The sequence below is a fragment of the Wolffia australiana genome, chromosome 17 (genome assembly GCF_029677425.1).
Source record: "Wolffia australiana isolate 7733 chromosome 17, ASM2967742v1".
Classification (NCBI taxonomy): Eukaryota; Viridiplantae; Streptophyta; class Magnoliopsida; order Alismatales; family Araceae; genus Wolffia; species Wolffia australiana.
In genome coordinates this window covers 4,092,740-4,164,828 of record NC_135851.1, presented here as the reverse complement: position 1 = coordinate 4,164,828, position 72,089 = coordinate 4,092,740, and the positions used below count along the sequence as shown (strand labels likewise).

General features: G+C 47.4%; 1 protein-coding gene and 1 non-coding gene across 2 annotated transcripts; both read right to left on the bottom strand.

The window, feature by feature from the left end:
• Nucleotides 1–19,132: 19,132 nt before the first annotated feature.
• Nucleotides 19,133–38,417, bottom strand: LOC144714665 (uncharacterized). Its single transcript, XM_078589445.1, has 4 exons — nucleotides 37,358–38,417; nucleotides 26,623–27,906; nucleotides 25,928–26,451; nucleotides 19,133–19,237 (listed from the first exon to the last, which is right to left on the bottom strand). Exons 1-4 carry the CDS (start codon nucleotides 38,415–38,417, stop codon nucleotides 19,133–19,135), a joined length of 2,973 nt encoding a protein of 990 aa, XP_078445571.1.
• On the bottom strand, nucleotides 30,029–30,134 carry LOC144714705 (small nucleolar RNA R71). Its single transcript, XR_013584442.1, has one exon. It is a non-coding gene; the product is annotated as a small nucleolar RNA R71 (small nucleolar RNA).
• Nucleotides 38,418–72,089: the final 33,672 nt, after the last annotated feature.

Sequence of the window (72,089 nt, the reverse complement as noted above, 5' to 3'; positions counted from 1 at the left end):
GAAGAATTGACTCTTCGCGTTCATTTATTAAAGACTACTTTTCATATATGTTTATATTTTCTGAAAGATACCTCCCACTTTTAGTTGGTTAGCTGACTACATCTAATGCACGAGGTAATGGACACACATAAATTTATGATGATTTATTGCACTATACGCACGCAGAACCGATTCATTGCGTGCATTTAATCCACACATGAATCGAGTGTGCATGCATTAAACAAGTAAGGTAAGCTTACCTCATATTGTATTTCTTTGATCTTTTTCAAGTGAAACGAAAACATGCGGGTGACGTGGCGCATTTGCCTCCATACAATTGCAGAATCATTCTCCAATGATTGCAACATTTGGAAGCGCAAACAAACATGGGCAGCACATGACTCACGGGTTGAGAAAACAAGGAAAAAGGCGTAGACATACCAGAAAATGCTATTTTTATCTATTTGGAGGAGAAATAAAATTAATCCAACGGCAAGGAATAATCCCGAGAAAAATAACTAAAGCTTGAGATCTAGCCGTCCGATTGAGTTGAAATTTTGAGGGTCTATTTGTCTTTATCCCCTCTATGATCCATATGGTTTCATTTTTAAATAGAGATCAGGAAGAAGGTGAAATTAACTATTTAAAACTCTCCCCAAGGATTTGGCCAAGAAGGACACATAAGTTGCTTTGGAAGTCGACAGATATTGGTTCACTGAAAATTGTAAGTTTCTAATTTGATTTTTGAACTTCTTCTTAAATGACTCTAAAACGCCAAGTAATGGGCAAAATTTACATGTCCTTGAATTTGTTCTAAAATACAATCAGGACTGCATTTTGATTTATTCAAGATCTGATTCTTTAATATTACTTATACATTGATTTGGAACATTTGTGAATTTTTAGTTTTCAGATTAGGGTTGAATTTCACCTTTTCCCAAAATTCTTCTACTTTCTCTCTCTAGGTTAGATCTCCTACTTACTCTTTGTAGATTTCAAAGTTGATTATTTTACAATTTAAATTTTCATAAGTTAAATTTTAAAATACCATATATACCTAAATCTAAAATTTCATAAAAATACAACCGTCCATGTTTAGGTCCAATTTGAAAACCCCATTTCGTGCTTATTAATTCCCAATTATAAACACATTGAAATGGACTCATAAAAATTATTTTGATTGGGAAAGTGGTAATCCGAATTGATTTGATATTATAATCATAATTATCCTAACCTTGTGTGGTGACAAATAATAATAAAAATCAGAAATAATTTTCTACATTTTGTTGATTAATTATAAACATAATTAAAGTCTATTCAATGAAAAATTATTTCATTCTTTAATTCATTAATTCAAATTGGATAGAAAGTATTGTTTAGTGCCTCCTTGTGGTTTTACCCCTTGCTTCCTCTATATCTGTGATTTAATGATAAAGGGTTATTATAAATAGGCGCTAAACAATAGGCGCTGTTTCAGGGAGGCACTGTAAGTTTTAAAAATATACATAAATAATATTTTTATCTAGTGTGCTAAACAGTTTTCGATACCTTCTCCAATTGAACGCAGTTTTGCATTGACTTTAGAGATTTTAAACGCATAGTGAAAATTGCAAATTTGTCATTTCTTTCTCTCTTATGTTGATTTCTCTTGTTTGTCTAACATAAATGCAAAACTGAATTGAACGAGTGGTAGGAGATCTTTAACTCACTACTTAGTGAAACATAAGACGATTTGTAGAAGAAGTCCTAGTATTGATGATATTTTTTAAAATTCCAAAGGAGAAAATCAACAAATTGTAGGGATGAACAAGGAATTAGAAGAATGAGATTAAGAGCGTGTTGTGATCCTGTAGAGAGTAAAACTTACTCTAAAGTTTCTGCTCGTCTACCTGAAATGTCAACTTTAGAATTCACCCAAATATGATCAATGAATTACCTACATTTCATGGACGATTCAATGTTGAACCTTATGAGGTTTCATAAGAGTGTAACCAGATATGTTCTGCTTATAGCTATCCAGGTGTCTCTCAAGAAATTCTCAGACTTGGGCTATTTTACTTTTCTTTGAAAGATAGGACCAAAGAGTGGTTGAAAGAGTAGGTCAAGAAAATCAATCATAGAGTGAGATGCAATCTAAATTGTCAAATAAATTCTATTCTTATGTAAAGACCACTTAAATTAAGAAGGCTATAAGAGATTTCTATCAAGGAACTGACACCCTCAGAGAAGCGTGGGAAAGATTCATGCCACCTACAAGGAAGTGTCCACATTATCGAATTCCATCTCATGAGTTAGTTCAAATTTTTTATGGGAGATCGAATGGTCCGGAACAGACACATAGTAGATATACCTAGTCGAGGTATGTTCCTTCAAACTCATTCAGATATACCCATGAAATTTATTGAAAAGTTAGTGGAAGACTGGACATCTCGACAAAGATTTTGTACACTAACCGAAATGCAGGTCCAAAGTGTGAAGGAATTATTGACGTCATAGCAGTTGAACTGTAGACCAGAACAGACAATTAGAAAGCGACATTAGTAATATTGGTAAAACAATGGAAGGTATGAATAATAATTTGACATCTTTTCGCAGGAATTTAGGGAAATCCAAATGCACATAGGGGCAACAAATCTTCTAACATCCCTTGTTTTTGTTCTAGTAAAGAAGATTCTAATGAATATTGTCCGATAGTCGAACAGGTTAATACATTTGAGAAACAAGATGCATGATACACTCAATGTAATTCAAGAACTAATTTTGCCAATCAGAATTAGTGCAAATGAACACACAACAACTTTGCATCAAAGTAATTTTCCCTGCAACAATAGCCACAGAATTTTCAAAACTACTCTAAACCATTTTATGCTCATCCTAAGTACAGTAATGAAAAAACTAACTCAGCTTTTATGGATTTTATCAGCGAAATGCAGGAAGAGAGAAAGTGCATGCATTAGGAAAGGAAGACATTGATGCAAACTTCAGAAGAGCACAAGAGATAAACTGCAATGCTCAAGCGAGGATAAGGCGACCAAGCATAGCAACGTGCCCTCTGAATGAAAGGTAAATTGAAAGACATCCTTCTAAGATAAAGCCTTCCAGGTCAACTCCCTACTCAACCTAATATTAATCCAAAGAATATCATGTTGTCTGTAGATAGGAATTTAGATTCATCATGTTTTTAATCTTCTCAAGGTACAAATGAATATTGCATTCATGAAGATAATGATGTTGCATCATTCACTAGTACCATGATTAATTTCTTGTATAATTAGGTAGGAGATATGAATAAAAAAAATGATGATGAGCAAGTGCATGCAATTTAAAAATATAGAAATGGAAAAGTTCTACTTGATTCTCATGAAAAAGGTGTAGAAATGCATGAAGTTAAAGAGAACGTAAATGGGGAGATTGGTAATGATCCAGAAAATGAGGGTTGCCAGATGAGGAAAGGCATCTAAAAATAGTAGACCCTAATCCAGTTGATTATAGACCACCCATTCCATTTCCCAATGGATTAAATTTGACAAAGCAAAAGCCAAAGTATCTTCATTTGCTTTATATATGTAAAAATACAACCATAACAACTCCCCTTATTAAGGCTACATAAAACATTCATTCATATGCAGAATATGTGAAATAACTGTGTAACCACTCTAGGAAACAAGAAAGAGTAGAACATTCAGAACATATCAGTTCAATTCTGTTGAATGATATTCATAGAAAAAGAAGAGATCCAAGGGCCCCGCTAATTAAATATGAAGCGCGGGGAAGTGCTTTTAGCAAATCACTTCTTGATTCAAGTGCTAGTGTTAACTTAATGCGTAAAACTTTATATGAAAAATTCTGATTCAGTAAGCTTTAAACCATTTTTCATGAATTACAATTAGGAGATGGATCAATTAGGCAACCTTATGAAAACTAGAAGATGCCATTGTCAGAGTATAAAACAGTAATTTTCCTATTGAATTCATAGTTGCAGATATGAAAATGACAATAAATCTTAGACATGCACCTAAAATTTTTGGTAGACAAATTCTAGCTACGGAAAAAGCCACAACAGATTGGATAAGGGTACAATGGAACTTCAAGTCAAAGACGAAGAGATTGAACTGTCCATCTCAACATTAATGAAAAAGACACTAATGAGTAGGTTTGTTCTCTAGGGTTGGTAGAAGATAACAATCTTGATTCTGATACGTGCTCTTATGATTTATTTTCATGTGAATCTAATGATTACAGGAATGAAACATTATCTATGCCAGCAAATATGCTTATTTAGCACCATGTAATTCTTTTCCTGTGATTATATCATCACTATTATCGTGTGAAAAAGAATCAGAGTTATTAGTTGTTTTATCTACTTACAAAACTGCTATAGGGTGGACAATAGATGATATTAAGGGAATTACTCCAAATATTTGTGAGTATAGAATTTTCTTAGAAGAAAAGTCTAAAGCAACAAGACAACCTCATCGGCGACTCAACCGATGCATGTTAGAGGTTGTTAACAAATAAATCATGGATAATGAACTGGCTAAAAGTCGATTTCATATATGCCATTTCAGATAGCCCATGGGTAAGTCCAATAAATGTAATACATACGAAAACAGGAATAACAGCAACGAAGGAGGAAAATTGAAATGAAGTTCAAACTAGAGTGGCTTCTAGTTGGAGAGTATGCATAGACTACATGAAGCTTAACTAGGTAACAAGAAAGGATCATTACCTATTACCATTCATTGATCAGATTCTTGAAAGACTTTCATGATGAAACTTTTATTGTTTTCTAGATGGATATTACGGGTATAACCAAATTGAAATGAAAAAAATTGATCAGGATAAAACAACGTTTACATGTCCAGCAGGTACATTTACACTTAAAAGGATGCCTTTGGGGTTATGCAATGCACTAGAAACTTTCCAAAGGTGTATGACTGGTATGTCTTCTGATTTAGTAGAAGATTGTCTATAGATTTATAGGGATGCTTTTTTCAGTCTTTGGTTCATCATTTGATAATTGATTATCTACTTTAACCAAGGTGTTTACAGATATGTGTAAAGAATAATATAATGTTAAGCTGGGAAAAGTCCCGCTTCATGGTGGAGGAGGGAATTTTCCTATGGCACCATATCAGCATGGATCGACTAAGGGTGGACAGGACCCTAATCAAGGTCATCAAGAACCTCTCCCTGCTCACAACGCTAAAACAGGTTTGGGGATTTCTAGGGCATTCTGGGTTATACAAAATATTTATTTAGGATTTTCCTAAAATCTAAAAACCTTTCACTAATTTACTGTCTAAAGATACATTGTTTCTTTTTAATGAAAATTCTAAAGAATCCTTTTTGCAGATGAAAGAGGATTTAATTCAAGCACCAATATTGCAAGCTCTGTACTGGAGTAAACCTTTTGAAATCATGTGTGATGCCTGTTACAGTGCACTGGGAGCTATTATAGGACAAAGACTTGACAATAAGCCATTTTCCATTTATTACACAAGAAAAATTTTAGGAGGAGCACAGGTAAACTATTCAACAGCCAAAAAATAATTGTTTGCTATTATTCTTTGCTTAGAAATTTTTCGTTCTTGTATTTTAGGTAGTAAATAACTGTTTTTTCAGACCATGCTTCTTTAAGTTTTAATTAAATAAAAAAGGAAATAATCATAGATTAATATGATGCATTCATATTAGAAATCCAAGGTAAAAGGCTTCCACGGTATGCTCGTATGATGAACCTGAACATTTTAAAACTAGGGGTTGACCACGTGTTTAGAAGATGTGTGCTTGGAGAAGAATAATGGAGTATATTAGATGCTTTCATTTAAAGTTTTAAATTGTGGAGTTTCATGGCCAAGCTTATTCTATGATGCTTTGTAGTTCTGGTCTAGTTGTTTAAAGTGTCAAGCTGTAGTAAATATAAAAAAGAAAGTTAGAATGCCACTATAGTCCATAATTGAAGTGGCAATCTTTGACCTATATGGGATTGAATTTATGGGAGGGACCATTCCCAAATTCAGATGGACTTGAGTAAATCTTAATGGGAGTAGATTATCTATATAGATGGGTTGAAAAAATCCCCACTAGGTCAAATGATCATAAAGTTGTTCTTAAATTCATTCAACAACACATATTTTGCAGGGTTGGTTGTCGTAGAGCAATTATTAGCGATGGGAAAAGTCATTTCAATAATTCCCAATTCAGGACCATGTTAAAGTAATATGGGGTTCAACATAGAATCACTTCCCCCATATCATCCAGAAGCCAGTGATCAAATTGAGAATTCAAATAGAAGGATTAAGAAAATTATTAATCGCCTTGATGGGAAGGTTTGGTCAAAAGCATTCTATGATGCTTTATGGGCCTGTAGAATTGCTTACAAAACACCTTTAGGATGTCTCCTTATAGGGTTGTTTTTGGTAAGGAATGTCCTCTTCCAGTGGAAATAGAATATAATGGTTATTGGGCTATTAAAAAACTCAATCTCTCTTAAGATGCAGCAGGAAAACAACGTTTATTTCAGATACACAAACTCTATGAGCTGAGAAATGAAGCTTACGAAAACTCAAGAATTTATAAAGCCATGATGAAGCAGAAAATAAACCACCACCTACAACAATAAAATTGAAAACCCGATTGCACCCATCAAATAGGAGTCACCACCTTCGGGATAAATTCTATGTTTTTTCTTTTTTGCATTTTTATTTCACAAATAATGGGAATTAACCTAATTCCCCAAATTTTCATATTGTCTGTCTTGTTTTCAGTTTTTAGTTTTTCCATGAATAAAGGAAGAAGAAAAACTAGCTTACTTCTTACATATGCTGATATGATGTTGGCTCAATATCAGTAAGCCATTCGAAAAATCAAGGATCCTGATGGCGCGTCACCACCGGACGTCATCGAGCCAGCAGCAGAGGAGCAGCAGGACTTCCCCGACCCAGCACCCGAGGAGCCGGCACTACCCAGCTCGCCACCGAGACGAGTCCAGCCACCACGACGAGCCGCCGCAGCACGGGATCCGCATTCCGTTACTCGCATGACGCGGACGCCGACCCCCGGAGCACACCGACACCTTCGGTTACCTTATTCTATAGCTTTTCGGTTTTATCGTGTTGTCGTGTAGCGGGGAAGGATCCATATGAGGAACTCTTTCCCCCCCCCTTTTTATGTTGGGCCTGACAAGCCCGTTTTCATTATTTCCTTTCCTTTCCTTGTTTTGTTTTGTTGTTTTTGGACTTAAGGAAGGGCCTATCTTCACCCATATATAAGGGGAAGAGGTGGGCGCTTCCCCTCACTTGACCTAAATTTTTGAAGAATGGTATTTTGAGAAGAAGGGTCAGGTCGTGGAGAAGAATAGAAGAAAGAAGAAGAAGAGGAGAAGGAAGAAGAAGAAGGGAGGAGGAGGAGAAAGGGGGAGGAAAGAGGAAGGGAAGCCGCCGCCAACGCCGTCGCAATGCGCCGCGCCGCCGCCGTCGCTGCCCGCGCCGCTGCGCGCCTGCGCCGCCGGCCGCGCGCCGCCAGCTGCCGCGCTGCTCACGCGCCGCCGCCGCGCGCTGCCGCGCGCGCCGCGCGCAAGGCGCTGCGCCGCTGCGCGCCGCCAGCGCTGCCGCGCGCCGCTGCCGCCAAGGCTGCCGCCGCGCTGCCGCCAAGGCCGCCGCGCGCCGCTGCGCCGCCGCCAAGACGCGCGCTGCCGCCGCTGCGCCAGCCGCGCGCTGCGCCGCCGCACCAACCGCGCCGCGCCGCACCAACCGCGCGCCGCCGCCAACCGCGCCCACCGCCGTCGACCACGCCTCCCTGCATCGCTCCGCGCTGACTGCGCACAACCGCTCCTCCGCACCAGTCAACCCCGGCGCACCCGACAACTCCTCCTCCGGAACCAGTTGGTGCGAAAATCCTGCCGCCAGCGCGACGAAGGTACCCTGCTTTCCCTAGCCTCTTACGTCATTTATTTCCGTCCAGTATTCTTTCGTATTGCCTCCACCGCGCTGGGTTAGATAGGTGAGTGGGACAGATTGAGAGAACGACAAACAAAGACGGCGCCTTACCTGTCCGTACGAGTCGACGCCCGACGCTGTGAGCATTCCAGTGGAGTTACCCCATTCGACGGCGCGCGCGCCGACCCACCTGACGACTTGGAGGGCTGGTCCGACCCAGCTTGGCGACCCGCCCCCGCCCGGTTGGCTCCCATAGCTTGTCGGCGCATTGCACGTACCGTTGTAGAACCATCGTCCTCGTTATCGTCATACATGTATTTCTGTTCTCCGCATATCCATCGGTTGACGTCGTGGACGTAACCCGATTAGTTAGCGATACGACACCGAGTTCCTTCCTTCGGTGACGGTCGGACGCCGTTGAGACGACGTCCGGCATCAAATTGGTATCAGAGCCCGGCTGTGGTCGCCCACAGCACGTCTCCGACTTCGCATCGCATCGCATCGCATCGCATCTAGTGCATCGCATCCATCGATTTTACGCGATCCGCACGGATGGCGCAACGCGGAGGTTCTACCTCCCCGCGACGAGTCGAACCGTCGCGAGACGAGAGAGGCAACGAGATTGCCCTCTCGGGACCTCAACCGGCCTCGCCGGCTGCGGAACCTACCTTACCCCGTATCGAGGACACGCCGCGCGCACCCGACGTCACGGGTGCCCCAGGCGCATTGGAATAACCGGCATCGCCCGGTGGTTCACGCCGATCCCAGCACTCCCCACGCGGCACACCGCGCGTCCTCAACGACTCCCGATCGAGTGACTACGAAGACCGGGATACCACGAGGCGACGACCACACGGAAAATCTCCCGTCGTCGAGTACTCCCCTAGAGCGACCCCTGCACGGGGTAGAGGACGAGGACGACGAAGCGCCACTCGCCAGTACCCGCCAAGAGAAGAACTTCCGGAAGACCAAGGAGCTCAACGTCGCGCATCGGCAGCTAGGACGGAGCGCTTGGAGCGGATGCTCGCCGACACCCGAGTGTCCGAGCACGGAGTTGAGGCGACCGTTGCACGAGGCCCTCGCCTCTTACGGGCTGGTAGACCCGAATACCGTGGTCACCCGACCCGACCTTGCTGATGATTACGAGGTCCCTGATCGCCTGCTTTACAGCGCATCGCCACCGCACGCCTAGCCAGGGAGCCCGTGACGCGACCCACAGGATGTCCGCGCTTGGGACATGCATCGCCGCGGATGACTACACCCGTGGCTACGACGGGGTCCCTTATGCTCGACCTGATCTCCTATACGTCAGTACGAGCGACCGAGCCGCGTGACTATCCGGCTCGTCGGTTCGACCCGTTCCTCCCGTGGTCCGCGGTTCGACGAGCCACCGCACGACGCGAGGATCACCCACGGCCGCCACCCCGCCATATTACGGGCTGACGGTGCATGCCCACCACCACATCACCCGGTGCCTTGGGACCGAGCACTGCGGGATGGTCGTCCCTACCACGGGGACGACCGCGGACACGACCCATTCCCGCCCCGTCGCCCCATGGACCCGCGACGAGGGGACTATCCTGTGCCCGAGCGGCACTATGATGACGACGAGCGTCGGGCGCGAGGAGCATCGTGCACGCATCCAGAGGAGCGCGGCGCCGACGCATTCGCTCACGAGGGCTCGAGGAAGCCCAAGGAGTTCATTGACTGGGAATCAAAAATGAACTCGTATTTCAGGTGGTACAGGATGGATGACGACCTTTGCGTCGAGTACGCGGAGACACGGCTTGACGGACAAGCCAAGATCTTCTGGGAGAATGAGCAATTCTCGACCGAACGACGAGGACAGCCCATCATGTCATGGGCCGAAATGGTGCGGAAGCTAAGGAACAAGTACGTTCCTCGTCAGTACCAGATGACACTCTTCCTCTCGTGGCTCGACCTTAAGCAAGGTCGACTCCCGGTGTCGGAGTATATCGAGGCTTTCGAGGAATGCCGGATGCGTTGCCGTTTCGTGGAGGACCCCGCCATCATCGCCTTCGCCACGGCCGCCCGCCTTTGCGCAGCAAGGTCCTTGACTGCCAACCGCAGAGGTCGACGAGGCATACCACCTAGTGGAACACATGGATCCGCCTGTCGAAGACACCCCGCGCCAACGCGCACACCACGCCGCGAGTTCCTACGGTTCGGCTTGCACCCGCTCCACCCTACCCGCGACCACTGGTCGCACCGTCACCGGGGCCAAGGAACGACCCCAACCACCTCGGTGGGGTCTACCCGCAAGCCCGGGCCTCGACCGGCGATGCCCCGGCCCGTAGCGCTGCACCAAGTCAAGCACACATCACGTGCTACAAATGCCAAGGACGAGGGCACCGGGCACACCAATGCCCATCTACACTTTTGATTGATGTCGAGGAAACCGAACAGGATTATTGCGATGGAGCCGACGTACCCCAGGAGGACCACTATCACGGGAACGAGGAATGCGCCCTCGAGTACGAGGAGCCCGATGGACAGATAGGATTCATCCAGATCATCGAGGCGCGAGGAGCCCCACCGTGACAGGCCGCGGCGTCCGTCCGCCGTTAGCCAACATCGCTGTCGACACACCCGCAGCAGTAGAGATAGGATATCACCGCGGTTGACAACTCCGATAGACTTCACGGCCGCTCAACAGCCGACACCGCTCGATGATGCGCCATCCGTACATCGATCTTCTACACGTACATCAAGATCAACGGCAAGGCGTGTAAGGTGATCGTGGATAGCGGTAGTTGCATCAACGCGATCTCAGATACTATGGTCAGCGGCTTAGGGTTGACTTTGTTAGAGCACCCCACGCCGTACGACGTTTCATGGATCGACGCTTCATCACTATCTGTGAAGCGTCAGTGCCGCGTCCCCCTGAAGGTGAACACATACGCCGAGGACGTACTCTGTGATGTACTACCCATGAAGGTGGGTAGCATCATCCTCGGTCGGCCATGGTTATATGATCACGACGTCACCTTAGCAGGGCGCGTGAACACCTGCTCCTTTATGCACCAGGGGCGACGAGTTACGTGGCACCCGTACACCACGAAGCCGGCCAGCAAGCCGGCCGCGACCCGACCAGTAGGGTTAGTGATAGTCCGAGGACCCTTATTCACTCGCGACCTTGGCCGCGAGGGTGACGATACACCTATGTGTCTGGCCGTCACCCTTGACGTCCCTGCTGACAGTGCAGTGACCCCTCGCACCCCAGAGGTTGAGGCTCTCCTATCGGAGTTCGGAGATGTCTTCCGGAAGAGCTACCAGCGAATTACCCCGATGAGGAACATACAGCATGCCATCGACTTGGTGCCCGCGTTGCTGAACCTACCGACACCGCATGGAGCCGCTGGCACGAGGAGTTGCTACGGCAAGTGAGGAGCTTTGGGGAAGGGCCTCATCCAGAGAGCATGAGCCCTCGCGCAGTACCCGCTCTCCTAGCGCGAAGAAGGATGGCACGTGGCGCATGTGTTGCGATAGCGTGCCATCAACAAGATAACGGTCAAGTACCGCTTTTCCCATTCCGCGTGTGCAGGATCTATTCGACATGATGGCGGGATCCACTATCTTCTCCAAGATAGACTTGAGGAGTGGGTACCATCAATGCGGATCTGTCCCGGCGACGACGGAAGACCGCCTTTAAGATAAAGGACGGTTTATATGAGTGGAGGGTTATGCCTTCGGCCTCTCCAACGTGCCCAGTACCTTCCAACGCCTCATGAACGCAGGTACTGCGCGCCTTCATAGGGAAGTTTGTGGTCGCTCACTGACGACATCCTCGCCTCACAGCAGATCCAGAGCGAGCATGCAGACCACCTTCGGCAGGTCTGCACCATTCTACGGCAGGAGCAGCTCTACGCCCACCCCAAGAAGTGTAGCTTCCTAGCGTCCGAGGTTGCCTTCTTAGGGTTCATCGTGTCCGCCCAGGGCGTAGCCGCCGACCCGGAGAAGGTCCGGGCCATCACGTCGTGGCGACCCGGCAAACATGCACGACGTTAGGAGTTTCATAGGACTGTTGACTTTCTATAGACGATTCATACGGAATTTCAGTTCCGTATTCATCACCGACTGCCTCAAGGAGGAGTCGTCACTGATACCGGCAGCAGAGAGAGCTTTCCAGCAGATACAGCTCATGATGACACAGGCGCCGGTACTACGGCTTCCCGACTTCGGGAAAGTGTTCGAGGTTACATGCGATGTCTCAGGTATCGGCATCGGAGGCGTCCTCAGCTAGGAGGGCCACCCCGTGGAGTTCTTCAGCGAAGCTGAATGATGCAAAGCCGATACTCCACGCACGACAAGGAGTTCTACGCGGTCATCCAAGCCTTACGGCATTGGAGACACTACCTCCTATCATCGGAGTTCGTGCTCTTCTCGGATCACGAGGCGCTCAAGTACCTGCACTCGCAGCAGAAACTGAGCGATCGCACGCCAGGTGGGTCGAGTACCTACAGGACTACACCTTCGTCATCAAGCACAAGAAGGGCAAGGACAACGTCGTAGCCGACGCCTCAGCCGGAGAACTCACGTGCTCAACGCGTCATGAAGGTGACAGTCTTGGGGTTCGAGACCATCCGAGATGGGTGCGATAACTGCCCTGATTTCGCCCCATCAACGCGAAGTCCGACGAGGACCATCCCAGGATTACAAGGACTATGTCCTTACTGACGGATACCTGTTCTTTAAGAACAGATTGTGCGTACCTCGCACATCACTACGTGACTTCCTCACTTGGGAATGTCACGCCGGAGGCCTTAGCGGTCATTTTGGCCGCGACAAGACGATCGCCGCCATGGAAGGCCAATTCTACTGGCCTTCCCTAAAGCGCGATGTTGGCAACATAGTTGCCCAGTGCCGTGTATGTGCCTTGGCCAAGCAGGTCAAGAAGAGCGCCGGACTTTATACCCCATTGCCGACGCCGAGGCGTCCCTGGGACGACGTGAGCATGGACTTCGTCTTGGGACTGCCCCGCACTGTGAGGCACTACGACTCCATCATGGTAGTCGTGGATAGGTTTTCGAAGATGGCCCACTTCGTGCCCTGCGCGAAGACGTCTGACGCCGTGAAGGTCGCCCAGATCTTCTTCCGAGAGATCGTGCGCCTCCATGGCCTGCCATCCTCGATCGTGTCCGATCGTGACGTGCGCTTCACGAGTTACTTCTGGAGGACCCTGTGGAGCCTCTTGGGCACGAAGCTCAAGTTCTCGACTGCCTACCATCCGCAGACCGACGGTCAGACGGAGGTGGTCAATCGTAGCTTGGGCAACCTACACGTTCCTCGTGGCGAACACCTCGCGTCTTGGGATCTTGTCATACCACGCGCTGAGTTCGCATACAACTCCTCGGTGAACAGAACCACCGGGTTGAGCCCCTTTGAGATCGCCTACGGCCAGGCACCCCGTCGACCCCTAGACCTAGCTCCCATAGATCCTCATGTTAGGGTTTCCGAGGACGCACTTGCATTTGCCCAGCATGTCTCTGCATTACATCATCGCATTCATGATAGGATCACGCAGCAAAATGCATTGTACAAGCAAGCCGCCGACTTGCATCGCCGACCCAGAGCATTTGACGTGGGAGACCTAGTGATGGTCAGACTCAGGCCGGAGAGATACTCTCCCGGGACGGCAACGAAGCTGCATGCTCGCAGCGCCGGCCCGTTCCGGATCCTCCGTAGAGTGGGCGACAACGCGTATGTCGTCGAAATTCCTCCTACGTGGGGAATAGGCTCTACATTCAATGTGGCGGACCTAGCTCAGTACCGGGCCCCTTCTTCCTCCCCACTCCCAGCCTCTCTAGACCCCTTCAGCGTGAGTGAGTTTGCCGACACCACTCCCCCAATTGTTTCACCCGATAGGCACGAGGCAATCGATTGTGTACTGCAGGAGGTAATTGACCATGCAGGTGGGGAAACATCGAGGAGATAAAGCTTGTCGGCGCATTGCACGTACCGTTGTAGAACCATCGTCCTCGTTATCGTCATACATGTATTTCTGTTCTCCGCATATCCATCGGTTGACGTCGTGGACGTAACCCGATTAGTTAGCGATACGACACCGAGTTCCTTCCTTCGGTGACGGTCGGACGCCGTTGAGACGACGTCCGGCATCAGATCCCCCCTAAGCAGGTTTGCAATCCACAACTTCTAAGTTATATTTATGTTCATTTATATGCATTAAAGACATTGCATATTTTAGTGGAGGGGAGAACATTTCATGTCCTTAACATTGCATAACTTCATTTAGATCACTATGTCATCACTCCCATTTATACATTAAAACCAACATTTACGAGAAATTCTTCATCCATTAATGAGAATCTTTATCTCTATCTCTATCTCTATCCCTATCATTGTCTTTATCGCTATCTCTATCTCTATCTCTATAGTTGTCTTTATCGCTATCTCTATCTCTATCTCTATCGTTGTCTTTATCGCTATCTCTATCTCTATCTCTATCTCTATCTCTATCACTATCTCTATCTCTATCTCTATCTCTATCCTCTATCTCCTCTCAATCTCTATCTCTATCTCTATCTCTTTCACTATCTCCATATCTACCTCCATCTCTTTGATTACATTGATCTGCATCTCTATTTTTCTCTCTATCTCTATCTGTATCTGTACATCTATCTCTATCTCTAACTCTATCTATATCTCTATCTGTATGTCTCTAACTATGTCTATATCTTTCCCTCACTTAACATCTCTCTCTATCTCTATCTCTATCGCCATCTTTATCTCTAATCTCTATCTCTATCGCTATCGCTATCTCTAACGCTAACTCTATCTCTATATGTATCTCTATCTCTATCTCTATCGCTATCTCTATCTCTATTTCTATCTCTGTCTCTATCTCTATATCTATCTCTATCTCTATCTCTATCTCTATCTCTATCTCTATCTCTATCTCTATCTCTATCTCTATCTCTATCTCTATCTCTATCTCGATCTCTATCTCTATCGCTATCTTTAGCTCTATTTCTATCTCTATCTCTCTCGCTATCTCTAACGGTAACTCTATCTCTATCTCTATCTCTATTTCCATCTCTATCTGTTGCTTTATCTTTATCTCGATCTCTATCTCTATCTCTATATCTATCTCTATCACTATTTCTATTTCTATCTATTTGTATCACTATCGTTATTTCGATGTCTATACTTATTTCTTTCTATCTCTATCTCTCTCTATCTCTATGTCTGGGTCTATGTCTATCTGTATCTCAATCACTATCTCTATCTCTATATCTATCTCCATCTCTATCTCTATCTCTATCTCTATCCCTGTCTCTATCCCTGTGTCTATCTCTATCTCTATATCTATATCTATCTCTATCTCTATTTCTATCTCTATCTCTATCTCTCTCTATCTCTATCTGTATCTGTATCTCTATCTGTATCTGTATCTGTATCTCTATCTCAATCTCTATCTCTATCTCTATCTCTATCTCTATCTCTATCTCTATCTCTATCTCTATCTCTATCTCTATCTCTATCTCTATCTCTCTCTCTATCTCTCTCTCTATCTCTATCTCTACCTCTATCTTTACCTCTATCTATATCTCTATCGCTATCTGTATCGCTATCTGTCTCTCGATCTCTATCTCTATCTCTTTCTCTATCTCTTTCTCTATCTCTATCTCTATCTGTATCTCTATCTCTATCTCTATCTCTATCTCTATCTCTATCTCCATCTCTATCTCTATCTCTATCTCTATCTCTATCTCTATCTCTATCTCTATCTCTATCTCTATCTCTATCTCTATCTCTATCTCAATCTCTATCTCTATCTCTATCTCTATCTCTATCTCTATCTCTATCTCTATAACTATCTCTATCTCTATCTCTATCTCTATCTCTATCTATATCTCTATCTCTATCTCTATCTCTATCTCTATCTCTATCTTTAACTCTATCTCTATCTCTATCTCTATCTCAATCTCTAGCTCTTTCTTTATTGTTAGCTCTATCTTTGTCTGTATTTCTATCTTTATCTCTATCTATATCTCTATCTCTATCGCTATCTCTATCTCTATCTCTAGCTCTATTTCGATCTCTATCTCTATCTCTATCTCTATCTCTATGTCTATCTCTATCTCTATCTCTATCTCTATCTCTATCTCTATCTCTATCTCTATCTCTATCTCTATCTCTATCTCTATCTCTATCTCTATCCCTATCTCTATCTCTATCCCTCTCTCTATCTCTATCTCTATCTCTATCTTTATCTCTATCTCTATCTCTATCTATATCTCTATCTCTATCTCTAGCTCTATCCCTATCTCTATCTCTCTCTATATATCATTCTTTATCTCTATCTCTATTTATATATAAATCCCTATCTCTACTTCTTCCTCCATCTCTATCTCTATCTCTATCTCTATTTCTATCTCTATCTCTATCTCTATCTCTATCTATATGTATATCTCTATCTCTATCTCTATCTATATTTCTATCTCAATATCTATCTCTATCTCTATCCCTATCTCTATCTCTATCTCTAACTCGATCTGCATCTGTATTTCTCTCTCTATCTCTATCTCTATCTCTATCTATATTTCTATCTCAATATTTATCTCTATCTCTATCCCTATCTCTATCTCTATCTCTAACTCGATCTGCATCTGTATTTCTCTCTCTATCTCTATCGGTATCTTTATATCTGTCACTATCTTCATCTCTATCTCTATCTTTATCGATATATCTACCTCTATCTCTATCTCTATCTCTATCTCTATCTCTATCTCTATCTCTATCTTTATCTCTATCTCTATCTCTATCTCTATCCCTATCTCTATCTCTATCCCTCTCTCTATCTCTATCTCTATCTCTATCTCTATCTCTATCTCTATCTCTATCTCTATCTCTATCTATATCTCTATCTCTATCTCTAGTTCTATCCCTATCTCTATCTCTCTCTATATATCATTCTTTATCTCTATCTCTATTTATATATAAATCCCTATCTCTATTTCTTCCTCCATCTCTATCTCTATCTCTATCTATATTTCTATCTCTATCTCTATCTCGATCTCTATCTATATGTCTATCTCTATCTCTATCTTTATCTATATTTCTATCTCAATATCTATCTCTATCTCTATCCCTGTCTCTATCTCTATCTCTAACTCGATCTGCATCTGTATTTCTCTCTCTATCTCTATCGGTATCTTTATATCTGTCACTATCTTCATCTCTATCTCTATCTTTATCCATATATCTACCTTTATCTTTATCTCCTTTTCTCTAGCTCCACCTCTTACCTATCTGAACCTTTATCTCTATATCCATCTCTATCTCTATCTTTATCTCTATCTCTATCTATATTTCCATCTCAATCTCTATCTCTATCTTTATCTCTAATCCCTATCTCTATCTTTATGTCTATCACTATCTCTATCTCTATCGCTATCTCTATCTCTATCTCTATGTCTACCTCCATCTCTATCTCCATCTCTATCTCTATCTCTATCTCTAACTCTATCTCTATCTCTATCTCGATCTCTATCTCTATCTCTATCTCTATCTCTATCTCTATCTCTATCTTTATCTCAATCTCTTTGTCTCTATCTCTATCTCTATCTCTATCGCTATCTCTATCTCCATACGTATCCCTATCTCTATCTCTATCGCTATCTCTATCTCTATCTCTATCATTATCTGTATCTCTTTCTCTCTCTCTCTCTCTCTATCTATATGTCTATAATTATATTTATATCTATCCATATCACTCTCTCTATATCTATCTCTATCTCTATCTCTATCTCTGTCTCTGTCTCTATCTCTATCCCTATCTCATGGCGCGACACCGTCTGACACTGCAGGGTCGTCACGCGAGGAGCCAGCACCATCATCGAGCCTGCGACTGACACGTGTCTAGCCGACACGACGAGCTGCAGCTTCGACGCACATCCCCGGGTTCAGATATTCAGCGTGAAGGCACGCCACCTTCGCAGCGTTTGGCTTACTCGTTTCTTACTTTCCCTTCATCGCTTTTTGTCGTTGTAGTGAGGGGAAGAACCCATATGAGGATATCTTCCCCTCCCATCTACCTTAGTGGTCCTTACAAGCCCTTTTATTTTCTTTCCTTTTCTTTTTCTTTCGTTTGTTGTTTAAGGGGACCCATTTCATCCTTCCTATATAAGGGAGGGTTGGGCGCCCCCCACCAAACTGACTCTTTGATTTTCATTGAAAGGTATAACGTATTCGGAATTCCAAGAGTCACGTTCGTGGAGGAGAGGAAGAAGAAGAAAGAAGGAGGAAGAAGAAGGAGAAGGAGGAGAAGGAAGAGGAAGAGGGAGAAGAAAGAGGAGGAAGAAGATCCGCCGCTGACCGTGCTCCGCTGCCCGCTCGTGCGCTGCCGCCATCCCACCCCATTGCCGTCTCGCGCGTCGCCGCCGATCTGCGCACCGCCGCCATCCCATGCCCCGCGCGGTCGCCTGCCCGCGCGACGCTGCCGCCCCGCGCACCTGCGCCCGTGCTCGTGTCGCTCGCGCACCGCCGTTGCCCTGCATATCTGCGCAGCTGCCATCCGCGCGCCTGTGCACTGGCCGTGTTCCCTTTGCACGCCTCCACTGCCGCGCCCAAACTGCCTCTACCACTCGCGCCCACGCGCCGACAGTGTTCCGCTTGCACATCTTCCGCGTGTTGCCGTTGTCCTACACGGCCGCGCGCTACGCGTGTAGTGCCCGCACACCGCTAGCGCGTTGCCCGCGCCTTGCGCCGCATCGCTCGCTCCTGAGCTGCCTCTAGCACCGTGCCTTCCCCGCGCCGCACCAACTCCGAGCTCAGCGCTGCAACCAGCCCCATGCCATGCCTATCAGTCACGCCCGTGTCACCCCACTGCACCCCGCGCCAGGTCCAAGCTCTATACCGTGCTCGCGCCTTGCACCGCACATTGCGCTGTCGCTACCTGTGCCTACGCCTCGCCCTAAACCTACCAGTTATCTTCGAAACTTGTGGATACGAAATATACGTCGCCAGCGCGACGAAGGTACCCCCTACCCTGCTACCCTTTTGTCTCTTACTTTCTTTAGTGCATCTTTTATTTGCCTCCTCCGCGCTCAGGTTAGATATAGGTGAGAGCGAGACAGGTTGAGAAAATGACGATAATTATCACAAGAGTCTTACCTGCCCGGTACGAGTCGGGTTCTCCCGACGCGTGTGAGCATATTAGCGGGGAATTCTTAATCGGCGACGTACTCGCCCTCGACCTTCTTGGGTGGGGTCTGCGAGGTCCGTTTGACATCACCAGAAGTGATCCTATCATTCTCTGGAACTGCAACACCGCACTTCAATGCACGCATCATCGTCATCACTTATACCTGTTCATCTGCATTGCTCGGACGACACTCATCGTCATCGTCCGATCGAGATCCTGATTTGATACCGAGCTGCTACCCTCGATGTCAACCTGACGACGTCTTGACAACCTCCGGCATCAAATTGGTATCAGAGCCGGGCTGTGGTCGCCCACAGCACGTCTCCGACTTCGCATCCGCATTTAGTTGCATCCGCATCGCATCGTCTTTTCGAAAATTCATATAGGAATCCCAAGAATGGACATAGAGACGCGACTCTCACGGATGCCACAACGCAGAGGTTCTACCTCCCCGCGATGAACCAAACCGTCGCACGACGAGAGAGGCAATGATACTGCCCTCTCGGGACCCCAACCGACGACCCCGGTAGCTGACGCCGTCCTACCGCATGTCGAGGCCACAAGGACCACACCCGACGGTACGGGTGCTCCCGGTACATCAGGCCCACCGGAACTTCCCAGTGCGTCCCGCGAGCCGTAATACTCTCCACGCGGCTCACCGCGATTCCTCGAGAGCACCATGCTAATATTCGCTTCAAGAGAGGCTGTCGGACGAGCAGGGAGCCTACTTCCGCGCCATGACTGCTAGGATGGAATGCATGGAGCGTATGTTCACCAACCAACGGATGTCCGAGCACAGAGCTGACGTGGGTCCGGCCGCCCAAGGGTGACCTCGCAACCCGTCATGGGTTGCTCGACAAGGACCCCAAGGGAGGCTCATCCACGACCTCGATGATGATTACGAGGGTTTTGACCGCCGTTCAGACGGAGTCCCTCCGCACAGACGCCTAATCAGAGAGCTAGCACGAGAGCCCCAGCATATCCGTGCTTGGAATATGCAGCACCCGCGGGACGACCCCGCCCGCGGGTATGACGTGGACCGGCCGGTCCGCCCGGACCCTTACGTCCGTCGATATGATCGCGACATGGACAACGACTATCCGGTCCGTCGATACGACCCCATCCAGCCCCGTGATCCTAGGATGGTTGACCCACCGAGGCGCTGTGACGACTATTTCCGGCCGCCCCCACAACGACACTATGGGGTTGACGATGTCCCCCTACACCCACATCACGCGATGCATATCGACCGCGCACCTTGTGATGGTCCTCCCCACCTTTGGGATGACCGCGTTTACGAACCGATCCCACCCCGTCGCCACATGGAGCTGCGACGTGGAGACTACCCCGTGCCCGAGTGGCACTTGGATGATGATGAACGTCGGCGTGAGGAGCACCGTGCATGCATCCAGAGTAGCGTGCGAGCCGACGTTGCCGTCTTTGAGGGCTCTCGGAAGCCCAAGAGTTCATCGACTAGGAGTTGAACATGAACTCGTATTTCCGGTGGTATCGCATGGATGACGACCTCTATGTCGAGTATGCGGAGATGAGACTTGGCGGACAGGTCAAGATCTTTTGGGAGAACGAGCGAGTTGCCGCCGAGCGACGAGGACGACCCATCAAGTACGTACCTCGGTAGTACCAGATGTCCCTCTTTCTCTCGTGGCTCGACCTCAAGCAGGGTCGACTCGCGGTGACAGAGTACATCAAAGCCATCAAGGAATGTCGGATGCGCTGCCACTTCGTGGAGGACCCACGGATCATCATTGGACTTTTCGCCCATGGCCTCAGACCTGCCTTGCGCAGTAAGGTCCTCGAGTGCCAACCGGCCGAAGTCGACGAGGCTTACCTGATGCGAAACGCTGTCGGCCGGGATCGAACGGCGCGCTTCAGGTCACAGGAAGTGATGATGCAGTGTATGAGGTGATATCCAAAATAATGCATGATGAACAAGTGATATAAGAGTTCAAGAGACAATGACGTAGATCGGGACGATCACCCGGGAAGATTGATCCAAGGACCAAACTCCCAATGACCCTCGGAATCTACTAGACGTCTAGACGAGAGGGGCGTCTGACGGCCCTGGTAAGTTTGGAATTTAAAAATTGAATGACAAACCGTTTACCTCAAGAAAAGTCCTGCTCTCGTCAACAGTGGCTATTCCTATTCCAATGTCACTTGAAGAATTGCGGCAGAGGACGCGATAGTGGACGACGGCACTGGAACAGGTAATAATACCGGTTAAGGATGGAGAGGAGACGAGCTGACCTGATAAGCACTTAGTCAATGGCGTCCCCAAATTGCGGCGTAGCGGAGGGCTCGGAGACGAGATATGGTCTGCCGGCGTCCGGTGCGAGCTTGGTGCACGTCGCAGCAGAAGGAGTCAAGGAGACGGTCCAAGGGCAGCCGAAGGCGACGGACCACCGGTGTCGGGGACACGGGAATTTGCAACCCCGAGAAGGACAGAGGGGCGCAGCGCTGTGGGACTGAGCATGGCGCGGTCGCGGGCCACGACGCGGGCGTGGTCCTGCGGCGCAGTCGCGGGCCTGCGGGACGGGACGCGCCGCGATGCAATCGCGAGGCTGCGGCGCAATCGTGTCCTCGCGGTGATGCCGCGGTGCCACGGCGTGGCGCGGCCTTGCAGGGGGAATGCGGGATCGCGGCGCAGCGTGGGTCGTTAGCGCGTCGCGGGCAGCGACTTGGGGGGGAATGCAACTGCGGGGGAAGGGGGGGGGGTGCGGCGCGTGGCGCGTTTGGCGTGGGTTTCGGGGGCTGGCAGAGACAAGGATGTTGGACGGGGTCGAAGGAAGGCTGGGCGATGAGGGTTCAAGGCAATGGTTGGGTGGAGGGGTGAAAGAAAGGCGAGCAAGAAGGTGAGGGTTCAAGAAAGAGGGGGCAACAGCGGCGAGAAGAAGGATGGGAGGGAAAACGATCAAGAAGATGCGGAAGGAGTGGAGTGGTGGGCGAGGGGCGATTATGACCAAGAAAGGAGTGATGGATATTCAAGAACGGTAGAGGATAGTGTATGGAGACCAAGAACAAAGACGATGGAGAGGAGGGTTCAAGAAACGATGAGAGAAGATCAAGAAAAGGGTCGTAGTTTAAGAAACAAAGGGGAAGATGGTGGGGAAACGATCAAGGACGAGGGGAGAAGACGATCGGGATGGTAGGATGAGGAGGGTGACGGTGTAGGTGGGAAATCAAGAACCTGGCGGAGGAGTTCTTGACGGAGTCGCGGGCGTTCCTCCTCGCTGGAGGCTGATGTCCCGATGCCGCACTGTGTCGTTGCTGTCGCGAACCTCGAGGATGCCCAAAGTGATCTCGATCGGAAAACTCTCCACTCTTGACTTGATGACTTCTTGAAAATCTTGAACGTGCCAGAGTGATCTCGATGGCACGGTTGAACACGTCCCGCCCGGAGTGATCTCGACGGACAAGACGTGGGCTCTACCCTCTCCGAAGTGATCTCGACGAAGAGACGGGGCTAGCCAAACCCCCTACTCTACAGCTACGATAAGGGGGAAGATCTCTGAAAATACTTTTCAATTTCAAAAACTTCCAAGTAGTCCCTTGGGCATGCCCTCCCCTTATATAGCGAGGAGGGGTGCCAAGGAGACGTGGGGAGAGGTTGAACCGTCATGAGACGTGGTTCGACCTCTCCTTACAAAATCAAAATACAATCTTTAAAATAAAAGAAAGACGAGGATGGGCCCTACGATACTGGCCCAATCCATAATTCGAAATGCAAAGAAAAAAATACACAAAGAAAAACAATATTTGTTCGAACCTACCCGGAGTACTTAAACCCCGGGCTGCGGACGTCGGCACGAGCTGTCCGACGTGGTTGCTGGCGAGTCGTTGTCGGTCGTCCGGCAGATGTCGTCATCGTCGTCAGGTCGTCGTCGGCAAGATGGTCCTCCATCATCCTCCCGGGGTGGGAGGGGCTCGACTCCGGCGAGCGAAGCTCCGCAAGGTCCCCTAGTGGCAGCAGCAAGTCCGGCCGAAGTCGTCGCAAATCCTCCTCGGAGATCCACGTGTCGTCGGAAGAAGGTCGCCCCTGCCAATGGACTAGAAAAGTGCGGCCAACTCGCTCCCCCTCAGCGTTAATTACCTCCTGCAGTACCGTTTCTATCGCGTCGTGCCGTACAAGGATCGGAAACGGGGAGGTGGGTGGTGAGCTCTCACTCTCTTTGCTACTAAGGCTCGACTGGCTGTGAGGCTCGATGATAGGTGGCGAGGGTTGGTAGCGGGATAAGTCACTGACGTTAAACGTCGAACTAATCCCCCAAGTTGGCGGGATGCTCACGACATAGGCGTTGTCGTTGATCCGTTGGGCTATCGGGAAAGGCCCGGCGCTACGAGCATGGAGCTTCGTAGCGACCCCAGGAGAGTATCTCTCGGGCCTCAATCTGACCAGGACTAGTTCTCCCTCGGAGAACGTCACAGACCTACGACTCTTATCTGCCTTAGCCTTATACTGCTCGTTCATAGATGATATGCGTGAATGAATGTCATGATGCATGTTCCTAATGTACTCGGCAAATTCTAATGCATTATCTGAAATTCTATGTTTGTCATGCAATGGTATGAGGTCAAGGGGCCTACGCGGTAGTTGACCATAGATGATCTCGAATGGCGCCTTGCCCGTAGTGCGGTTCACCGAGTAATTGTAAGCAAATTCTGCGCGAGGCAGAACCTGATCCCATGCAACAATATGGTTGCCGACAATGGATCTCAATAAGTTACCGAGGCTGTGGTTCACAACCTCGGTCTGACCATCCGTCTGAGGATGATAAGCTGATGAAAATTTCAGTCGTGTTCCCATGAGGACCCACAATGTCTTCCAAAAGTAACTAGTGAATTTAACGTCTCGGTCAGAGACGATAGTCTTAGGTACGCCATGTAGCTTGACGACGTGGTCGAAGAAGAGTCGGGCGATCCTCGATGCATCGAAGGTTTTCGAGCACGGAATGAAATGGGCCATCTTTGAAAAACGATCGACCACGACCATGATGGAGTCGTGACGCCGGATTGTCTTAGGTAACCCTAAGACGAAATCTAAGCTGACATCGTCCCAAGGTTGATCGGGAACCGGGAGGGGGGTGTATAACCCAGTATTCTGCTTCGTGAGTTTGGCACGAGAACAGGTAAGGCACCGTGATACAAACCTCCCAACGTCTCGCTTGAGAGATGGCCAGTAGAATTTTTCTTCAAGGGCTTGGATGGTCTTCGCAACTCCAAAGTGACCACTTAGTCCTCCCGCGTGGACTTCATGGATCAAGAAGTCCCGGATGGACGTTCTTGGTATGCACAGTCGTCGCCCGTAGAACAGATATCCGTCGTCCAATAAGTAATCCTTGGACCGAGTCGGGGAAGAGTTCGTGAGTGATGCATAGACGTCGGAGAAATCTGGGCAGTCGGTATAGTTTTCTTTTATCCTGTCGAAACCCAAGACTGATGGAGGACCATCTCGAGGACGATGCCACGATGACGAAGAACTATCTCGAGGATGACACGACAGGATGTCGTCAGCCACGCCGAGCAGCTCGCGCCGACGCTCGCCACCCGGGGTTTAAGTACCCCGTGTAAGAACTTTTATCTTTTTACTTATGCTCATTTTCATGTGTGTTTGTATTTTTGGATTCGTGGACTGGGCCAATGTTGTTGGGCCCCGTCCTCGTCATTTTTACTTTTTATGTTTGTATTTTGAATTTGTAAGGGAGGCCGAACCACGTCTCGCGACGGTTCGTCCTCTCCCACGTTCACTTGGCACCCATCCTCACTATATAAGGGGATGGCATGCCCAAGGAATACCTTGGAGTCATTGTTGAAAAGTTTATTCACAATTCGTCTCCCCCCCTATCGTAGAGAGTAGTGTAGGGGGTTTGGCTAGCCCCACCCCACGTTGAGATCACTCCGTGGGTAGAGCCCACGTCTCCCCGTCGAGATCACTCCGAGGGAGACGTGTTAAAGCGCGCCGTCGAGATCACTCCGGTGCGAGGAAAGAGTTTCAAGAAGTCGCCGCCATCAAGAATCGAAAGAGGCCTTCGTCGAGATTACTCCGGGGGTCTTGGGAGATTCAAGAAGCGTCGTCGACACGTCATCAACTTGGGAAATCTGCTCCGTCGAGGGAGCACACCCCAGATCCGTCAACAACTCCTCTTTCTTGGAGGGTTCTTGGTTGTTACAGTTCAAGAAAGCCATTTCTTGCCAAGCGCGCGCCTTGTGCGCCCTCTGCTCTGACTTTTGTTGCACACCACCCGTGGACTCAGCTCTCTGCTGGTAGTTACGACCGCACCGTCCGCACCCGGTTTTGTCCTCACCAACGACACTCGTCCGCACGACCCGACACTAAGCATCCGCTCGACGACTTGGACGCCTTGGACTAAGCGATACAAAGGTCAGTCTCGTCTCCCCTCTATAAACTCTAGTATTATTATCTTCGACAGTCTCGTCTTCCCCTATCGCGTCCGCTACCATGATATTCTCGAACATCATCGGATAGGACTAGCCACCTTGTCGAGCATAGGGATTCTTGTGGTAGACGGACTGTCATCCGACTTGGACGCCGAACGCTCCAGGGCTGTTAGATGCCCCTCACTTAGTAGACGTCTAGTAGGTCCAGCGGGTCATTGGGAGTTTGATCTTAGGTTCACTCGTCTCTCATTGATCGGTACGGCCGACGTCGCTATCCGTCAAGTCCTTATCTGCTCATTCGTATTTTCTCATCATTCGGCTTACATCCCATACATTCGCATCATAACCCTGTGACGTGAAACGCGCCGATCGATCCCGGCCATCGTCGTTTCACATCAAAGACTTGGGTGGTCATGATGCTAAGAACAATAGGATGTCTACTAAGCGCATCAGCGACTACGTTGTCTTTGCCCTTCTTGTGGCGGATGACGAAGGTAAAGTCCTGTAGATAGGTGATCCACCTCGCGTGGCGATCGCTGACCTTCTTTTGGTCGTGCAAATGACGGAGAGCTCCGTGATCCGAGAAGAGGACGAACTCCTTCGGTAGTAAGTAATGGCGCCAGTGACGGAGGGACTGGACGAGAGCGTAGAACTCTCGGTCATAGTTATCGTACCGCTTGCGAGTGTCATTCAGCTTCTCGCTGAAAAACTTGATCGGGTGTCCTCGCTGGCTAAGCACGCCGCCAATGCCGACTCCGGATGCGTCGCAGGCGACCTCGAAGACGTCACTAAAATACGGTAATTTTAGGACCGGAGCCTCGGTCATGAGCTTCTTGAGAAGCTCAAAGGCCTGGTCAGCTGAATCGGTCCACTCAAATTTGTCGCTCCTGAGGATGTCCGTAATAGGGGCGGTGATGCCGCTAAAACCTGGTATAAAGCGTCAATAAAAGGTCGCCAATCCGATGAAGCTCCGTACATCGTGGATGCTCTTCAGCTTTGGCCATGACACTATGGCCTCGACCTTAGACGGGTCGGCGGCCACTCCGCGTGCTGATAAGATAAAGCCTAGGAAAGAGACTTCGGCTGTGAAGAAGGAACACTTCTTCGGATGCGCGTAGAGCTTCTCCCGTCGCAGTGAGTCGCAGACGTGCCGTAGGTGCTGTGCGTGCTCCGTCCTAGTCTTACTATAGACTAGGATGTCGTCAAAATAGACGACGACAAATTGTCCGATGAATGGCCTAAGCACCTCATTCATCAACCTCTGGAAGGTGCTCGGTGCATTGGACAATCCAAAGGGCATCACGTTCCACTCAAATAGTCCATCCTTGATCTTGAAGGCCGTCTTCCACTCGTCTCTCGGTCTGATACGGACTTGGTGGTAGCCGCTACGTAGGTCTATCTTAGAGAAGATAGACGCGCCGACCATCTTGTCGAATAAGTCCTGTACTCGAGGGATGGGAAAACGGTATTTCACCGTGATTTTGTTGGTGGCCCGTGAGTCACAACACATCCTCCAAGTGCCATCCTTCTTGGGGGCAAGCAGTGCCGGCACGGCGCAAGGGCTGAGACTCTCCCTGATTAGGCCCTTCGCTAGGAGCTCCTTTACCTGCGAATATAACTCCTCGTACTTAACCGGGTCCATCCGGTAGTGTGGCAGGTTTGGGAGAGTAGCCCCGAGAACTAAGTCAATGGCATGCTGGATATGTCGAAGTGGCGGGAGCTCGCTAGGGAGCTCGGCCGGGAACACATCACCATGCTCCCCAAGGAGTTGGACGACTTCCGAGGGCGGAGCGTCATGGTCGGGCATGGTAGGTCCGTCTGCTAAGGTGATAGCGTAACAGACCGGTGGTGGGTCGTCGATGTCCTCCAGCTCCCGTCGGAAAATCAAGCCATTGGTGACAATGGCAGTAGGTGTGGGGCGCGGGGGCGTGGATGCTGATCGCGTGGGCAGCGAAGGTATCCGCACCGAGGGGTACCAAACCAATCGGCGCCCACCATAGATGAACGAGCAAGTGTTTGCTCGACCGGACAACTGTACGTCGTGGTCAAATAGCCACGGTCTGCCCAAGATGATGCTACCAATTTTCATTGGTAGGACGTCGCATTGGACCTTCTCGTCGTAGGTACTCATCTTCAGCGGCACATAACATTGCATCTTGACTGGAATGGTCGATGCGTCGATCCATGAGACCTGGTACGGCGTCGGATGGGGTATCAACGGTAGCCCTAATCGAGTTGCCGTATCCTCCGATATGCCATTGATGCAACTTCCACTGTCGACCATCAGCTTGTAGGTACGTCCTCCAATCTTGACGTACGTGTGAAAGATCGACGTTCGCTGCGCTACGTCGACTGGTCGGGTAGCCACGGTGTTTGATGACTCTAAAATATGTCATCAAATAATCAAGTTCTTAAGTTTAAATTCATTACAATTATCTTGTGAATTCATGCTAAGTTCATGCATATGTATTGTTTTATGAAATCACTAACCCCACTTGATTCAAAGAATCAAGTGGAATATATTTAACATTTTATGGCTAGTGAACATTCAGAAACAGGTTAAGAAGATCAAGGAAGAGAGGAGGATCAAGAGAAGTGGGCAAAAATTTGAAGTGGCAAAAATTACGAAAATGCCCCTGGGCATGACTTAAGAGAAAACCTATAAATACTCTCTTGAGAGAGGAGTTTAGGTGTTCAGAATTTTCTCTAAGGAAACAAGGGCTTGGAGAAGAGGATTTCTGCACCCTCCAAGAGCTGCTGAGCATTGGAGTTGGGAGGAGAAACAAGCTGAAGATTAACTGAAGATCGAAGACCTCCACCTCGCCGCAAGGAAGTGACCTTGGTTGGAGTGAGTTCTTCAGTTCAGTGGTGTACTCTTCCCATTTCAGACAATCTCAGTTGGGGCTGGAGAATCATCAAAGGTTCTTCAGCATTTCCCAATCTGTGTTGTTGCTTTGTGTTAGTTTGAATATCAGTTCATAGTTTTTGTGTTTGTTTGTGTTTGTTTATTCCTTTGTTCAAGCTCCTATCAATCTACTCCACCTATCAGAAACCTATCTGCATGAACGAAAGTTTGCTTGAGCTCCTGTGCAGCGCAAGGGGCAGGCACCTGTGCGCGCACGCCGCAGGCACCGCTGTGCGCTCGCGCACAGCAGCTGCAACCGCTGGTCGCACGGGCTTGTGCGCTTGCGCCGCAAGTGTTGCCGCACACCACAGGACGTGCAACACACTTGTTCGGCGTGTTGCAGGCGGGTGGGCGCTTTTGAGGCCGTGGCCGCGAGCTTGTGTCGCGCAGCCACGAGCCCACTCTGTGCACGCAGCTGCTTGCACCGCAAGCAGTTGTGAGCTCGTGCAGCTTCCCCGCGAGCTGCAGGTTCTGGTCAGCATAATCAAACACCTGTTAGGTGTTTGATGAATTGACTAGACCGTAGTTGCAGCCCATTTCATTATTTAATTGAAACTATAGGATTCTGCTTGTGGTTAAACTCAGATTCTAATCTTGGAGTAATCCCGAGTGGTACAAGCTCTGGAAGAATTATCGAATTGGACTGTAGATATTTCTTTCCATTGCTGAAATTCAACATTCTGATCTGATAATTCAAAGTGAACCGAAGACATTTTCTGCTGTTTCTCTGCTCCACGAGGATCGACCTCACTCTCCCTAAGCCGTGAGGTTATAAATTTTGTTGTATAAGCTCTCAACCTCACACGATTATCTTGCTAAATAACCAGTAAAAATCACAGTAAAGTTGAGCTTATCAACTGGCGCCGCTGCCGGGGAGCACGGTATAACAATAGGAATTTTTATTTTCTTTAAATCTACAGTCAATTCTCTGAATCTACAGTCATTTTTTGCAAATCTACAGTCATTCTCCTGAATCTACAGTCATTTTTTTTGCAAATCTACAGTCATTCTCCTGAATCTACAGTCATTTTTGTTGATTCTCCTAGAGCTGCAGGACTTAACAATCCTCAGCCTATTTTTATTCTAACCGTTTGCTGAAGATTTATGGTAGTAACACGTTCAGGAGCTGGTGAAAAATCTGCAGAGAAGGACATTAGAGACACCTCTCTAGATTCTACAGTTACAGAACCTGAAATTCAGCAGGAGAATATGGCTGAAGAGATTCATCAGCATCATGAAAGGAGAAGGACCATGCTTGACAGGTCGACTCCGTCGAGAAGCCTACGTCAAACTGATGTAAATCTTAACATCGGTGACGGTATCTCCTTTCGATATGACAATGCATTAATTCATTCCTTACCTGAATTTAATGGACTGCCTGCTCAAAATCCCTTAGAATTTCTTGATGACTTCCATATTAGGTGTTCATCTCAAAACGTTCCAGGAATTTCTACAGAAATTTTAAAAATGAAATATTTTCCTCTAACTTTGAAAGACAAAGCATTTTCTTGGTATTGTAATTTAGGAATCACCTTTAACTCATGGGATGAGATGCAAGGAAAATTTCTGCAAAAATTCTACCCTCTCTCCAAAACGAATTTCTATAGAAGGGAAATTCACAATTTCCATCCTCATGATGGAGAAGCTTTTAGTGAGTCATGGGAGAGATTCAATGATTTGTTGAGGAAATGTCCTCACCATGGCATTGAACAATGTCAATTAGCCCAAATATTTTATGAGTCTCTCTCTGATTTTATGAAAAACAAAGTAAATCTCGCTACCGGTGGAACGTTCTATACTGCATATGAGGATGAAGTTTTTGATATTTTGGAGAGTTGCAGAAACTGATTTGCAGGAGATTGGAGCCAATCAGAATGGGAGGAATGTGCAGCCCAAGAGAGCAGGAGTTCTGCAGGTCAACGCCAAGGAGGAGAGCTACAAGCGGGCCTAAGGAGACCAACCAGAAATTGGAGGCGCTCACCTCTACCCTAAAGAATGTCTTCCTAGGTAACTCTCCCATCATTAAAGCTAAGATCTGCTCTCTCTGTTTTAGCAGGGAACATGAAGATGGAGCCTGCCAAGCCATGGAAGAAGAGGTGAAGGCCTTCAATCAGCCGCAACAACCATGGGCAGGTCAAAAGCGGCCAAATTTCCAAAACGGAGAGGCCTTCCACCAAGGAAACAAGTCGGCAGCTCAACCCCCGTTCCAGCAGAGACAACAATTCCAGCACAGGCCTCCACAACAGTATCAGGTTTCATCTCAAACTCAACCTGATTTCTCTACATTAACCCCCGTCATTTCAGATATGATCGAAAAGCAAAACCAAAAGTTGCGGGCGGAGATGGAGATGCGAATGCAGGTGATGATGGAGTTCCAGACTAAACAAATGCTGGAGTCACAAGAGCAAATGAGGAAGCTGCTGGAGAGTTTCAGGCCACCCTCTGAGTCCCAAGGTATCCTTGCAGAAAACACTTGCACTTCTCAACATTTTCCTACGAAACCCGTCATCAATCCATGCAATTTGCATCATATTCAGCATTCTAGCCATGAAGAAATGGATGAATTGGATCCTGAAGTTCTGGCAGCCTCAAGATTGAGGAATGGAAAGAACTTCAGGACCCCTATAGGTATTCTGTAGAGAACGCTAGGAAGAAAGAGGAGTCAAGGGAGCACGAAGGAGAGGATCTTCCCGACGGTGATGAACCCTTACCTTCCACAAGTGGGCAACACATACCTTATCCCTCTGCCCTAACGAGAAAGAAACCTGTCTTTGATTATGAAAACAGGTTGTTAGAGAACTTTAGGAAGGCCACAATGACAGTCACTGTGGAAGACATGCTTAGGTGTGCACCATCACTTAAGAAATATATTAAGGACTCTTGCACAAATAGAGCAGTAGGAAGTTGTTAAACTTTCGAAAATGCCGCTAGCATTTTAAATGACATACCTATAAAAAAGAGGGATCCTGGTGCCCCTTTTATCACTTCTGACATAGGAGGAAAGACTTTTTCAAAAGTCTTGTTAGACACAGGAGCAAGCATCAGCATCATTCCGACAGCATTGTATGAGGAATACGGCTTCGGGGAGCTTGAAAAGAGACATATGGACTTACTCTTAGCCGACCGGGCGGTCAGGCAACCTGAGGGACGATTGACTGATGTCACTATCACTGTAGAAAATTGTGAAATTCTTGTAGATTTCATAGTAACTGATGTAAAAATTTCAGGAAACTTTAGCTTGGCTCCTATCATTCTAGGAAGACCGTTTTTAGTGACGGCTAGGACTATCATGGACTGGGAAAAGGGGACTGTCGAGTTTAAGATAGGGAAGGAAAGAGTTCAACTTGACATCTCTAGAATGATGAAGTGCCCCTTAGGGAGCAATGAAGAGCTCAGCTTCTGCACAGAAAATGAAGGAGAAGAGGGAAGAGTGAAGGAGTACCTATCCAACATAGAAAGTAGAGAGCTAGATGATGAACTCTTAGACTCTGCAGAAGTAAAAGCTCACCCAGAACTTAAACCACTTCCCTCTACCCTCAAGTATGCCTATTTAGACTGTACAGAAAGTTTACCTGTGATTATATCTTCATCCCTCACTCCAACACAAGAAGAGAGCTTACTCAAAGTGCTTAAAGAGCATAAATCGGCCATAGGGTGGACTTTTGATGACATCAAAGGAATTCCATCTTCAATTTGTGAGCACAGAATATTTCTAGAAGATGAAGCTAGACCCTGTAGAGAACATCAGAGGAGGTTGAATCCTCACATGAGAGAAGTCCTCGAAAAGGAAATTCTCAAGTGGCTTAATGCCGGCGTCATCTATGCGATTTCCGATAGTAGATGGGTAAGCCCGGTACATATGGTTCCTAAGAAGTCAGGAGTGACTGTTGAGCTGAATGATAAAGGAGAAGAAGTGCAGAAGAAGCTAACCACTGGGTGGAGGGTGTGCATTGACTATCGGAAATTGAACAAGGCTACCAAGAAGGATCATTAGCCATTACCCTTCATGGATCAAATACTAGAAAAATTATCGGGGCAGCATTATTTCTGTTTTCTTGATGGTTATTCAGGATATAACCAAGTGAATATCCATCCTGAGGACCAAGAGAAGACGACCTTCACGAGTCCTGTAGGGACATATGCCTTTAGGCGTATGCCTTTCGGGCTATGTAATCGCCGCCACATTCCAACAATGCATGAATGCACTCTTCTCCGATCTAGTGGGGGAGTGCTTAGAAATATTTATGGATGATTTTTCTGTATTTGGATCCACATTTGAAAACTGCCTCCTTAGCCTCACCAAAGTATTGAAGAGGTGCATTGAGTCGAACCTCGTACTAAGTTGGGAAAAATCTCATTTCATGGTGCAAGAGGGAGTAGTGCTGGGCCACATGGTAAGCAGCCGTGGCTTGGAAGTGGACAAGGCCAAGATCGAGGTCATCCAGGGCCTTCCACCTCCAACCAACCTAAAAACCCTTAGGGGTTTCCTCGGCCACGCGGGTTTCTATAGACGTTTTATCCTTGATTTTGCTAAAATTTCTAAACCGCTTACAAACCTTTTATCGTCTAAAAATAATGATTTTGAACTAACACTAGAGGCTAAGAATGCATTTGATAAATTAAAAGAAGCTTTAGTAAATGCACCTATCTTGCAAGGGCCCGATTGGACCCTTCCTTTTGAACTAATGTGTGATGCTTCTGATTTTGCAGTAGGTGCAGTGTTAGGTCAGCGAATTGACAAGAAACCCGTGGTCATCTACTACGCCAGTAGAACATTAGTGGATGCACAGCTGAATTATTCTACGACCGAAAAGGAACTACTGGCTATTATTTTTGCATTAGAAAAATTTAGGTCTTATTTGTTAGGAAGTTAAATTACTGTTTTTCTGATCATGCAGCTATTAGATATTTACTAGCAAAGAAGAAGGCAAAACCTAGGTTGATTAGATGGGTGTTACTATTACAAGAATTTGATTTGGAGATTAAGGACAAGCGAGGATGTGAAAACGTAGTAGCAGATCACCTCTCTCGAATTTTAAACACCCAACCTGCGTTAATAAACGATGCATTTCCGGATGAACATGTCCTAACCGCACAAGGAGCATCGCCTCCTTGGTATGCGCATATTGTCAATTTCTTGGTTTCAGGACAAATTCCAACAGGTTGGACGTCTCACGAGAGGAAGAAGCTGCTTAAAGATGCAAGATTTTACTTTTGGGAAGACCCGGAGCTATTCCATCAAGGCCAAGATCAAATTTTTGAGGCAAAGGCCCCCGAGAGCGAGCAAAGGAGCATCTTGGAATTCTGCCATTCCAAACCTGGAGGAGGACATTACTCCGCTAAGGTAACCGCACATAAAATTGTTGAATCTGGTTTTTTTTGGCCTACGTTATTTCAAGACGCTCAAAAGTTTTATAACACATGTTTATCATGTCAAGCATCCATCAACATAAGTAGGAAAGATAGAATGCCCCTACAACCCATTCTAGAAGTAGAAATATTTGATTTATGGGGAATAGATTTTATGGGACCTTTTCCTAGTTCAAATGGGTATGAATATATATTGATGGCTGTCGATTATGTCTCCAAATGGGTGGAGGCCATCCCCTCAAAAACCAATGACAGCAAGGTAGTGACTAATTTTATTGAGAAACATATTTTTTATAGATATGGATGCCCACGAGCGATCATTAGTGACGGAGGATCACACTTTACAAATTACAACTTTAGGAACCTCCTCAAGAAATTTGGTGTTCATCATCGAGTCACTACCCCTTATCACCCCCAAGCGAATGGCCAAGTGGAATTATGCAATCGGGAGGTTAAGAAAATTTTGAGGAAAATAGTGCGTCCAGATGGGAAAGATTGGTCTAGGAAGCTCGACGAGGCATTATGGGCTTATAGGACAGCTTACAAAACCCCTCTCGGCATGTCTCCCTTCCGCCTTATCTTTGGCAAAGCTTGTCACCTACCACTTGAGTTAGAACACAAGGCCCTTTGGGCTATTAGAAAACTCAACCTAGATTTGGATAGAGCCGGCAAGCATAGACTTCTTCAATTGAATGAGTTAGAAGAGTTAACAAATGAGGCTTATGAGAATTCGAAGATTTATAAAGCCAAGATGAAGATGTTTCATGACAAGAGCTTGAGGAGAAGAATCTTTGTGGAGAATAAAAAAGTATGGCTGTACAACTCTAGACTAAAACTCTTTCCAGGTAAATTGAAAACGCGATGGGATGGTCCCTTCCTTGTTCAGCAGGTTTTTGAGAATGGAGTCGTCACAATTTTAGATCCTACGTCTCAAAGACGATTCACTGTGAACGGGCAACGGCTCAAACCCTACTTAGAAGAAGAAGATCTTCACAGCCCCATGAATATTACGTTAGAAAAGCCATCGCATGATAGCTCATGATCCGATTAGTTTTTGTTTTTACTACATTTCCTATTCTCTATGCTTGGTTATTTTCCTTGTTTTGTTTTTGTTTCTGCGTTTTTGTTTCTGTTCTCGTGTGCAGCCACTCCGATCCACGCCCACCTAACACGTCACTGGACAACACGCATGCTGATCGCCGCCCTTCCTTCCATGGTTTGGTAGTCCTTTCTCCTTCCTCTCAATTATGATTTGTCATGTAGGAACATGCCTTTTATTGAGGGGGGGAGGGGAGTACATTTACATGCATTATCCATGAAATTTTTTTCGTTTTTGCATTCACAAACCATGGATATTTGATGATCTTAGGAGATGATTGTCCAATGATATGCATGATAATTCGATTCTTTTCAAAAGGGTAGAAATGCAAGAGTGGCCAGCTAGGGAATCCTAGGTGAAGTAAGCCTAGCTAGGTGCACTACGATCCATACCACGACAGTCATATCTATTACCATTATACTTCTCTCACCTCACCATCCACCTCGGGTTGAGTTAGCACTTACATGCACAAAAATTTTTAGCTTTAGTGGAGAGTAGGGTTAGTGTTAGCTCATTGGCAGTATTATTATGACGTGAGTGAAGCTCCCTGACCCATGAAGGATACATAACCGTCGGGGGAATAAGCTGCCGGTCTACTAAGGACGGCACATGGGTAGTGGATAAGCGCCACCAAACTATCAAGTGAAAGCTGCACTGCGCATAAACAAGCAAAAGCTTGCATCATAGTATTAAAGTTGATTGTCATCAAAAATGACCAACAAGCAGCAAATGCCAAATAAAATAAAGGTGAAAAAGCTGTCTCCCATGTGTTTGAGCCGATGCTACTATAGCCATAGTATTGAGCTAGCATTAATACCACTCTCTACGCCTCGTTCAGTAGTGCGCTTGGGGTGTTAACTCGATCTTATTCCATATACTATGTACTTACTATATGTACTCCATAGATCATGTGCACTTAGTTGAGGTTTAAGGCTGAGATAGATCCTAAATTTCTTCTACGCTGGTCAATTTTAATTGCTGAAAATACTCCTTGAGAAGAGCATGAATCAAAGTTACCGGAAGTCAAAATTCACCTTGAGATCATCTTCTATTCTCACCTGCATGTCATTACTAAGGGACTAGTAATGATCTAAGTTGGGGGGTGTTTGATGACTCTAAAATATGTCATCAAATAATCAAGTTCTTAAGTTTAAATTCATTACAATTATCTTGTGAATTCATGCTAAGTTCATGCATATGTATTGTTTTATGAAATCACTAACCCCACTTGATTCAAAGAATCAAGTGGAATATATTTAACATTTTATGGCTAGTGAACATTCAGAAACAGGTTAAGAAGATCAAGGAAGAGAGGAGGATCAAGAGAAGTGGGCAAAAATTTGAAGTGGCAAAAATTACGAAAATGCCCCTGGGCATGACTTAAGAGAAAACCTATAAATACTCTCTTGAGAGAGGAGTTTAGGTGTTCAGAATTTTCTCTAAGGAAACAAGGGCTTGGAGAAGAGGATTTCTGCACCCTCCAAGAGCTGCTGAGCATTGGAGTTGGGAGGAGAAACAAGCTGAAGATTAACTGAAGATCGAAGACCTCCACCTCGCCGCAAGGAAGTGACCTTGGTTGGAGTGAGTTCTTCAGTTCAGTGGTGTACTCTTTCCCATTTCAGACAATCTCAGTTGGGGCTGGAGAATCATCAAAGGTTCTTCAGCATTTCCCAATCTGTGTTGTTGCTTTGTGTTAGTTTGAATATCAGTTCATAGTTTTTGTGTTTGTTTGTGTTTGTTTATTCCTTTGTTCAAGCTCCTATCAATCTACTCCACCTATCAGAAACCTATCTGCATGAACGAAAGTTTGCTTGAGCTCTGTGCAGCGCAAGGGGCAGGCACTGCGGCGCCGCACGCCGCAGAGCACGCTGTGCGCGCGACAGCAGCTGCAACCGCTGGTCGACGGGCTTGTGCGCTTGCGCCGCAAGTGTTGCCGCACACCAGCGGACGTGCAACACACTTGTTCGGCGTGTTGCAGGCGGGTGGGCGCTTGAGGCCGTGGCGCGAGCTTGTGTCGCGCAGCCACGAGCCCACTCTGTGCACGCAGCTGCTTGCACCGCAAGCAGTTGTGAGCTCGCAGCTTCCCTGCGAGCTGCAGGTTCTGGTCGTGCATAATCAAACACCTGTTAGGTGTTTGATGAATTGACTAGACCGTAGTTGCAGCCCATTTCATTATTTAATTGAAACTATAGGATTCTGCTTGTGGTTAAACTCAGATTCTAATCTTGCGGAGTAATCCTGAGTGGTACAAGCTACTGGAAGAATTATCGAATTGGACTGTAGATATTTCTTTCCATTGCTGAAATTCAACATTCTGATCTGATAATTCAAAGTGAACCGAAGACATTTTCTGCTGTTTCTCTGCTCCCTGAGGATCGACCCTCACTCTCCCTAAGCCGTGAGGTTATAAATTTTGTTGTATAAGCTCTCAACCTCACACGATTATCTTGCTAAATAACCAGTAAAAATCACAGTAAAGTTGAGCTTATCAGTAGCGGAGGAAGTGGAACCCACTCGCGGTGTGCTAGTGGATTCCCCAACCACTCGAGCATCCACGGTGGCGACGGGATAGGTAGCGGTAGGAGCGATCGGCGTGATCTGGATGTATCCTAGGGGGTCATCCAGCTCATCGCCATCGGGTTCCTCGCCCGGGTACTCATCGACCTCAAGGTCGTCGTCCTGTTGGTCCTCAGCGGGTTGCCCGTGAATGTCCATAACCATAAGTGACGGGCAGTCACTGCGGCGATGTCCGAACCCCTTGCACTTGAAACACTGCATGGGCTCTCTGGAGGCGTTCGGAGCACGAGCCGTAGATAGGGCCGACGGGGTGGCCGGTGCTGGTACCGGGGCGGTGGCTGGCGCGGCCTGTGCTGGCGGGGTCGGGGTGGTACTGGTCGTCCTGGGCGCCGGCCCCAAACTCCGGGTCCAAGTGGTGCGCGATGGAGCCGCTGAAATCGTGGAGGAGGCCGGTCGAGGAGCGGGCAGGGCGGAGGCGGTGAGGCTCTCTGTACTGAACTCGTTGCTCTCAACGAGGCTGTATGCTAAGTCTACCGTAGCCAGGTTCTGCTCCAAGACTCGGGTGCCCAAGTCCTGTCGTAACCCGTGAATAAAGAAAGCGATCTGAATTTGTGGGCTGTCCACAAATTTGCATCGCATCCTATACTCCTCGAATTCTACGATGTACTCGGAGACCTTGCGTTTCCCTTGACGCAAGTTCATCCAGCACAGCATCAGGTGCGTCATGTACAGCTTAGGGACGTATTTGTCCGTAAGCTTACGTGACATCTCGGCCCATGTAAAGGGTGGATCTCTGCGCTGTCGTGCGGCTTCCTTCTCGTTCTTCCAAAAGATTTTGGCTTGCCCTCCAAGCCGTGCTTTGGCGTACTCCACACAAAAGTCGTCGTCCATCTTGTACCACTGAAAGTAACTCTCCAAGTCTGATTCCCAATCAGTGTAATCTTTCGGGTTCCGGGAACCGTCGAAGATAGGAACCTCCAGTCGTACGCTCTTCTGTATCATGGCACGGTGCGCCTCACGTCGTCGCTCGTGTTCGTCGTCGTGACGACGAGCAGGGGGATGGCGTGGAGCACCTCGGGGATGATCAAAATCATAGGAATCCCCATAGTGGTGGTCGTCTCGTCGAGGTGGGGCAGGTCGGTGCTGTCTCTCCATGGGGTACTCGTCACGATGATGGTATCTCGGGGTTGACGCAAGTCGTGGTGGATATCCATTTTCCGGACGATATGGATGATCAGGATATCGGGGATATCGATGATCATCATCCGGGTACGGGTCTCGTCGAGGTAGTGGATCGTAGTCGGGGCCATGCCTCGATGGAACTCGAGGAGGGACTTGGACATCTCAGTAACGGTCCGGCACGTGGACGGCTGTGGCTCTGTGATGCGGTGGGTAGGCGGAACTACCACCGTAGGTGGCGGCGTCCGTGTGTCGGACGGGTGGTGGATCCTGCGGGCTCCCCGGGCGGGACGAGTAATGGGGTGCGTTTCGCACCGGAATGCGGTTGGGGTTGTCAGCCCTAACGGCACGAGGATCGTGCAACTGTCTGCCAGGGTCTCCTACGGGATAGGGGCGCCTATCCTGATGGTAGGTGTAATCGTAATGCCCGGTGTCTCGCCTATCATCCGGTAGCGGGGAACGACGTCGGTCGCTGCGGTGGTCAACATAATCCTGGACGGGGCCTCTCCGGCGGTCTTCGCGGTAATGATCCCTAGGTGGGGACCGTCGTCGGTCCCTTCGTTCCTCCGGGTAGGCGTAGGTAGTCGGTGGCTCCTCAGGGTAACGTGGCGGTTGCTCCTGGACGGGAGGGTCCCTCATGGGGGCCTTGCCCGGTCATTGGGTCACTTCACGAGCCATGGGCTCGTCATAATGCTCGGTCGCCGTGACCCTACGAGTAGGAACGGCGGCGGAGGAATGCCGGTCTTCCGAAGATCGATGCGCCGCGGGTGCCGGTTCAGCTCCATCTATCGAGTCCCGAGGGGCGGGACCTCGAGATAGGGGAGGAGGAACAAATGCCTCCTCCGGATCCAATGGCTCGTCCGGTGGCTGCTCACTAAAGGGATTCTCGAGGCGAGGATCCCCCATGACGGGATCGTATTCACGATCCTCGTCTCTATCCAGATAGTCGGTGTCCCGACATTGGGCTCGCGTACGAATCATTCTATGGTCAACCATTCACGTCTAAAAATAATCTAGGGGAGATGCACGTGATGGATGAGATGCTATGACGTGTAATATGCGAATGGATTTTCAAGATATGATATGCGCAATATATCAAAGCGTAAAAATATCCAACCGACCGTGCTAAGCAAGAGCTAACACGACCGGCTCTGATACCAATATGATGCGAAACGCTGTCGGCCGGGATCGAGCGGCGCGCTTCACGTCACAGGAAGTGATGATGCAGTGTATGAGGTGATATCCAAAATAATGCACGATGAACGAGTGATATAAGAGTTCAAGAGGCAATGACGTAGATCGGGACGATCACCCGGGAAGATTGATCCAAGGACCAAACTCCCAATGACCCTCGGAATCTACTAGACGTCTAGACGAGAGGGGCGTCTGACGGCCCTGGTAAGTTCGGAATTTAAAAATCGAATGACAAACCGTTTACCTCAAGAAAAGTCCTGCTCTCGTCAACAGTGGCTATTCCTATTCCAATGTCACTTGAAGAATTGCGGCAGAGGACGCGATAGTGGACGACGGCACTGGAACAGGTAATAATACCGGTTGGGGCGGAGAGAGGAGACGAGCTGACCTGATAAGCACTTAGTCAATGGCGTCCCCAAATTGCGGCGTAGCGGAGGGCTCGGAGACGAGATATGGTCTGCCGGCGTCCGGTGCGAGCTTGGTGCTCGTCGCAGCAGAAGGCGTCAAGAGCGGTCCAAGGGCAGCGAAGGCGGCGACGGACCACCGGTGTCGGGGACACGGGAATTCGCAACCGAGAAGGACAGAGGGGCGCAGCGCTGTGGGACTGAGCATGGCGCGGTCGCGGGCCACGACGCGGGCGTGGTCCTACGGCGCAGTCGCGGGCCTGCGGGACGGGACGCGCCGCGATGCAATCGCGAGGCTGCGGCGCAATCGTGTCCTCGCGGTGATGCCGCGGTGCCCGCAGCGCGCGCCTTGCAGGGGAATGCGGGATCGCGGCGCGGCGTGGGTCGTTAGCGCGTCGCGGGCAGCGGCTTGGGGCGGAATGCGACTGCGGGGGAAGGGGGGGGGTGCGGCGCGCGGCGCGTTTGGCGTGGGTTTCGCGGGCTGGCAGAGACAAGGATGTCGGACGGGGTCGAAGGAAGGCTGGGCGATGAGGGTTCAAGGCAAGGGGTGGGCGGAGGGGGGAAAGAGAGGCGAGCAAGAAGGTGAGGGTTCAAGAAAGAGGGGGCAGCGAGAAGAAGGATGGGAGGGAAAACGATCAAGAAGATGCGGAAGGAGTGGAGTGGTGGGCGAGGGGCGATTATGACCAAGAAAGGAGTGATGGATATTCAAGAACGGTAGAGGATAGTGTATGGAGACCAAGAACAAAGACGATGGAGAGGAGGGTTCAAGAAACGATGAGAGAAGATCAAGAAAGGGGTCGCAGTTCAAGAAACAAAGGGGAAGATGGTGGGGAAACGATCAAGGACGAGGGGAGAAGACGATCGGGATGGTAGGATGAGGAGGGTGACGGTGTAGGTGGGAAATCAAGAACCTGGCGGAGGAGTTCTTGACAGAGTCGCGGGCGTTCCTCCTCGCTGGAGGCTGATGTCCTGATGCCGCACTGCGCCGTTGCTGTCGCGAACCTCGAGGATGCCCAGAGTGATCTCGATGGGAACCCTCTCAATTCTTGACTTGACGACTTCTTGAAAATCTTGAACGTGCCAGAGTGATCTCGATGGCACGGTTGAACACGTCCCGCCCGGAGTGATCTCGACGGACAAGACGTGGGCTCTACCCTCTCCGGAGTGATCTCGACGAAGAGACGGGGCTAGCCAAACCCCCTACTCTACAGCTACGATAAGGGGGAAGATCTCTGAAAATACTTTTCAATTTCAAAAACTTCCAAGTAGTCCCTTGGGCATGCCCTCCCCTTATATAGGGAGGAGGGGTGCCAAGGAGACGTGGGGAGAGGTTGAACCGTCATGAGACGTGGTTCGACCTCTCCTTACAAAATCAAAATACAATCTTTAAAATAAAAGAAAGACGAGAATGGGCCCTACGATACTGGCCCAATCCATAATTCGAAATGCAAAGAGAAAAATACACAAAGAAAAACAATATTTGTTCGAACCTACCCGGAGTACTTAAACCCTAGGCTGTGGACGTCGGCACGAGCTGTCCGACGTGGTTGCTGGCGAGTCGTCGTCGGTCGTCCGGCAGATGTCGTCGGTCGTCCGGCAGATGTCGTCGTCGTCGTCAGGTCGTCGTCGGCAAGATGGTCCTCCATCATTACCACTTAGTGGAGCATATGGACCCTCCCGTCGATGACACCCCGGCACCTAGCGCGAACATCGCGTCCCAGAACCCATCCATCCGGACCATTCCCACTCGTACTACACCACCCGCGACTACACGGGTTACTCCGACCACTGGGGGGCAAGGAACCGCCCCCGTCACCTCCGTGGGGTCCACCCCACTAGCTCGGGCCGCCACTAGCGATTTACCGGTCTGGAGCACCGCCGTTAGCCAAGCACACGTGACGTGCTACAAGTGCTAAGGAAGAGGACAACGGGCCAATCAATTCCCTTCTTCAGCACTTTTGATCAACGCCGGAGATGTCGAACATGATCACATTGATGGAGCGGACACACCACAGGAGGATCACTACCACGGAGACACGGAGTACGCCCTCGAGTATGAGGAGCCTGATGGTCAGGTCGGGTATATACAGATTATCGAGGCACGAGAGACCCCCTTTGTGGCACCCCGTGTGTCCAACCGGCTGTTGGCCAACATCCCCGTCAATACATCCGGCACCAGTAGAGCGCGACCATCGCCGCGTGTTACCAATCCCGCTTGGACTCCTCTGGCTGCACCACAGCCGGTACCGTTCGTTGATGCAGCCCTTCCGCACCTCGATCTTCTATACGTATATCAAGAAGATCATGGACAGTGGGAGTTGCATCAACGCCATCTCCGACACAATGGTCACGAGACTAGGGTTGGTTGCGATCGAGCACCCCACTCCCTACGACGTCTCGTGGAACGACGCTTCTTCACTACCAATGAAGCATCAATGCCGCGTTCCGTTGAAGGTGAGTGCCTACGCTGAGGACGTCCTCTGCGATGTACTCCCCATGAAAGTGGGGAGCATCATCCTAGGCCGTCCTTGGTTGTATGACAACGATGTCACCTTAGCCGGGCGTGCGAACACCTGTTCGTTCCTGTACCAGGGACGACGGGTTACATGACACCCATATGCCATGAAGCCGGCGAGCAAGCCGGCCGCGACCAAACCCGTAGGGTTAATGGTCATCAGAGGGCCCTTGTTCACCCGTGACCTAGGTCGTGAGGGTGATGACACACCCTTGTGTCTCGCCTTCACCCTCGACGTCCCCGCTGACCCTCTAGTTACACCTCATTCACCAGAGGTCGAGGCTCTCATATCGGAGTTTGGAGATGTCTTCTCGGATGAGCAACCTAGTGGATTGCCCCCGATGTGGAACATACAGCATGCAATTGACCTAGTCCCCGGCGTGTCACTACCGAACCTACTGCATTACCGCATGGAGCCGCTGAAGTACGAGGAGTTACTACGGCAGGTCAGGGAGCTCTTAGAGAAGGACCTTATTCAGGAGAGCCTTAGCCCATGTGCGGTTACGACACTCTTAGCTCCGAAGAAGGAAGGCACATGGCGTATGTGCTGCGATAGTCGTGCCATCAACAATATAACAGTCAAGTACCGTTTTCCCATTCCCCGAGTCCAAGACTTATTCGACCTGATGGCAGGATCTACTATCTTCTCCAAGATAGATTTGAGGAGCGGATACCATCAGGTTTGGATTCGTCCTAGCGAGAAATGGAAGACAGTCTTTAAGATAAAGGACAGGTTATACAAGTGGAGTGTAATGCCATTCGGCCTCTCCAACGCGCCTAGTACTTTCCAGCGCCTCATGAATGAGGTACTACGTGCGTTCATAGGGAAATTCATAGTCGTCAACTTTGAAGACATCCTCGTCTACAGTCGATCGAAATACAAACACCTCAACCACCTTCGGCAGGTTTGCACTGTCTTCAGGAAATTCTCAGCACCTCGAGCACCTCAAGCACTATCTCTATCTCTATCTCTAACTCTAGCTCTATCTCTACCTTCATCTCTATATCCATCTCTATCTCTATCGCTATCTTAATCTCTATCCCTATCCCTATCTCTATCTCTATCTCTATCTCTATCTCTATATCTATCTCTATCTTTATCTCTAACTTTATCTCTATCTTTATCTTTATCTATTTCTCTATATCTATCTCTATGTCGATCTTTATCTCTATCTGTACCTCTATTTCTATTTCTATCTCTATCTCTATCTCTCTCTCTATCTCTATCTCTATCTCTCTCTCTATCTCATTCTCTATTTTAGTCTCTATCTCCATTTCTATCTCTATCTCTATCTTTATCTCTAACTCTACATATATCTCTATCTGTATCTCTCGCTCTAGCTCTATCTCTATCTTCAACTCTATCCCTATCTCTAGCTTTATCTCTATCTGTATCTCTATCTATATCTCTATCTCTATCTCTATATCTATCTCTATCTCTATCTCTATCTCTATCTCTATCTCTACCTCTATCTCTATTGCTATATCTATCTCTATCTCTAGGTCTATCTCTATCTTTATCTCTACCGACATCTCTATCTCTCTCTCTCTATCTCTATCATTATCTCTATCTCTATATCTATCTCTATCTGTATGTCAATCTCTATTTCTATCTCTTTCTCTATATCTATTTCTATCTCTATCCCAATCTCTATCTCTATCTCTATCTGTATCTGTATTTCTATCTCTATCTCTATCTCCATCTCTATCTTTGTCTCTATCTCCATCTCCATATCTATATCTATCTCTATCTCTATCTCTATCTCTATCTCTATATGTATGTCTATGTCTATCTCTATTTGTATCTCTATCCCTATCACTATGTCTGTCTTTATCTCTATCTTTATCTCTATCTCTATCTCTATCTCTATCTCTAGCTCTATCTCTATCTCTATCTCTATCTCTATCTCTATCTCTATCTCTATCTCTATCTCTATCTCTATCTCTATCTCTATCTCTATCTCTATCTCTATCTCTATCTCTATCTCTATCTCTATCTCTATCTCTATCTCTATCTCTATCTCTATCTCTATCTCTATTTCTATCTCTATCTCTATCTCTATCTCTATCTCTATCTCTATCTGTATCTCTATCTCTATCTCTATCTCTATCTCGATCTCTATCATAATATCTATTTTTCTCGCTATCTCTATATCTAATTCGATTTTATCTATATTTCTCTCTATATCTCTATTTTTATCGCTATTTCTAAATCTAATTCTATTTTTATCTCTACCTCTATCTTCTTTTTTATGTCTATCTCATTGTATTTTTATCTCTATCTCTATCTCTATCTCTATCTCTATCTCTATTCTATTTGTATCTTTATCTCAATCTCTATCTCCATGTCTACCTCTATCACTATCTCTATCTCTATCTATTTAGATATCTCTATCTCTATCTTTATCGCTATCTCTATCTTTATCTCTATATCTATCTCTGTCTCTATCTCTATCTCAATCCCAATCTCTATCTTTATCTCAGTCTGTATTTCTATCTCTATACCTGTTTCTATCTCTACCTCTATCTCTACATTTATCTATATCTTTTCTCTATTTTTTTCGCTATCTCTATCCCTATCTCTATCGCTTTCTATATCTCTATCTCGATATCTATCTCTATCTTTATCTCTATCTCCATCTGTTTCTTTATCTCTATTTCGATCTGTATCTCAGCCACTATCTATATCTCTATATCTATCCCTACCTCTATCTCTATGTCTATCTCTATATCTATCTCCATCTCTACATCTACCTCTATCTTTATCACTATCTCTATCTCTTTCTCTATCTCTATCTGTATCTTTGTATCGATCTCTACCTTTATCCCTATCTCTATCTCTATCGCTATCTTTATCTTTATCTCTATATTTATCTCTATGTCGATCTCTATCTCCATCTGTATCTCTATTTATATTTCTATCTCTATCTCTATATCTATCTCTATATCTATCTTTATCTCTATCTCTATCTCTATCTCTATGTGTATTTCAATCTCTATCGCTATTTTTATCTCTATTGCTATCTCTATCTCTAACTCTATCTATATCTCTATCTCTATCTCTAGGTCTAGCTCTATCTTTACCTTTATCCCTATCTCTATCTTTATCTCTATCTCTATCTCTATCTCTATCTCTATCTCTATCTCTATTTCTTTCACGATCTCTTTCACCATCTCCATGTCAATCTGGATCTCTATATCTCTTTTTTTACCTCTATTTCTATTTTTATCTCTATCGCTATCTCTATCTCTATCTCTTTCTCTATCTCTATCTCTATCTCTATCTCTATCTCTATCTCTAGCTCTAGCTCTATCTCCTTCTCTGATGTGACACGACTGCCGGGATCGAGCGGCTCGCGTAAACACCACAGGGAGTGGAGGGCAGAGCGACGGCACGCAGCACGGGACGAGGGCTTCGGTGAATCGGTGGGCCCGGCTTCCGGTAGCAAAATGGTTGATGACGGTGATGATGTCAACACATTTCCGGAGTGATCTCGACGAAGAAGTGAGATGACGTCGACACCCTCAAGCTGCAAATCTTGGATCTCTAAGAAGCACCCTCGGAGTGATCTCAACGAGGAGGCGGTGATGATTCCGAAGAGTTGGTCAGCTTGAATCTTTAAGAATGGCCTCGGAGTGATCTCGACGAGGTCGCGAGGTGGGTCTCACGAAGTGATCTCGACGTGAAAATGCATAGTGATGACTCACGGAGTAATCTCGACGTGAGGAAGCTAGAACTATCTACGAAGGCAGCAGCAGAAGGCGGCTGCATGTATATCCTATAGGAGGGGGCCTCGGAGGATAGCTACTTACGAAGCCCGTAACTAGAGGATCCTAACTAGGTAGGCTTGTGACTTGGGAGGGTTCTAGCTAACTACGAATGGTGGGTAACGACGAGGTATCGGCGGCGGCGGGTCGTCAACAAGTCCTCGGAGTGATCTCGACGAAGAAATGTTGACGACGTCAACCATTGGGAACTGAAAGTCTGGATTCTCCTAACTTCGTCCCGGAGTGATCTCGACGGGGCGAATGAAGATAACTGGAGGGTTTCGAGCGGGTCGTGGCGCTAAGTAGGCAGAGGAGACCGGGGGCGGCCAAGGCAACGGAGGGACCTGAGCTAGCAAGGATGACTCAAGGCGGCTAACGGGGTCGGCAATTGACGATGGGTGAGGTCGATACGACCAGGCCGGGCGAGGTGGCCAGGGAGCCGTGGCGGCCATGGAGGCTATCGGGGCCTTGGAGGCCAGGAAGGCCGTCGGGGCCTTAGCGGCCGAGGAGGCCGTTGGAGTCTTGGCGGCCACGGCGGCCGTCGAGGTCTTGGTGGCAGAGGAGGCCGTCGGGGCCCTGGCGGCCGCGGAGACCGTCGCGGCCTTGGCGGCCGAGGAGGCCGTCGGGGCCCTGGCCGCCGAAGCCTGGGCGGCCGCGGAGACCATGGGGGCCATGGCGGCCGAAGAGGCCGTCAGGGCCCTGGCAGCCGAGTTGGTGGCCGGGGAGGCCATTAGGGTTTTGGCGGCCGAGACGGCCGTCGGGGCCTTGGCAGCCGCGGAGGCCGTTGGGGCCTTGGCGGTCACGGAGGCCATGGGGGCCTTGGCAGCTGAAGAGGCCGTCGGGGCCCTGGCAGCCAAGACCTTGGTGGCCGGGGAGGCCATTAGGGCCTTGGCGGCCGACGCGGAGGTTGTCGGGGCCTTGGCGGCCGCGGAGGTTGTCGGGGCCTTAGCGGCCGCGGAGGTCGTCGAGGCGGCATTGGCAGCCGTGAGGCCTGAGGAGGCCGTGAAGACCATGGAGCTAGCTGTGGCGGCCATGGATGTGGTTTTCTCTGGAGGTGGATGCGCTGGCGGAGACGGCGGCGGCGCTCCGGCGAGGAGAAAGGAGCAAGAAACCTTAACGAACAATTCTTGATCGCATTTTCGTAATTTTTCTGAACTTCCCAAAAATCACAAGAAATTCTAAGATACTCCTAAAATGCCTAACTACTCAAGGGGGCTACATTGAGAAAATCCTTTTCGATTTCACCCACTTTATTATAAAGGGCAAACTTCCTTTTCTAGGGAATAATTATGCCCATATCTGTTAGGGGAGATACAAACAAACAAAACAAAACAACCAACAAACAACAGAAAAATATATTTTCCTTGAGGCATCATGGTCCCCCATCATTCTCTATCTCTAGTTTAATCTCTATCGCTATCGCTATCTCTATATCTATCGCTATCTCTATTTCTATCTCTATCTCTATATCTATCTCTATCTCTATTTCTATCTCTATCTCTATATCTATCTCTATCTCTATCTCTATCTCTACCTCTATCTCTACCTCTATCTCTATCTCGCTCTCCATCTCTATCTGAATCTCTATCTCTATAGTTATCTCTATATCTATCTCTATCTCTATTATTGCTGTTTTATCGCTATCTCTATCTCTATCCCTGTCTCTATCTCTATTTATATGCATATTTCTATCTCTATCACTATCTTTGTTTATATTTTTATCTGTATATATATCTCTATTTCTATCTCTATCTTGATCTCTATCTATATCTCTATCTCGATCTCTATCTCTATCTAGATCTTTATCTCTATCTCTGACTTTATCTCTATCCACATCTTTATATATATCTCTGTCTCTATCACAATCTCTACTTCTATCTCTTATCTAACTCTATCTGTATCTCAAACCCTATTACATTTCTTTGTATTTATCTATATCCATATATATTTACCTTAATCTCTATCTTTATCTCTATCTCTATCTCTGTCTCCATCTCTACTTCTATCTCTATCTCTATCTCTATCTCTATCTCTATCTCTATCTCTATCGCTATCTCTATCTCTATCTCTATTTCTATCTCTTTCTCTTTCTCTATGTCTATCTCTATTTCTATCTGCATCTCTATCCCTATATCTATTTACATCTGTATCTATATATCTATTTCTATCCATATCTCTATCTCTACTTCTATCTCAATCTATATCTCTATCTAGATCTTTATCTGTATCTCTTTCTCTATCTCTATCTAGATCTCTATCGCTATTTCTATTTCTATCTGTATTTGTATCGCTATCTGATGGAGGACCATCCAGAGGACGACACCACAGAGACGACGAAGCCATTCGAGGATGACGCGACGACACGCCAGCAGCGACGTCGAGCAGGCCGCGCCGATGCTCGTCACCCGGGGTTCATATACCCCGCGTAAGAATTCCTATCTTTATTTCCATTGCGTCGAGATCACTCCGGGGGTTCTTGGAGGCTTTACGACGACGACTACACTGCGCTGATTTAGGATACCCGCTTCACCGAGGAAGCTCGCCCAAAATTGATCAAGAAACCACGTCAAGACAGGTTCTTGATCTCGGATTTTCACTCCTCCACCCATTCCACCCCCTCCTTGATCTTGCCCTACCTCCATCCACGTTCATGACCCATCCCTCCACCATTCTTGAATTTTCTCCCCGTTTCTTGAGCCCTTCCACCATCCTGTTTCTTGAATTTCTTGCCCCACGACCCTTCGTTTTCCCTGCCCCTCCACCCTTGCGCCCACCTCTTTTCCCCTTCGTTCTTGGTCCCTACCCCTTCCTTCCACATTTCTTGATCCCCTCTCCTCGCCCTTCCTGGTTCACCGCCCGAATCCTCCCATTCCCAATCAAGCCCACGCCCCCTCCTTCCCTTTCTTGAATCTCCGCCCTGTCCTACCCGATTCTTGAAATGCCGACTGCGTCCTCCCTCTTACGATCTACCGCCTTCCCCTGCCGACGGCCTCCGCACGGCGTCGAAGACAAAAGGACGCCCTCGCGCGCCGCTTACTCCACGCCGCCCACGGTCCGCACGGGGTGGTTGTTCTCTAGCCTTCCCGCTTTCGCGCGCCAGCCGACTTCCCGCCGCTCACCGTCCGCGCGGGGTGGCCCGCTTCTCTGCCCTTCCCTCATCCGCGCGCCAAGGCCTGAGACTGAACGCCCGCCTCACCAGTCTCGACGTGTGCGGTGCGTCTTCCAGTCCGTTCGCGAAGCGTTCCGGCTGGCCATGCTGTGCGCGCTCGCCACACCATCGACGGCCTTGCACACCCCCAGTGCAACATCAACCCTTTGCCAAAAGTCGCCCCACGCTCGTCGGCTACGCCACTGGGAGTCATCGTCGTCCGGGGTGCCATCTCCTACGATTCGTCCACGCCTACGTCACCAATCAGATTAAGAATTAACGCCGTGGACTAAGCGATCCTAAGGTCAGTCTCATCTCCCCTCCTTCCCAGTATTATTACGTCTTCCAGTCTCATCCTCTGCTATCGCGTCCTCTGCCACAATTTTCATTATAAAATCACGGATAGGATAGCCACTATTGTCGAGAGTAGGGCTTCTTGTGGTAAACGGACTGTCATACGATTTAGACGCCGAACACTCCAGGGCCGTTAGACGCCCCTCACCTAGTAGACGTCTAGTAGGTCCAACGGGTCATTAGGAGTCTGATCTTAGGATCATTCCCCTTCGTTGACCGGTGCGGCCGACGTCGTTATCCGACAAGCCCTTATCTGCTCATTCGCGTTTTCTCGTTATCTGACTTGCATCACATATCACTAGCATCACACTTCCTGTGACCTAATACGGGCCGATCGATCCCGGCCGACACCGTATTACATCGTATTGGTATCAGAGCCGGTCGTGTTAGCTCTCGCTTAACACGGTCGGTCGGATCTTTTAGAAATTTTATTGAAATTGTGCATGTCATATCTTGAAATTCATCTGCATAGGGCACGTCATCTCATTGCATCCCATCCATCACGTGCATACCCTTAGAATACTTCTAGGTTGTGGATGGTTGACCATAGGATGGTTCGTACGCGAGCCCAATGTCGGGATACCGACTATGTCGAACGGGATGATGATCGTGACCACGATCTCGTCATAGGGGAGCCTCTTCTAGAGGATCCCATAGGCGAACAACCACCGCACGAACCGGTGGATCCCGAGGAGGTGCATCTACCTCCTCCACCGGCTAGGGAACACGCTACTCGGGTCCCGAGGTCTTCAGCTGAACCGGCACACGCGGCGCCTCGAGCTTCCGAAGACCGGAGATCTTCAACCGCCGTCCCTACTCGTAGGGCACCGGTCGATGAAGCCTGTGATGAGCCCTCGGCTCGAGATGTTTCCCGACGACCGGGGAAGGCCCCCATGCCGAAGTACCCTGCCCCAGAATACCGACCCCGAGACCCCAAGGTTCTACCTCCTCGATACCCACGAGCTGACGAATGGGAGCACGACCGTGAAGACCGCCGACGATCCCCACCCCGGGAGTATCTCCGCGATGATCGACGAGGGCTCCCGCCACGGGATTACGGCCGCGAAGGCAGACGGAGGTCCCCGCCACGGGAAGATCGACCAGCACCCTGCTACTAGGGCGACCGTTCCTACCGTCCGGAGAGGAACCACTATTACACCGAGCTTAGGGACTCGCGGCATCACAATTACCTGGAGGATGGGGTGCTCAACCCCAACCGTATTCCGGTGCGTGATGCCCCACACTATTCATCACGACCGGGTAGCCCACAGTTGCCGCCAGTAGCACATCGGCCGGATGTCATCACCTATGGTGACAGCTCCGCGTATCCTCCCCATTACAGAGCTGCCCCCGTCCCCGCACCGGATCCCTACGAGGAGGCCCCACCACCGCCCTGAGCACCATCGAGACATACGCCGGATTACGATCGCGTGCCACGTCAGGGTCATTATTCCGACGACGATCAGCGGTACCCGAGACACCCCGATCATCCTCCCCACCGGGAGGATGCTTACCCGCCGCAGCATAGGTCACCCTCGAGATGGCCTTATCCTGACGATTACCCGGAGGGACGACCCTACTACCATCCGGCGCCTCGTCACGAAGACTACTACGAGGAACGCCCTGATTATGATCATCACCGAGGTGCACCTCGCCGCCCTCCTGCTCGTCGACACGACGACGAACACGAACAACGGCGAGAGGCAGACCGTGCAATGATCCAAAAGAGCGTACGATTGGAGGTACCGATCTTCGAAGGGTCCCGGAATCCTAAGGGCTACACAGATTGGGAGTCGGACCTGGAAAGCTATTTCTAGTGGTACCGTATGGACGATGATCTCTGCGTTGAATACGCCGAAGCATGGCTTGGAGGATAGACGAAGATTTTCTGGAAAAATGAAAAGGAAGCCACGCGACAAAGGAGAGATCCCCCTTTCACTTGGGCTGAGATGTCACGGAAGTTAACGGACAAGTATGTCCCGAAGCTTTATATGACGCATCTCATGCTCAGCTGGATGGATCTAAAGCAAGGGAAGCGCAAAGTCTCGGAGTACATCGTAGATTTTGAGGAGCACCGAATGCGATGTAAGTTTGTGGACAGTCCACAAATTCAGATCGCATTCTTTATTCATGGGCTAGGCCAGGACCTAGGAGCTCGAGTACTCGAGCAGAACCCTTCCACCGTCGACCTCGCATACAGTCTCGTTGAAAGCAGCGAGTTCAGTCATGAGAGCGTCGCGACCACTACCTCGCCAGCCCCTCGATATCAATATCTCAATCGCTATCTCTAACGTGAACTCTATCTCTATCTGTATCTTTATCTCTATCTCCATCTCAATCTTTATCTATATCACTACCTCAATCTCTATTTATATTTTTATTTCTAGTTGTATCTCTATCGCTATCTCTATCTCTATCTCTATCTCTATCTCTATCTCTATCTCTATCTCTATCTCTATCTCTATCTCTATCTCTCTCTCTATCTCTATCTCTATCTCTTTCTCTATCTCTATCTGTATCTCTATCTCTATCTCTATCTCTATCTCTATCTCTATCTCTATCTCTATCTCTATCTCTATCTCTTTCTCTTTCTCTATCTGTATCTCTATCTCTATCTCTATCTCTATCTCTATCTCTATCTCTATCTCTATCTCTATCTCTTTCTCTTTCTCTATCGCTATGTCTATCTCTATCTCTTTATCTATCTCTATGAAATGGCGCTACTCGATCCGAGACCAAAGGATCACCACTCAAGGAGTCGGCATCGTTATCCATGCCACCGCCGATTCGCGCCCAGCCCGCACGGCAAGCCAAATTGACAACGTGCATGCCCGGGTTCCAATATCCACCGTAATGACGTGCTTTCTTCGTTCATGTTTACCATTTTTGTTTTATATATTTACATCTCCTTTTGTATTCCTTTTTCTTCGTAATTGCGTTGTAGGGAGGGGAAGTTCCCATACGAGGATACCTTCCCCTCCCATTATCTGGTCCAACCTTCTTCCCCCCCTCTTATTTTTGTCTTGTAGCTTAAAGGGGACCTATCCACCTCTCTCCCATAATGGGAATGGGTGGGCGCACTCCAAACTTACTTTTGAATTTTGTTGATGAACTATAACGTCCAGAAGTTGAAGAGCCTCTTGCTGAGAAAGGAGGAAGAAGAACGAAAAAGAAGGAAGAAGGAGGAAGAAGAGGAAGGGGAGAAGAGGAGGAAGAGCTACCGCCGCCACCGCCCACTGTCACGATCACCGCTGCTGTAGTTGTCCACCTTCACGAACCCCACCACCAACGTGAACTCTGCCGCCATCATCTCGAACTCCAGCGCCGCCATCGCGAGCTCCGCCACCGACGCAAGCTCCGTTGTCATCGTCGTGATTCCCGCCGCTGTGTCGCAAGCCCCGCTGCCACCTCCGCTTTTGAAGGCGCCTCAGCCGCAATGCCTGCGCTCAACACTGCCACCGATCGCGTTCGCAGCAATCGCAACCGCGTCGTCTGCACTCACGCCTCCCCAGTGTGCCGCGGCGCACGCGCACGCCCACACGCGCGTCGCCACCCGCGCGCCCACCTGCGCCGTCGCACAGTGCGCCCATGCGTGCGACCGCCCTGCGACGCCACGACTCATAACCCTGCGTCTATGCCATCGTGCCTGGCATCACCGCTCCCACATTGCCTCGCTCTGCGCCATCGCCTCCCGCACCCTTGCGCCCCGCAGCGTCGCTCACTCGTATCACCGCGTTTGAGACACTGAGTTCGCGCTGCCGCGTTGCACTGCCACGACCATCACCCACCATGCTCGCCATCTCGCCACTGGCTCCAGCCCTGATCCTCGAACTGCTGCTGCCCTCCGATATAGCCCTTAAGTGTGCTACCAAAATAGCTGTCGCCGGACGCAACGAGAGGTACCCCTACCCTGCTCTTTTGTCTCTTATGTTTTTCAGTATACTTTTGAATTGCATCCGCCGCGCTCGGGTTAGGTGTAGGTGAGAGGGACAGATTGAGAAAAGGACGAAGAATTACTCCAGAGTCTTACCTGTTTGGTATGAGTCGGGCTCCACCGGCGCGTGTGAGCATCTTAGCGGGACATTCCCATTCGTCTGCATAGTTGTCCTCGACTCCCCTCGTGCGAGGCTTGAGAAGCCTGGACTATCCTTCCCTAGGCGACCCCTTCAAATCCCCGGAATAGCATGCCCCGCGAGTTGGCACTTGCACATACCACTTATAGACTTTTCAGATTCCGTCATACTTCACTTCTATTTATTATCATTATCGGACGACACTCTCTGTCGTTGTCCAATAAAGTTCCATTATCGATGCAACTCGCTACCCACGGTGACGACCAGACGATGCCTTGATGACGTCAGGCATCAAATTGGTATCAGAGCCATATTGTGGTTGCTCGGAGTATGCCTCCGACATCTCAACACGGAGGTTCTATCTCCCCGTGACGGCTAGATCCGTTGCCCGATGAGAGAGAAACTACCACTGCCCTCTTGGAACACCGTCCCACGACACTCGTAGCTGGCCCAATACTGCCGCCTATTGAAGCCGCGCGGACCACACCGGCTGTCACGGGTGCCCCTGAGATGTCCGGCCTTCGCGAGCGCACCATTGTGCCTAGAGACCCGGGACGATCTCCTCATGACTCACTGTGATCGCTTGGTGAAGTTCTACCTTATGAGCTAGAGGAGAGGGTGACCATAGGTCACCGACCACATGGAAAGTCCCCCATAGGCGAGGGCTTCCCCCGAGCTGCTACTGCACATGGCCGAGGATGAGGGCGTGGACATGGAGGAGAACCTTGCTAGTACCTCCTTCGGGAGAACCCACGAGATGACCAAGGAGCCTACCTTCGCGCTATGGCCACCAGGATAAATCGCAGGGAGCGGATGTTTGCACACTCACGGACTTCAGAGCACGGCGACGATATGGCAACGGCTACCCGAGGACGACCTCGCAACCCATTCTGGGTTGCTCGACAAAGACATAAGTGGAGACGCCTCTACGAACATGATGATGAGTACGAGGGGTTTGACTATAGATCCAACGATGTCCCTGCGCAGGGACGTCCTGTTTGAGATCGGGCATGAGACCCCTAGGATGTCTGTGCTTGAGATAGGCAACACCTGTGGGACGACCCTACCCGCGGGTACGAGGCGGGCCGACTGGTCCGCCCGGACCCCTACGTCCGATGTCATAATTGTGAGATGGACGCTGACTACCCGGCCCGTTGATACGACCCAGTCCTGCCCCGTGATCCTGGGCAGATAGCCGACCCATTGGCACGCTGTGACTACTTCTGACTGCCCCACCCTCAACATGAAGGGGTTGATGATGCCCCTCTGCTGATGGGGGACCATCCAGTTGACAACGGGACGAGTCGAGTCCAACCATGTCGGGCTGCTCGCGTCGATGCTCGCCATCTGGGGTTTAAGTACTTCGCGTAAGCATTTTCTAGTTTCGTAATTTATTTTGCCTTGTTGTAATTTTTGCTTTGGATCTTACAGACTGGGCCGGTGTTAGGGCCTCGTCCATGTCATGTTTTCTTTTGCTTGTAACCATTGAATAGAGGTCAAACCACGTCTCCTGACGGTTCGTCATCTACACAACATCACTTGGCACCTATCCTCACTATATAAGGGGATATAGCATGCTCAAGTGAAGGCCGGCATTGTTGAAATTAAAAGGTTGTCTCTCAGTTCTATCATAGTGTTAGAGAGGTAGTGTTAGATAGGAATTATAGTGTAGGGAGAAGTGGTTGTTCTCGCTCCTCGCCGAGACCACTCTGTGGATTAGAGCCCCACGTTCTCACGTCGAGACTACTCCGTGAGACGTCATCAATCGTTCTCATCGAGACTACTCTGAGGTCACTTTAAAGAAATCAAGATCTGCATTTCGTGGAGACCTCAACGCTTCCTCGTTGAGACTACTCTGAGGTCGGCCTTGATGATTCAAGATTTGCCATTGCTGGAAGTGACGTCGCCCACATTTCCTCATCAAGAGTACTCCGAGGACGTGCCGCCGTCATCAGCAGCCAAGATTCATGGTTCTTGCTGTCAAGAATTCCCTCGATTCCAGAACGCACTCTCTCATGATGGGATTCTTTATTAGTAAGAATCAAGAACCCCAGGTTCTTGACATTCGGTCGCCATCGCCCCTGCACCACCTATGTAGACGCTGGTACTTCGTGCCCCGCCGCCTGTCCTCCAATGCATCATGCCCGCATCTGCGCTCTAAGCCCGGTGCCCGCACATCCCATGCGCAGCATTTTTCTATGCTCGTGCCAACGTGGTCGTGCGCCGCATGCTTATGCCAGTGCGCCCGCACGTCTCAGCCAGCACGCCCGTGCATCCGCGCGCCTTGGCTGGTGCACCTGCAAGCCCTCCCCTGCCTGTACGCGCGGCCTTGCCACGCGTCGGCACGCCAGTGCGCCATCGCCAGCACACCCGCGTCCCGCTTGACTGCGCCCTGCACGCCCTTTCCCAGCAGGTATGCTCACAACGCGCCCGAGCCAGGTACACTTTTGCCTGCATGCCCGTTCATCTTTTGCCTGCGCTAACGCGCTCGTGTCCCTACGCACCCGCAACGTTCCACCCACACGCACCAACACCCGTCGCCGCCTTTGTCAAGTTTCTTTCGTCGGCCTGTTCGCCATCAACCCACCTTGTCGTGGATTACCCTCACAAGGTACACACTCATCTCCCCTCCATTAATTCCCAGTAGTATTACATCGGTCAGTGCCGTCTCCCGCTGTCTCTTCCTCTGCCTTGGATTGCCTTAAAAGCGCTATAGGATAACCACCGTGTCGAGAGATAAGATTCCTTTGTGGTGTAGGATTACTCGTTGATCTTTAGACATGGTACAACCCAGGGCTGTCAAACGCCCCTTACTCGTAGACGTCTAGTAGGTTTTAACGGGTCATTGGGAGTCTAGTCTGATCAATATCTCTGCCGTGGAAAATCTTAGATTGTTGTCTACCATTGCTCATCAAGTGTACTAAAACCAGCATTCACTTCATATAATCAGATACGAATTCAAACATTTTCCTTTCTTGTGACGTGTCGACAACCTGATCCCGGCATGCCCTTTGTATTACATCATCTGCACCCACCTCGCGCGATGCCGGTTGGGCGCCTCGTGAGGTTCCTCCCCACCATTGGGATGAGCGTGATCACGAGCTTACTCCCTCTCGTCGCCACACGGATGCGCGACGCGAGGACTACCCCGTGCCCAAGCAGCACTTGGATGACGATGAACATCGGCGTGAAGAGCATCGTGCCCGCATCCAGAGAAATGTACACGCCGACGTTATCATCTTTGATGGTTCACGGAAGCCCAAAGAGTTCATCGATTAAGAGTCGAACATGAACTCCTATTTTTGGTGGTACCACATGGACGACGACCTGTGTGACGAATATGCGAAAACAAGACTTGGCGGACATGCTAAGATCTTTTGGAAGAACAAGTGTGTTGCCACAGAGCGACGAGGATGACCCATCACGTCCTGTGTCCAAATGGCACAAAACCTGCGGAGCAGGTACGTTCCTTGGAAATATCAAATGTCCCTATTCCTCTCGTGGCTCAACCTGAAGCAAGGACGACTCAGTGTGACGGAGTACATCGAGGTCTTTGAGGAATGCTGGATGTGATGCTGCTTCGTTGAGGACCCACGGATCATGGTTTGATTGTTTGCTCATGGACTCAGACCGGCCCTACGCAACGAGGTCCTCAAGTGCAACCCGGTTGAAGTCGACGAGGCATACCATCTAGTTGAGCTTATGGAGCATCCATCCGACGACACTACTGCACCTAGCATGAGCACAGCGCCCTGGAACCCACCTATCCAGACCAACCCCGCGCAGACTACATCACCCGTGACCACACGGGTTATCCTGACCACGGGGAGGCAGGGAACCGCCCCCCCACATCTGTGGGATCTACCCCACTAGCTCGGGCCATCACACGCTACATACCGGCCCTGAGCACCGGTGTCAGTCAGGCACGCGTGACATGCTATAAGTGCTAGGGAAGAGGACGCCAGGCCAACCAATGCCCCTCAATGGCACTTTTGATCGACGCTGGAGACCTGGACCTAGACCAACTTGATGGTGTGGAGACGGGACAAGATGATCATCCTCATGGGGAAAGGAATTCACCCTCGAGTATAAGGAACCTGATGGACAGGTTGGGTACATAGAGATTAGAGGGGCACGAGAGACCCCCTTTGTTGCGCCACGATCGGCCAACCGACCATTGGCCAACATCGTCGTCAATGCACCTGGCAAGATTAGAGTGCGGCCATCACCACGAGTCACACCACCGCTAGGCCCCTTCCAGCAGAACCGAAGCCACAACCATTGGTAGATGTGGCCCTTGGCACCTTGATCTTCTACACATATGTCAAGATCAATGGCAATGTGTGTAAGCTGATTGTGGATAGAGGTAGTTACATCAACACTATCTCCGATACGATGGTTACCCGACTAGGGCTGACCACTATCGATCATCCGACTCCCTACGATGTCTCGTGGATAGACACTTCCCGGTGAAGTGTCACTATCACGTTCTGTTGAAGGTGAATGCCTATGATGAGAGCGTCCTCTGCGACATACTTCCTGTGAAAGTGGGAAGTAGCATCTTGGCCCGTCCCTGGTTATATGACCATGACGTCACTCTAGCCGGGCAGACGAACACGTGTTCCTTTGTGTATCAGGGACGACGGGTTACATGTTACCCCTATACCACGAAGCTGGCGAACAAGCCGGCCATGACCAAACCTGTAGGGTTAGTAGTCGTTCGAGGGCTCGTGTTCACCCAAAACCTGGGCTGCGAGGGAGATGACACGTCGTTGTGCCTCGCCGTCACCCTCGACGTCCCCACCGATCCGCCCGTAGCACCTCAATCACCCAAGATTGAGGCCCTCGTATCGGATTTTGACGACATCTTCCCGGATGAGTTACCCGATGGGTTACCCCCAATGCGTAACATTCAGCACGCAATCGATCTCGTGCTCGGTGCGACTTTGCCGAACCTGCCCCATTATCAGATGGAGCCGTAGAAGTACTAGGAACTATTAGCCAGGTCCAGGATCTCTTAGAGAAGGGTCTCATCTAGAAGAGCCTTAGTCCATGCTCATTTCCAGCTCTCCTAGCCCCGAAGAACGATGACACATGGCGTATGTGCTGCAATAATCGTGTCACCAAAAATATAACGGTCAAGTACCATTTTCCCATTCATCGCATACATGACCTATTCGACATTATGGCCGGATCTACCATCTTCTCAAAGATAGATCTAAGGAGTGGATACCATCAGGTTTGGATTTGTCCCAGTGACGAATGGAAGACCGCCTTTAAGATAAAGGACGGGTTATATGAGTGGAGAGTCATGCCATTTGGCCTATCCAACGTGCGGAGTACCTTTCAGAGCCTCATGAACGAGGTACTATGCACGTTCATCAGAACATTTATCGTCGTCTACTTTGACGATATCCTCATTTATACTTGCTAAAAAGAAGAGCATCTCGACCACCTCTGACAGGTTTTCACCGTCCTTCAGCGCGAGTTGCTATACGCACACCCCGAAAGTCACTTTCCTCAGGTTTATCGTATCCGCCCAGGGTGCTGCCGCGGACTCGGAGACGATCCGGGCCATCATGTCGTGGCTGACACCAGCTAATCTGCATGATGTTATGAGATTATAGGTCTCGCAACTTTCTACCAACAATTCATACAGAACTTTAGGGTTGTCTCGGCTCCCATCACTCACTATTTCAACGTGGAGCCATTTACCAGGACCCTCGCTACACAACGAGCTTTCCAACAGCGAAAGCTCGTGATGACCCAAGCACCGATACTCCGCCTATTTGACTTCGGGAATGTATTCGTGATGGGGGACCATCCAACTTCGAAGACCTTGTCCATCAAGTTCGTCATGTGAAGGCTCACGCACAAGACGTACCCATCAAAGTACCCAGCCTCGTTAATGGCCCAACAAGGTTTGATGTTCTCTTTACTTGCATTTCCTTGTTTAGTAGGCCATGTATGTTAGCCAATTATTTGTTTGTTTTTTTGTTTATTCGTACGTGTCTGAACCTCTGTACAAACCTGCATGTTGCGCGTGTGTTAGCGCTGGTGTAGGCGTAGTCATGTGCCGCTCTCTCTCTCCTATTGGGGCCCTAATTTTTAATTGGGCCATTTTCCCATTATATTTTGAGGAAAATGCCCATATTTGCACCTGTAAAAGATGGGGGCCACCCATAAGAAGAGCGAAGAGAAAAAGATTTAAAAATGTGATTTTTACCTATTTTTTTTGTTTTTATTGTTTTTCAAATTTCAACATCTTTAGGAAAATGCCATCACCGGAAACCGCCACCACTGTCGCGTTCTGCGGAACTCTGTCAACCCCTTCTGAGACTGTCCAGCACCGCCAATGGCAGCCCACCGCCGCTAGCGGGCGCCCGAAGCTGCCAGCGGGCGCCCAGTACCGCCAGCGGCCACCGCATGCCATTAGCAGGGGCTTGACATCACCACTAGTGCCCAGCACGGCCAAAGGCCGCCCATGGCCGCCCAAGCAAACCAACCCCCAAGCCAGCCGTAGATGGCCCACGCCGACCGCGGATGCCCACGACCGCTCGCGCCCGTCCAGGCTGTTCGTGACTCCATGCGACAGCCCACATTGTCCGCAGGAGCCCACGGTCGCGCAGGATGACAGCGGCCACCTGCGATAATAGCAGCTACGTTTGCCGCTGCCCACGATAGCCCACGCCTCCCGCGGCCGCCCGCAGCCATCCGTGGCCGCATGAGACCACCAACGGCTGCCCGTAGACACGCACGCAGGCTGTCCGTGGCCACCCGCGGCAGCAGCATCTGCATCCACGGCCGCAACCGCGGCCATAGTCGCGGTCAAAGCCGCCAGGCGGATCCGTGGTGGCAACCGTGGCAAAAGCCACCCGCCGCAGCCATCGCGACAGCCTGAACTACCGCTGCTAGAGTGCCCGCAGCCGCGGCCGCCAATTGGCGCTGCAACCGCCAGCCGCAACCTAGGCGCCAGCCGTCTCCATAGAAACTAGCCACCACTTCCACCCCAGCAACCGCAACTGCAGTCTTCTGTGCCACAACCACCAGCTGCTTGCTGACACTGCACCTTGCTACCACCGCCGTGCGCTACCAATGACACCACACCCAGGCATCGCAGCATCTTCCTACCTCACAACTTGTGTTCCACTTTGTTGTTGCACTGTCCTCACCTCCGCCACGCTCATCGACACTTCTACCACGCATGGCACGCATTGATAGTCCCATTGTTGCCAATTAGTTGGGGCCGCTTGATTGCTCGTCATCATTTGACCCCTCTCTAGGCGTCGCCTACCAGCCTCTTATCGTCCAAACAAATGTCAGCTAGCCGCGACAAATCGGGTACCCTCACACTTCACCCCTCTTAAATGATTAATTATTTCTTTCAGTGCCTCTCGAGCATGTCTCCGCTGCCGGGGTTAGATTAATGATAGATAGGATTCACATTTTGAGGATTAAGATTTCAATTGGTACGTTCTTGAATTGGACCCTCAAGGGTGTGTGCAAAAGCCGTAGTAGCCAGGCTGCACCATCGGCCTTCAACCCGATATTCGGATCATCGGGAGCCTAGTGGCACTCCCAGGTCCTGCTTGCTATAGCCTAGTGGATGTTGGTGCATGTCGAAGGTGAATTCATACTTCTCATTGACTTCATTGTCGTATTATCAATAACATGACATCATCATTACTCATCTCCACCGTATGATACGCCCGCACTAGCCCTCCCTTTGGCGTAACACGAGCCATTCGATCCTGAACCCGATCATGTGAGATCAATTCGAGCTCACCTGTGCCTCGGGAGTCGGGATGGGTGGCGTTTTGAGCCAAAAGGGCCACCCCATTGAATTCTTTAGAGAGAAACTAAACCATGCGAAGCTTTGCCTTTCCACCTACGACAAGGAGTTCTACGCTATTGTCCAGACACTGAGACATTGGCAACGCTACCTATTGTATATGAAACTTGTGCTCTTCTCATATCACGACGCACTCAAGTAATTGCACTCACAGCAAAAGTTGAGCGACCAACAAGCAAGTTCGTTCGAGTATCTACAGAACTTCATGTACGTTATCTCTATCTCTATCTCCATCTGTAATTCCATCTCAATCTCTATCTCTATCTCTATCTCTATCTCTATCTCTATCAATATCTTTATCTCTATCTCTATCATTATCTCGATCTCTATCTCTATCTATATCTCTATCTGCATCTCTATATCTATCTCTATCTGTATCTTTATCTCTACCTCTATCTCTGTCTTTATCCCTATCTCTATCTATACCTCTATATCTATCTCTATCTCTATCTCTATCTCTTTCTCAATTTCTATCTCTATCTTTATCTCTATCTCCATCTCTATCTATATCACTAGCCCTATCTCTACCTCTATCTCTATTTCTATCTCTATCTGCATCTCTATCTCTAAGTCTGTCTCTATCTCTATCTCTATCAATATCTTTATCTCTATTGCTATCTCTATATACATCTCTATCGCTATCTCTATATCTATCTCTATCTCTATCTTTCTATCTATCTATAGCTCTATCTGTATCTCTATATATCTATCTTTATCTCTATCTCTATCTCTATCGCTATCTATATCTCTATCTCTATCTCTATCTCTATATCTCTATCTCGGTCTCTATCTCTATCTATATCTCTACCTCTATCTTTGTCGCTATATCTATCTCTTTATCTATATCTATCTCTTTCTCTATCTCGGTCTCTGTCTCTATCTCTATCTCTATCTTTGTCTCTATATCTATCTCTATACCTATCTTTATCTCTATCTCTATCTTTATTTATATCTTAATCTTTATCTCTAATTCTACTTTTATCTATATCTCTATCTCTATCTCTATCTCTATCTCTATCTCTATCTCTATCTCTATCTCTATCTCTATCGCTATCTCTATCTCTATCTCTATCTATATCTCTATCTCTGTTTCTATCTCTATCTCTATCTCTATCTATATCTCTATCTCTATCTCTTTGTCTATCTCCATCTCTAAGTCTATCTCCATCTCTATCTCTACCGCTATCTCTATCTTTATCTATATCTCTATCTCCATCTCTATGTATATCTCTATCTCTATCTCTATCTCTATCTATATCTATATATCTCTCTCTATCTCTATCTACATATCTATCTCTATCTCTGTCTTTATCTCTATCTGTATCCCTATATCTATCTCTCGCTCTATCTCCATAGCTATCTCTATCTCTATCTATATCTTTATCTCTATCTATATCTCTATCTTTATCGCTATCTTTATTTGTATCTCTATCTGTATCTCTATCTCTATCTCTATCTCTATCTCTATCTCTATCTGTAATTTTATCTCAATCTCTATCTCTATCTCTATCTCTATCTCTATCGCTATCTCTATCTATATCTCTCTCTCTATCTCTATCTCTATTTGTATTTCTATCTCTATCTCTATCTATATCTCTATCTCTATCTCTTTGTCTATCGCCATCTCTAAGTCTATCTCCATCTCTATCTCTATCTTTATCTATATCTCTATCTCCATCTCTATGTATATCTCTATCTCTATCTCTACATATATATCTTTCTCTATCTCTATCTACATAGCTATCTCTATCTTTGTCTGTATCTCTATCTGTATCCCTATATTTACCTCTAGCTCTATCTCCATATCTATCTCTATCTCTATCTATATCTTTATCTCTATCTCGATCTCTATCTCTATCTCTATCTTTATCGCTCTCTTTATCTGTATCTCTTTCTCTATCTCTATCTCTATCTCTATTTCTATTTTTGTCTTTCTCCCTATCTCTATCTCTATCTCTATCTCTATCTACATCTCTACCTCGAGCTTTATCTGTATCTTTATAAGGATGGTCAACATGGAGTAATTTCAATGAATGATGAAAGATGATGCAAATAGAGAAAGTAATGAGAAGCACATTCCACAACCGAGTAGGGCGAAGGCGTGGCAGTGATCCATACGTGCCAAGTACGATCGAACTCCCAATGACTCGTTAGATCACGTGAACACCGACGGGGCGGGTATCCTTGATCTGACTGTATATTCCCGGAGCTAGGGGTGAATTGGAACGGCGCGATGGGACTCTCCCCAACCCCACGGAACAGGTAGGTTACGACAGCTAATCCTCGGCAGCAGCAGATGAGAAAGTATAGGAAGAAGTAATGATACTCAGAGGGGTGTAGCGAGTTGACCTGCGGGACTGTAGTCCGGTAGGCCGTGGTGGATCGAAGCCGTGCGATTGGCATGAACTGGTTGTGGCGAGCGGCCTCATCAACGGAGGGCAGCGTTGGCAGTGGCAACGACAGCGGAAGGCGATGAACAGTGTTGACAACGGGCAGTGCAGCGCTGGTGGTGGCGAGCGGCGTGACAATGGCACCGACGAGCAACGCGGTCACGACGGCAAATGTGTGAGGGCGGCGTGGGGCGAGCGGTGAGGCCGCAGCGGCAATGGACCTCAACAGTAGCCGTGAACGGGCTGCGTCGGCGGCACGCAAGGGATGGCGACGGCCGGAACGGTGGCTAGGGGTGGTGGCGATGGAGGGGATGACGGCATTCAGGGATAGCAGCGGCCGGACGCAACGTCGGCGGCCGGTGAGGCAGCAGTCGGAAGCGGCGTCGACAGCTGCGGGTCGTCAGCGAGCCCTAGCTTGTTCTCAGGTCACAAAGATGGGATTACCCACAGCCGCTATTAACAGGGACTGCCTCTACTTAAAAACCGAGTTGACTTAGTGCCGACTGAGTCAGAATGGCCGAGTCTTGACTCAATGGCGACTCGGTCAGGCCAAACCAATACGGCGCGCTGAGTCATATCGGCACGCGAATCGTCGCCACGTGCCCTGACGACGGCCTCTCGCAGCGACAGTCCTCTTGCTCTGGCAGTTTTTAGGGCGGCGGACGACATTTGGGCAACCACAAGGGCGTGGGACGCCTGCGCCTTCGGGGCAGCACCTGGGGGGGAACAGAGCAGGCACCGAAAGAGTGCCCAAGCATCGGCAACGGCGGCGCTCGGCCAAGGGCGTCGATGGTGGTGGGTCAATGGCGTAAGCAGACGCCCCCGTTCAGAAGGCTGGCGGATCAGCAAGGCGGCGACGCTCCCTCGTCACCCTCCCTTCAACGATCCAAACCTTTCTCTTTAGGGAGGACTCTCCCCTAACAATTTGCGACCAGCTCAAGACCAACGTCAAACAACAACACTCCTTTGAGCCTTCAACAAAACAACAACATCTTCCTCTAGGGCAACCCTTCTCCTTTTATAGGTAAGGGTGGAGAACCCTAGGGGTTGGCTCGTAATTAGGGGAGAAAACCCCTAATCGAGACGTAAAACAAAACACGGTTTGAAATGTGACGGAGGGGCCAAAACACGGAGGCCCTCCCAAGAACACGGTAATGAAAATCCAAGAAGATAAAAGGAAATGGTTTGGGAAACTCCCTCCTCAACCGTATATTTGAACTCCGTGTCCTTCACATCGGCTCAAGCTTCACGACGTGGTCGCTCGCGGGTCACAAAGGGTCGATCTTGTGCTTCGGCTGGTGGATGGTCCCCCATCAATCCCTATCTCTATCTCTACCGCGATATCTATCTCAATCTCTATCTCTATTTCTATTTCTATCTGTATCTCTATCTCTATCTCTATCTCTATTTCTGTCTCTATCTCTATCTCTATCTCTATCTTATTCGTTATCTCTATCTTTGTCTCTATCTCTATCTCTAATGCTATCTCAATCTATATCGCTGCCTCTGTCTCTATCAACATCTCTATTTCTATCTCTGTCTGTATCTCTATCTATATCCGTATCTCTATCTCTATCTAACTACATATGTTTCACTATCTATATCTATATCTTTATCTCTATCTCTCTTGCTATCTCAATCTTTATTGCTATCTCTATCTCTATCGCTATCACTATCTCTATCTCTATTTTTATCATTGTCTTTATTCTTATCTCTATATATATATATATATATATATATATATATCTCTATCTCTATCTACATCTCTATTTCTATCTGTATCTTTTTCCCTATCTCTTTCTCTACCTCGATATCTATCTGTATCTGTATCTCTATCTGTATCTCTATCTCTATCTCAATCTCTATCTCTATCTCTATCTCTATCTCTATCTCTATCTCTATCTGTATCTCTATCTCTTTCTCTATCTCTTTCTCTATCTCTATATCTATCTGTATCTCTATCTCTATCTCTATCTCGGTCTCTATCTCTATCTATATCGATATCTCCATCTATATCCCTATCTCTATCTTTATCTCTCTCTCTATCTTCATCTATATCTCTACGTGTATCTTTATCTCTCTATTTATCTTCATCTATATCTCTATGTGTATCTTTATCAATCTTTATTCATATCGCTACCTCTATCTCTATCTCTATCTCTATCTCTATCTCTATCTCTATCTCTATCTCTATCTCTATCTCTATCTCGATCTCAATCTCTATCTTTATCTCTATCTCGACCTATATCTTTATCTCTTTCTCTATCTCTATCTCTATCTATATCTATCTGTATATCTATCTCTATATCTATCTTTATATCTTACTCTATCTCTATCTCTGTTTCTATCGTTATCTTTATCTCTATCTCTGTCTATATCTCTATCTCCATCTCTGTAGCAATTGCAATATTTATATCTATCACTGTCTCTATTTCAATATCTATATCGATCTGTATCTCTATCTCTATCTCTATTTTTATCTCTATCGCTATTTCTATCTTTATCTCTATCTTTAATTCTATTTTTCTCTTTTCCTCTATTTCTATCTCTATCTCTATCTGTATCTCTATCTCTATCTATATCCCTATCCCTATCTTTATCTTTAGCTCTATATCTATCTCTATCTCTTTCTCTGTCCCTATCTCTATCTCTATCTCTATCTCATCTCTATCTCTATCTCATCTCTATCTCTATCTCTATCTCTATCTCTATCTCTATCTCTATCTCTATCTCTATCTCTATCCCTATCTCTATCTGTATCTATCTTTATCATTATCTCTATCTCTGTCTATATCTTTATTTCCATCTGTGTCTCAATTTCGATATCTATATCTATCTCGATCTCTATCTCCATCTCTATTTCTATCTTTATATCCATCTCTAATTCTATTTTTATGTCTTCCTCTATCTTTATTTCTATCTTTATCTGCATCTCTAATTCTATTTTTATCTCTATCTCTATTTCTATCTCTATCATTATCTCTATCTCTATCTCTATCTCTATCTCTATCTCTATCTCTATCTCTATCTCTATATCTATTTTTATCTATCTTTCTATCTATCTGTATATCTATTTTTCTCTCTATATTTATCTTTATCTCTATCTCTGTCTATATCTTTATTTCCATCTGTGTCTCAATTTCAATATTTATCTCTATCTCTGTCTATATCTTTATTTCCATCTGTGTCTCAATTTCAATATTTATATCTATCGCTGTCTCAATTTCGATATCTATATCTATCTCGATCTCTATCTCCATCTCTATTTCTATCTTTATATCCATCTCTAATTCTATTTTTATCTCTATCTCTAGATCTATATCTATCTCTATCTCTATCTTTATTTCTATCTCTATCTCTATCTCTATCTGTATCTCTATCTCTATATCTATTTTTATCTATCTTTATATCTATCTCTATATCTATCTCTATATCTATCTTTATCTCTATATTTATCTTTATCTCTATCTCTGTCTATATCTTTATTTCCATCTCTGTCTCAATTTTAATATTTATATCTATCGCTGTCTCTATTTTGATATCTATATCTATCTCGATCTCTATCTCCATCTATATTTCTATCTTTATATCCATCTCTAATTCTATTTTTATCTCTTCCTCTATTTCTATTTCTATGTCTATCTCTATCTCTATCTCTATCTCTATATCTATATCTATCTCTATCTCTATCTCTATCTTTATTTCTATCTCTATCTCTATCTCTATCTTTATTTCTATCTCTATCTTTATCTCTATTTCTATCTCTATCTCTATCTGGTGTAACACGGTGACAGCCGGGATCGACGGCACGTGTTACGTCACAGGGTTTCGTGACAAATGTTAATATGATAGCCTGATGGAATTTTAAGAAACTCTAAAGAGTGCGAAGGACGGTCCGCTGAAGGTGAACAATACAATAAATGCCGGCAGACAACTAGATCAGGAAAGACTCTAGATGACTCTCGAACCTATAAGATCAATGTCGATTTAGAGAGGCATTTGACGCTTATGCGAGTTAAACCTTGGGCGTCAGGTAAGTAATCGTCAATCGCGAAATCCTATCTCTCAATGGTGGCTGCTATCCTATTAGATCTTTATCAATTATTTGGGGCAGAGGAAAGCGATAGCGTTTACGGCAATGAAAGAAGTAATAATACTGAGAAATGAAATGGGAATCGACGGTAGAACGGGTAGTACTCATTACACAAATATTCATTGGGGGAAGACGACGATAATTCCCAAGATTGCGACAGCGGTTGGAGGGCCTGGTTGGATCAGCTGGCGGCGCAATTACACGACCGTGTGCAGGATGGTGCGGGTGAGCGGCCGCGATGGCAAGTCACGTGGGCGCACGACCAGTCGGCAGGGTCGGCGGTCGGTGCGAGCGGCGTGTGCTGAAGGCCACGCGCGCGGACAGCTGAGCGATAGCGATTGCAGATTATGCAGACACGCGGTTAAATGGTAAGACCGACAGGCCGCGCAAGTGATGTACGGTAAGAGTCGCGCGGGCCTGTGGCAGAGCGGCAGCAGCTACGGGTTGCGCGGGCGTGCGGCCGATCAGCTAGGTTGGCGGGCAGCGCGGCTAGCTGCGGAGGTGGACACGAGGGCGCACGGCCGGACGACAGGGCCGGCGGGTAACGCGTGAAGATCGCACCGGCAGGATGTCAAGCAGTCGAGGCTTGGGCAGCGACACAAGTTGGCCGACGGCGAATTGTGGAGATGCATTATCCGGCGATGACGAACGCGAAGGATCAAGCTAGTTTCCAAGAGATCTTGTGGTTTCTTGATGACTAACAGCCAAGAAACGACGGATCTTGATGAAGAACTTTCAAGAGCAAAGAAACAACAATCCTCGATGTTGTCGTGGCACAGAGTGATCTCAACGTGCTATGAATCGAAGACGAGGAGCATGATCCCACGATCTGACGCTAAGTAAACTAACTATTCGCTCAAAGAAGGAATGGGCTAAAGAAAAGCAAGAACAGTTTCATTTTCCAATTCTCAAGTCTGCCTCTCCCTTGGGCATACCTTTCCCTTATATAGGGAGGAAGGGTCAAGAGACCGTCCTTAGAGGAGGAAACCATCGCGAGACGAGGTCATCCTCTTTACATGTATTTCAAAAGTAGAAATGTAAACATGGACGAGGCCCAAAACTACGGCCCAATCAAATTGTTCTGAAAATTACAAGTAAATAAATAATAAATAAAACATATGATAGATCATGACGAGTACTTGAATCCTGGGTCGCGGATGTCGGCACGAGCAGCTCGATGTGGTTGAGCTCGTCTAGTACCGGTGTCAGTGCGATGGTCATCCATCACTATCTCTATCTCTATCTCTATCTCTGTTTCAATCTCCATCTCTATCCCTATCTCTATCTTTCTCTCTATCTTTATCTTTAGACCTATATCTATCTCTGTCGCTATCTCTATCCTTATCTCTATCTTTGTCTCTATCTCTATCTTTAGATCTATATCTATCTCTGTCGCTATCTCTATCTCTATCTCTATCCATATCTCTATCTCTATCACTGTCTATATCACTGTCTCTATCTATTTCTCTATCTCAATTTTTATCTCTATCTCTATCTCTGTCGCTATTTCTATCTCTATCTCTATCTCTATCTCTACCACTATCTATATTGCCAGCCCTATCTCTATCTCTATCTCTTTTTCGATATCTATCTATATCTCTATCTCTTTCTCTATCTCTATCTCTATCTCTATCTCTATCTCTATCTCTATCTTTATCTCTATTGCTATCTCGATATATTTCTCCATCACGATCGCTATCTTTCTGTCTATTGCTATCTTTCTATCTATCTCTATCTCTATCTCTATCTCTATCTCTATCTCGGTCTCTATCTTTATCTAAATCTCTTTCTCTATCTGTCTCTCTATCTCCATCTCCATCTCTATCTCTATCTCTATCTCGCTCTCTATCTCTATCTTTATCTTTGTCTGTATATCTATCTCTACATCTATTTATATTTCCATCTCTATCTCTATTTCTATCTTTATCTTTATCTCTAGTTCTATTTTTATCCCTATCTCTATCTCTATCTCTATCTCTATCTCGGTCTCTATCTCTATCTTTATCTTTATCTGTATATCTATCTCTATATCTATTTATATTTCCATCTGTATCTCTATTTCTATCTTTATCTTTATCTCTAATTCTATTTTTATCTCTATCTCTATTTCTATCTCTATCACTATCGCCATCTCTATCTCTATTTCTATCTCTATCTCTATCTCTATCTCTATCTATATCTGTATCTGTATCTCTATCTCTGTCTCTATCTCTATCTCTTTCTCTATCTCCATCTCTAGGTCTATCTCTATCTCTATCACTATCTCTATCTTTATCTCTATCTCTATGTCTATCTTTATCTCTATCTCTATCTCTATCTCTATCTCTATCTCTATCTGTATCTCTATCTCTATCTCTATCTCTATCTCTATCTCTATCTCTATCTCTATCTCTATCTCTATGTCTATGTCTATCTCTATCTCTTTATCTTTCTCTATCACTATCACTATCTGTATCTCTATCTCTATCTCTATATCTATCTTTATCTCTATCTCTATCTCTATCTCTATCTCTATCTCTATCTCTATCTCTATCTCTATTTTTGCCTCTATATCTATCTCTATATCTATCTCTATATCTATCTCTATCTCTATCTGTATCTCTATCTTTATCTTTATCTGTATCTCTATCTCTGTCTCTATCTCTATCTCTATCTCTATCTCTATCTCTATCTCTATCTCTATCTCTATCTCTATCTCTATCTCTATCTCTATCTCCATCTCAGTCTCTGTCTCTATCTTTATCTTTGTCTCTATATCTATCTCTATATCTATTTAGATTTTCATCTCTATCTTTCTTTCTATGTTTATCTGCATCTCTAATTCTATTTTTATCGCTATCTCTATTTCTATCTCTATCATTATCTCTATCTCTATCTCTATTTCTATCTCTATCTCTATCTCTATCTATACGTGTGATAACACCCTAAATTCGGTCTTTATTTCATGCTATTAGCACAATTTTATGTAGTTAAAGACCTTAAAATAGGGTTGTTATCATTGATTTACATGAAAATACTGTTTTCAAGTGATTTCTGATTTTTCCCTAATTTTCTGTTAATTCTATGACTTTTAAGAGATTTATTTGAGCTTGAAATGATCATTTTTTAATCAAAAAGGCAGGTTTAATATTTAATTTCGATATTGATCAGTACAGGGATGAATCAGGAAATTTTCTAAAATTTTCTAGGTTTTTTGTAGGATTTTTTACGATTTTTCTGAGATTTATCTGAAGAAGAAATACCTTTTTTAAAAGAAAAAAAGAGTATTAACATTATTTTCGAACTTTGATGGGCCTTTTTGTAAAGTTTTGTTGCAATGATAGCCGCAAAATAGCTCTCCGTCGTGGTTGCAGGCGTAAAGATATGATTTAAAATGTTATGGGGTTTTATTGCAATTGTTTAATATATATTTTTAATGTTTTTAGCAGAAACCAGAGGAGAGAGAGTACGCAAGGTGCATATACACAATTACTTTTGGGCGGCGTCCACCAGCAATTCCAGGCTTTTTAAGGACTTTTCTGCAAAAAGGAGGATTGAAAATGCATGAGCCAATGAGAGAGCGACACGTCATGGCGTGTTTAAAAATGAAATGAATAAATAAATCAATTTAAATCCAATGGATTAAATTGGTTTAAAATTTATTTATTAATACCTTTTGATCTTGAAGTCCGATTGAGGCAATTTTTTTATGGATCTGTTCGTCT

Excerpts from the sequence above, each read along its gene's own strand:
- LOC144714665 (XM_078589445.1), bottom strand. The coding sequence starts at position 38,417 with ATGATACAGAAGAGCGTACGACTGGAGGTTCCTATCTTCGACGGTTCC. Across the intron at positions 26,452-26,622 it reads CTACGCGCATCCGAAGAAGT|GTTTTAGCGGCATCACCGCC; the intron begins GTTCCTTCTTCA and ends GCTTTATACCAG. Across the intron at positions 19,238-25,927 it reads TTAGCATCATGACCACCCAA|TGCGGTGTTGCAGTTCCAGA; the intron begins GTCTTTGATGTG and ends CGTGCATTGAAG.